At 39.1% G+C, this 60948-nt stretch overlaps 5 protein-coding genes and 1 long non-coding RNA gene across 7 annotated transcripts in view; 3 read left to right on the forward strand and 3 right to left on the reverse strand.

Annotated features, from left to right (window-relative positions):
- Window positions 1-6753, reverse strand: part of si:dkey-17m8.1 (C-Jun-amino-terminal kinase-interacting protein 4) — a 22836-nt gene extending 16083 nt beyond the window's left edge. Inside the window, exons 1-6 of the mRNA XM_017700462.2 lie at window positions 6638-6753; window positions 4736-5235; window positions 3925-4119; window positions 3152-3272; window positions 1702-1772; window positions 1553-1620 (exon numbers count right to left, since the gene is read on the reverse strand). Of these exons, the coding sequence (XP_017555951.1) occupies window positions 1553-1620; window positions 1702-1772; window positions 3152-3272; window positions 3925-4119; window positions 4736-4834 (554 nt within the window). The 5' untranslated portion in view covers window positions 4835-5235; window positions 6638-6753. The remainder of the gene's footprint in view (window positions 1-1552; window positions 1621-1701; window positions 1773-3151; window positions 3273-3924; window positions 4120-4735; window positions 5236-6637) is intronic.
- Window positions 6754-6976: 223 nt separating this feature from the next.
- Window positions 6977-13138, forward strand: LOC108428937. Its single transcript, XR_001857967.1, has 3 exons — window positions 6977-7205; window positions 10415-10561; window positions 13055-13138. It is a non-coding gene; the product is annotated as an uncharacterized LOC108428937 (long non-coding RNA).
- LOC108428935 (prostate-associated microseminoprotein-like) lies at window positions 10215-12342 on the reverse strand. Its single transcript, XM_017700322.2, has 4 exons — window positions 12234-12342; window positions 11909-12026; window positions 11081-11189; window positions 10215-10517 (listed from the first exon to the last, which is right to left on the reverse strand). Exons 2-4 carry the CDS (start codon window positions 12024-12026, stop codon window positions 10349-10351), a joined length of 396 nt encoding a protein of 131 aa, XP_017555811.1. The 5' UTR covers window positions 12234-12342; the 3' UTR covers window positions 10215-10348.
- Window positions 13139-24792: 11654 nt separating the features above from the next.
- On the reverse strand, window positions 24793-30355 carry zgc:174935 (uncharacterized protein LOC796019 homolog). The gene is made up of 4 exons (XM_037537263.1): window positions 30021-30355; window positions 29408-29462; window positions 28527-28641; window positions 24793-27872 (listed from the first exon to the last, which is right to left on the reverse strand). Exons 1-4 carry the CDS (start codon window positions 30315-30317, stop codon window positions 27743-27745), a joined length of 597 nt encoding a protein of 198 aa, XP_037393160.1. The 5' UTR covers window positions 30318-30355; the 3' UTR covers window positions 24793-27742.
- Window positions 30356-30397: 42 nt separating this feature from the next.
- Window positions 30398-45377, forward strand: si:dkey-87o1.2 (uncharacterized protein LOC796684 homolog). Of its 2 annotated transcripts, XM_037537265.1 has the most exons (6): window positions 30398-30441; window positions 30544-30637; window positions 31444-31968; window positions 42883-42937; window positions 44486-44603; window positions 44966-45377. In XM_037537265.1, the coding sequence occupies exons 3-6, from the start codon at window positions 31672-31674 to the stop codon at window positions 44997-44999; spliced, it is 504 nt and encodes a 167-aa protein (XP_037393162.1). In that variant the 5' UTR covers window positions 30398-30441; window positions 30544-30637; window positions 31444-31671; the 3' UTR covers window positions 45000-45377. The 2 variants fall into 2 exon arrangements, with proteins under 2 accessions (XP_037393162.1, XP_037393161.1); XM_037537264.1 differs by lacking the exons at window positions 30398-30441; window positions 30544-30637 and adding an exon at window positions 30854-31088.
- A 9068-nt stretch (window positions 45378-54445) lies between these two features.
- Window positions 54446-59626, forward strand: them4 (thioesterase superfamily member 4). Its single transcript, XM_017700321.2, has 6 exons — window positions 54446-54927; window positions 55187-55376; window positions 56903-57065; window positions 57273-57383; window positions 57719-57843; window positions 58933-59626. The coding sequence occupies exons 1-6, from the start codon at window positions 54796-54798 to the stop codon at window positions 58974-58976; spliced, it is 765 nt and encodes a 254-aa protein (XP_017555810.1). The 5' UTR covers window positions 54446-54795; the 3' UTR covers window positions 58977-59626.
- Window positions 59627-60948: the final 1322 nt, after the last annotated feature.

Raw genomic sequence — 60948 nt, forward strand, 5'->3', positions numbered from 1 at the left:
TCCTCCACTCATTACCTGTATTAATGGCACCTGTTTGACCTCGTTATCTGTATAAAAAAGACACCTGTCCACAACCTCAAACAGTCACACTCCAAACTCCACTATGGTGAAGACCAAAGAGCTGTCGATGGACACCAGAAACAAGATTGTAGACCTGCACCAGGCTGGGAAGACTGAATCTGCAATAGGCAAGCAGCTTGGTGTGAAGAAATCTATTGTGGTAGCAATAATCAGAAAATGGAAGACCTACAAGACCACTGCTAATCTCCCTCGATCAGGGGCTCCATGCAAGATCTGAGCCCGTGGGGTCAAAATGATCACAAGAACAGTGAGCAGAAATCCCAGAACCACATGGGGGGACCTAGTGAATAACCTGCAGAAAGCTGGGACCAACGTTACAAAGGCTACTGTCAGTGACACACACTTGCAGTGCCAGGCGTGTCCCCCTGCTTAAGCCAGTACATATCCGGGCGCGTCTGAAATTTGCTAGAGAGCATTTGGATGTTCCGGAAGAGTATTGGGAGAATGTCATATGTTCAGATGAAACCAAAATAGAACTGTTTGGTACAAACACAACTCGTCATGTTTGGAGGAGAGTGAATGCTGAGTTGCATCCAAAGAACACCATACCAACTGTAAAGCATGGGGGTGGCAACATCATGCTTTGGGGCTGTTTCTCTGCAAAGGGACCAGGACGACTGGTCCGTGTACGTGAAAGAATGAATGAGGCCATGTATTGTGAGATTTTGAGTGCAAACCTCCTTCCATCAGCAAGGGCACTGAAGATGAAACGTGGCTGGGTCTTTCATAATGACAATGATCCCAAGCACACTGCCAGGGCAACAAAGGAGTGACTTCGTAAGAAGCATTTCAAGGTCCTGGAGTGGCCTAGCCAGTCTCCAGATCTCAACCCCATAGAAAACCTTTGGAGGGAGTTGAAAGTCCGTGTTGCCCGCCGACAGCCCCAAAACATCACTGCTCTAGAGGAGATCTGCATGGAGGAGTGGGCCAAAATACCAGCAACGGTGTGTGCCAAACTTGTAAAGACTTACAGAAAATGTTTGACCTCTGTCATTGCCAACAAAGGACATATAACAAAGTATTGAGATGAACTTTTGTTATTGACCAAATACTTATTTTCCACTATTATTTGCAAATAAATTCTTTAAAAATCAGACAATGTGATTTTCTGAAATTTTTTTCCTCATTTTGTCTCTCATAGTTGAGGTCTACCTATGATGTCAATTACAGGCCTCTCATCTTAAGTGGGAGAACTTGCACAATTGGTGACTGACTAAATACTTTTTTTCCCCCACTGTATCAAATGCACAGACTGTAAGAACTAGCATGTATTTTAACCAGTAAATCAAACATACAAACTGAATACATCTATATGACTCAGTCAGGGATCTTTACACAAAAAGCTAAAAAGAGGCTTGTGAAGAATCTAAAATAAAGAAGAGGAAATTAAGTGTGTAGACTCATCTCAAGTAGGAGGAAACAAATAGTGGTTAGCATCATATATAGTCAAAGGAAGACAAAATAGCTTAACCTTAGAGGGGACCCTTCCCTCTCTAGCTCCTTTTTCTTCTCTAGCAGATCACGATACGTCAGTACTAGCTGCATAAAAAGACAGAGAGACTGAGAACCGAAATATGCAACTGGAAATGTGTATGAAAATGAGAACAGCAAGAAACTGACCTTGTTATGTGTATGTTTCAATGTGCTTAATTCTCTGGCCAAACCTGCTTTCTGCTCTTCCAAAGCCACCACTGAAGAAAAGAACAAGAGAAGCAGATCAGTGAGACATCAAGTCACTATATACCACAATGACAAGAGCTTAAATGAGCAAAAATAACTCATGGAAACTCTTTAAATGCTTTTTTCTACATATTGATTACTAAATTAGGCTTTTTGAATGACAAGAACTTCAGAAATCATTTGCAAACATCTAAAACATCTTTTCTTTTTTTTAAAATCCATGTGGTTCTGTGTATGTCCCCAAACATTACAACGGCATAGACCAAACAGAAGTGTGATCAAACAAGGTTAAAATGTTTTACGTCAAGAAGTGTAGCCTGTATTAAAAGCCTTTACAGCTCACACCTCACCAAAGTATTTGGTTTGCTGGTCATTTCAATCAAATATCTAAAATCCTACAATGGAGTGATGAAATCAAGATTTGGATACATTTTAGATTCAATCCTGCTAAAATGTGCTTGATTCAGTGAAAAGTCATTAGCCAATGAGTAGAATCAGGTAACACAGCAGGAAAAACCCTAAACTGTGCACAATAAATAACAGCTGAAATTCCTCCTAAGGCATGATTTTTGTCAAAACCAATATTGGTAAGTAAGTACACACAGATATGTATAATCCTGCAAAACAAGCTAACATCAGTCCATTTAGCAGAATGGCTGTGTGAAGGATGTTTCAGTTGTGTTTCAAGTGTTTTTGAGGTAGCAGACATAAGACAGCAATTTGAAAGGAATGGCTGGCCTAGCATAGACTACTTCTGTTTTGCCTTACACAGCCTGGGCATTGCCTTATTGCAACGTTGCAAGCTAAAGATCTGCTGGTACTAAAACCATGACTATCCGTATGTATATTTAATGGGTTTTGTAGCAAACTGAAAACTTGCTTTGTTCAAAATGGTTACTAATGGATATACAGCATTTTGGAATGAAACCCTTCATTTACTTTCAGCAGAATTTTGAATATGAATTAACACTTAGTAATATATTTGCAGAGTCCATAGAAGGTGTTACATGCTAATGTATGTGCCATAGGCTTATTTAAATATTGATCAGTTCTGTTTTTACTATTTTGCACAAAAAAACAGACTTCAGATTGGGCAGTTGTGAAATGAGATTCTTTTTAAAAGAGAAGGGACATCCCAATATACTAATTCACACTTAACCTACAAAAATAAAATATATACATAAAATATATACTGAAAAAATATATACAAAAAACAGACTACAGCATGATATATTACAAAAACACTAGAAATTTAAATTATAGATAGAAATTTTTGCCCATGCTGCCCACACCTACTGTGCACCTAAACCCCTTTTTTCTGATATTTCCAACTTGGTGGAGAAACTGATTTAAAAAAGGGAAAGAAACTGGCTCAGAGGCCAAGTCTCACATTGGTCAGCTTGCTCTCTGGCTTTCTTCTCCAGCTCTCTCTCTCTCCTTTCCCTCTCTTTCTCTCTTCCACGAATTGCCCGCCTCTCCTGTTCAAACTGGTCATCTAGCTCCAGATAGCGCTGCAGAGGAAAGAGATTAATAATGATTAATAAAATAAAAGACAACAGTGAACAACACACATGCGAACAGGCTGTATCCATTTTAGAAGAAATATTTAAAAATACTTAAATAAATACTAACTCATCTCATTTAATACGCCTGATTCTACATTTAGAACTCAGGCTGGCACTGTAGTGTTTGCATGAGATTAATGATAGATTTTAATAACAACTGATCAACATTTTTACATGCAGACAGTGGACAATGCTTTAAAAGTGATTTGACATGTAGGGAAAGAAACTGACAGACAACTTTCGAACTAATTTAATTTTAAACAGCTTTTTATATATTTTTTAATCTTTAAAATATAATACTTTGTTTCCCAAATGTGTCTTCACTGTAAAAAGAAGTATTTTAAAAAATACACATGTATTAAATCAGGTAACGTTAAAAAGCCTGTAAGCTAAAGACTGTAGTGAATGTAGCTGCAGAGGACAGTGTTTGTGTTTTACCATTGATCTGCTGCTCTGCTTGTTTGAACATGTCTGCACTGACCAGTGCAGGACAGTGAAAGACTAAGTTTTTGGAGGCCAAAACTTTGTGCATCCCTAAAGGTCATTTTTATAAACCTGCACCTTGATGTTTTAAATTCAGCACCATTTCTGGACTCACCTCTTGGCTCTCTCTCCTCAATGTCTTCTCCTTCTCATACCTCTCCAATAACTCTTCTCTCTCTCCTTTCTCCTTCTCTGCCACCTCTTCCTTCTCTCTTAGCTGTGCTCTGCAGCTGGCCAGTCCTTCCAGAACCCACACCAGGATGGGCAGCAACGACTCCACCACATCAGCGCCATGAGTCTCCACAACTGCCTACACACAGAGAGAGAGAGCGAGAGAGCGCGAGAGAGAGAGAGCGCGAGAGAGAGAGAGCGCGAGCGAGAGAGAGAGAAAGAAACAAAACGAGAGATTGTATAATTACTGTCAAAACCTAATATTTCTAAAATGGTAATGTTGTAACAACTGATGTTTCCAAAAAGAAATTGACAAAAATATGAGGTAAGAGGTGTTGATTTGACAGTAACAATATTCTCTGACCCCCCTAACATACTTTTATAAAATAGACAGAATGACAGACAAAAAGCAGTGTGTGTGGTGAGAAAAAAAAAAACAATGTGCTTACCTACTGCACACAATCCTATACATATAATTTTTTTTTTTCATTTGAGTCTCTTATCTCCACAGACAGCTGCTATGCCAGGAAGAGTGTTTCACTACTAATGGCACAAAGCCACAGTTCCCTTCCTTCACAAAAAGTCAGCAAAACAGCACTCTCATCATAACAGAGGATTTGCTTGTAAGTAACATGTGTAGTCAAGCATTCACAATTACAAACAGGCTTGTGGTTGCTTGACATCACTAGACTAGGATGTGTTATACAGGTGTTAAATTGGATAGAAGACTAAAGTTGTACATTTCAATGGGTTACCTGGAGTTCTGAGTACAGTTTTCCTGCCTCCTCGCTCACAATGTCTGGATCCGGTTCCAGTTCCCCGGTTCCACTCTGAAAACTTTCACCAAATTCCATTCCTGTTTCTTCTTTTCAGTTTCCTTTTCAACCACTTCTTCAAAGCCTGTCTGGACTTCACCTTTCTTGCCTCCCCACAAATCCGCTTCTCAAGATGCCCCAGTTTACTTTCTCACTGTAGCTCGCATGTCTTGGTCTCTTCTTTGTGACGCTCACCTTCAGACGTTTTCAGTTTCAACAACAGTCTGTACTAATACATACCTTCCTGACTTTGAATCTACAAATAGCTACTCAACTAAGAAAACTTGTTCATAAAGCTGCAGCACACTTCCTTCTGCTTCTCCCTCAGCCATTCCACACTTCTTCTTGCACACACTCGGGACTTCATGCAAAAAATCCAACATGCTGCTTCTAGTCTGAGACAAGCCTAGCTAATGTCCGGGGGGGTTTTGGTGTCCATTCTGCAAAAGAGGAATAAAATAATTCCATTTACATTACATACCAAGACACTTCTTTATTTTGATTTTTATTTTCTGATTCTCAGTATACTTTTGTTGGACACAGCACAGAGACTGCATCTGAAAGTAATCTGTTAATAAGGAGTTTGTTACTGCAGCAAAGTGGGGACAGACTCTACTCTTCTGGGAAGACTTCACACTAGATGTTGGAACATTGCTATGAGGATTTGACTGCATTCCAATTTATCTCAAAGGTACTGGATGGAGCTCCATCCCTCTAGGAAATGAAGCCTAATGCTGGGTCCTTACACCCCTCTAGCTCACGCTTGGTACTGGGTATGGTAACCTTATGCTTGGGCATTTTTGTCCTTTATTGGTTAATGCTTTTCTATAGAGGTTATACAAGTTATTTTTGTACAAATGAATGTTTATGTCATCAGTGGGTCCACCTTAAAGCAGATGAATCTACTAATTAGAATGAATGTATGAATACTTTTGAACATAAAGTGTATCTTAGGCCTAGACTTGTAGGCACAGGTATTTCCACTGAAGGATCACTGCACGACTGGTTTAGGGCTGTCCTAGAACACCTGTATGAGAAACTACTATCACCTTGTGGCCCTCATATTATAATTTCATTGTTCATCTGTATTATGTAGCTTCCAGGTCTAGTGAACAATCTTGGGCTCAGACTAAAAGCAGCCTTGTTAAGTAATGATGGCTGGTATTGATAAAACACAGCATTATGATATCTTCCCAACAGAGCACGATATCCGGTGATATTTAAGACTGTAGTAATAAAAATAAGGAACCCATGCTTCCTGAGTACTGATAATCCTTGTCAAGGCTGCAGTCCAGTCCTGGTGTTCTACCACCCTAAAGCAAACATACTTCCAACACACAGAAAAATAAATAATTCTTTTATTATTTATATTTGTCCAACTAGTTTTCATGTATTTCAAACTGAAATTTGCCCACTGTTATTTACCAATACCGCTAAATGTGAAAATCCATATCGTTGTGCGACACGAATACCGGGATACCGATATGGACGATATATCGCCCAGTACTATAAGTGCTGCAACCCAAATGTACTACACTCTGATCCTAAACAGACTTAGCAACCGCTGGCTTAGTTTACTGAGCATACGATTTTATGAAGGTTACGTCCGGTGAAAACTAAAGAGTAAAGAGCGAAGATATTACACAAACTGACACTGAGAGCCAGGGCAGGTATAATGTAAGGTACCTCTATGAAGACACGGCCTAAACATGCTAACCCAAACAGAAGCGCACGACTGAAGACGAAGACACCTTGAACTCTCGCCGTCTGTCTCACTCAGGCGTTTCGACACAGACAACAGTTGGGAAACATACAGATATAATAAGACGAATGTCACCTCACCTGTACGCTGGTTCACAGCTCTTTCTACTCTCTGCGGTAAGTTTCCAGTCCTTTGCTCGGTAAGAGATATCAATTACTCTAAACCAGGTTAGGGAAGAGAAGGGGCGGAGACACGGCAGTAAGAAGCGTGACCGAAATCACGTTTGGACCTATCAGAGCAGAGGACCGACCGAGATAACCAATCATAGCGAACAGAGGACTGGAGTGGGCGGGTTTTGGTTGCGGCGAAAAGAGGAAAAAAACTTTGCTGAAACTTGAACAGCGACACGTGATGAGAACGGGGGTAAAACATGTCATGTGACTAAGGAAACAAAATACTCAATACTGCGTTAAGTTGTTCGCATTCCACGCTGTCTAGCAGTGTTTAATACACGGTCAAAGGTCAGATGTGTGTCCTCCTCGGCTATGTTGTTGGCTGCTGAAGTGACTTTATTTCACTGCTGAAGTGAGATTATGCAATTTCAGCACAGTCGCCAAGTCATCGTGGTTTACCTGAGGCAGACGAGCTCCACCGGTGAAGTGACGAGAAACGGCTGTCGTATGATGCCAGACCCTCTTCACAGAAGAGGTGAAGTTAAACTCAGTCTCAAAAGTTTATTATAAATAAGTAACACAGCACAATTCTCCCCTACACAACGAACAAACCGTCCAAAGTTACTAACTACAGGTAAATCCAACTGTGTAGGTCAGCAAAGAATGTAAGTGTAAGAGAAGCTGTATTTGTTTATTACCTGTTCTATGTGGCTGTTGTCAATAAACAAGCCACCCACCCTCAGATGAACACGGTAGAAACCAGTGGTGTAGCTAGGCTATTTGAAAGCCAGCCACAGGTCAAGTTCCAGGGAAGAAAATATACAGTGCACACGTTATGATTAGGGCGTCTGCACTGTAGACCCCCAACATTAAAGATTAAAAAAAATAAATAACTGATGCTGCATCTTGCCCCCTAAAGTCGTGCCACAAGAGTCTCTATCATGAGATTTTCCAGTTTCAAGACAAGGGAAATGCCCTTCTGATGATGTATCTTGAAGGTGAAACTGCAAAGGCTATGGGGTGGGCTTTTTTTCTTTTCTTTTGCTAAATGGTGAATGCAGAAGGATGCCAGATAGCTAACTTTTCTGCTAGGAAGCCAACTATCACACAGCATTTACTAACTTCTACATCAGTGGCTGTCAGTCAGGATTTCTTAATTGCAGAGTGGAGATTCTCAGTGGTTGTATAATGTATTTGCATAATATATGATATGTATTGTAGAGTTAGAACAGTGATGGACAAACAACACAAAAAAATACTAATTTATGAATCTGTCATCTGTCAAAGCAACGCATCTGAAAGATATAATGCTTTTATGGAATATTGCATAACATGAAAAATAACATGCTCGTTTTAGGCTGTGATAAACCCTTCCAGCCTCGTCAGGTGAAACTATAAAACAGATCTGTATTTCACATCATATACCACACACACAAAACACACACACACACACACATTTTATATATAACCCCAATTCCAATGAAGTTGGGACGTTGTGTAAAACATAAATAAAAACAGAATATGATGATTTGCAAATCCTTTTCAACATATTTTCAATTGAATACACTACAAAGACAAGATATTTACTGTTGAAATGGATAAACTTTATTGTTTTTTGCAAATATTCACTGATTTTGATGGTGCCTGCAACACGTTCCAAAGAAGTTGGGATAGGGGCAACAAAAGACTGGGAAAGTTGAAGAATGCTCAAAAAACACCTGTTTGGAACTTTCCACAGATGAACAGGTTAATTTGAAACAGGTGAGTGTCATGATTGGGTATAAAGGGAGCGTCCCTGAACGGCTCAGTCGTTCACAAGCAAGGATAGGGTGACGTTCGCCACTTTGTGAATGGATAGACTTATTTATCTTATTGTTTTTTGCAAATATTCACTCATTTGGAGTTTGATGCCTGCAACATGTTCCAAAGAAGCTGGGACAGGGGCACGTTTTCCGCTGTGTTACATCACCTTTCCTTTTAACAACACTCAATAAGCGTTTGGGAACTGAGGACACTAATTGTTGAAGCTCTGTAGGTGAAATTCTTTCCCATTCTTGCTTGATGTACAACTTCAGTTGCTCAACAGTCCGAGGTCTCCGTTGTCGTATTTTGCACTTCATAATGTGCCACACATTTTCAGTGGGAGACGGTCTGGACTGCAGGCAAGCCAGTCTAGTACCCGCACTCTTTTACTATGAAGCCACGCTGTTGTAACACGTGCAGAATGCAACTTGGCATTGTCTTGCTGAAATAAGCAGGAATGTCCCTGAAAAAGACGTTGCTTGGATGGCAGCATATGTTGCTCCAAAGCCTGTATGTACCTTTCAGCATTAATGGTACCTTCACAGATGTGTAAGTTACCCATGCTGTGGGCACTAACACACCCCCATACCATCAGAGATGCTGGCTTTTGCACTTTGGACTGATAACAATCCGGACAGTCCTTCTCCTCTTTGGCCCGGAGGACACGACGTCCATGATTTCCAAAAACAAGCTTTTCCACTTTGCGTCAGTCCATCTCAGCCAAACTTGGGCCCAGAGAAGCTGGCGGTGTTTCTGGGTGTTGTTGATTTATGGCTTTCACTTTGCATGGCAGAGTTTTAACTTGCACTTGTAGATGGAGCGACGAACTGTGTTCACTGACAGTGGTTTTCTGAAGTGTTCCTGAGCCCATGTGGTAATATCCGTTACAGAATGATGTCGGTTTTTAATGCAGTGCCACCCGAGGGATCGAAGGTCAGGGGCATTCAATGTTGGTTTTCTGCCTTGCCGCTTACTTGCAGAGATTTCTCCAGATTCTCTGAATCTTTTGATGATATTATGGACTGTAGATGATGAAATCCCTAAATTCCTTGCAATTGCATGTTGAGAAACGTTCTTAAACTGTTGGACTATTTGCTCACACAGTTGTCTACAAAGTGGTGAACCTCGCCCCGTCCTTGCTTGTGAACAACTGAGCCTTTCAGGGATGCTCACTCACCTGTTTCCAATGAACCTGTTCACCTGTGGAATGTTCCAAACAGGTGTTTTTTGAGCATTCCTCAACTTTCCCAGTCTTTTGTTGCCCCTGTCCCAACTTCATTGGAACATGTTGCAGGCATCAAATTCAAAATGAGTGAATATTTGTAAAAAATTAAGTTTATCCATTTGAACATTAAATATCTTGTCTTTGTAGTGTATTCAATTGAACATAGGTTGAAAAGGATTTGCAAATCAAATTTATTTGTTTTACACAACGTCCCAACTTCATTGGAATTGGGGTTGTATATAGCATGAATATATCAATAAAACCACATGATTCATGACACCTTATTGCTAAACAGTGCATTTGCTCTTCTTTCCTTATGTGTGTAAATTAAAGTATCAAAAGAACGAATGACGCATGTAAGTATGGATGACATTTATTAACTGATATGCAATTATGCAATTAAGAAACACTTAAATAAATAAATAGGCAAATTATTTTCCTCTTTATTTGAGTGAAGAACTAAACACCAAATAAATATTACATTTTCTGTTTGTTAGGACTGTTATTAACATTTATTTTAAGTGTATTATAAGTGAAAGGTGATTTGCAGTATTATATTTGAATAAACATGTTATGCTTTTTTTTCTCAAAAAAAAATTGGAATTTCATTGCAATGAATTAGCTGTAACAGTGGAAAAGTGATCGATTAGTTAGAATATTGGGTCATTGTCAGATTTCCAAGTGTCTGGCCGCAGCCTCCCCCATTTTCCATACAGGCAGGGAATCTTGTGATTGGCCCTCATCACCGCCACACTGATGCAGGAATCTGGCTTCCGTATGATCTCGCACCATTCTGGATAATCTACTGGTTGTGGATTGCTGTTGGGATTGCAGTTAATATATGATCAGACAACAGAAATCAGGTAACATATTACAGTTTTAATTGCTAATGTATATTTTTGTCACTGAATCTGTTTTTCAGAGCAAACCACATTGTGCAGAATGGTGCACATTTTATTGCTTAACCACAACATTGATTTGTCAACTCCATCTTATACAAATCGGAATGTGCAGTTGTGTCCCAAAGAACCTTTCACCCACTTGCTTGTGAAAATTCTCCAGTAAGCAGAACACATCTTTAGAACAAAACTGAGAGAACTAGTAGCACTTCTAAAATATGCACATGTTACATAAATTGGGAATGGGTACAAATACAAAAAATGATAATTTGATTGATATTGTAAAGTAATGCAGTAATTTCTTTGAAATTTGGGATAAATATAATCATCTCGGTTCATAATATGCCCATTATATATGCTATTATTTTTCTACCTTATTTTACCCTCAGTCAATGGTTTATTGATACCGCACTTTGGCTTTGTGTTTTAAACATATCAGAGCATTTTGGAAGAATGCACAAAAAGAAGCATGGAATCACTTACTGATCACAGCAGCCTACTCCAAAGGGTTCCATACACACACAGTGGTAGCAGTCTTTAGTGACCCAGCTGTCACCAATTCCATACACCTGACCCTGATACTCACAAATACCTGTGTAGCAAATCATGCAGTTATTACCAGATGTTACATACATTCACTAAGAACTAAATATTCAAATCCGTACAGTCCTCACATATATGAGACTGAATACGCATTCCAGCTTGACTTTGAAGCTCCAAACCACTGCAGTTATGAAAATGCAAACCAATGCAGTTAGAGTTACAGTTAGAGCTCATGCAGTCATCAGTATTTGTTAATGTTTAACTCCTTGGGAAAACATTTTTACCTGTATTGTGTAAAGGTACATATTATAGATTATAGATTTTGAGACAGTAACTAATCAGAAGGCTGCTAACGTATCTGCCCATGTGTAGCGTATGATTGATTACTACAGACAACAATATTGTACTTTGTAAAAGAATAGAAAGCATGTGGGCTCAAAACACACTTATAATGGAAGATGAAGGGATGTTTTTTCTCTTCTAAGTAAAGGGAAATGTGGAAATTATTTTCTGTGTTAGAAATAGAGCTATATATAGATCAGGTTGAAAATCACAGCAGTATTTCTTTAACATACTAGACGTTGGAATCATGCTAACTGATATTACCGTGTTTCCTATTATTCAACACAGTAGTTTACCCCAGTTTAGACAGACTCAGAAGCACAGGCACATTAAGCACATTCACAAACACACACATGCGGTCAGTTACGGCAAAACGTGACCTGTTTCATTTACCCCATCTTTTTCCTCATTTACACACAGACATACCTTTAGTATTGAAGGTACATTCTCCACTGCTGTAGACTGCTAAAGAGGGAGCGACTGCACTCAGCAGAAAGACCACCAGCAGCAGTGCATTCTGGGCCATAAAGTGGGCAGCACCCATCTGAAAAACAGTCCTGCCCTTTTCATTTGATTGTTTCAACCATTGACTCACTCATTAAATTTAATTCTTCTTACTTCTGTTACTTGCTTATGTTTGTTACGTATCAGATTCAAAACAGATCTTGTTAAAATTTCTGAGAAATGATAGAGCCAGCTGACATTTGGAGTGAGAGATTCAACTGGTGAAGTTCTTAAAGTGAAAACTAACCTTAAATTATTTTGCTTCTCTTTCCGAGTGTCCTCCTCTACAGTGTTCTTTCCAGGGTTTCTTCTCTGTTCTCCTTCTCCGTCTCAGTTCTTTCTCTGCGCTCCAGGAGCATCTGGCTGAGTTGTGGCTCAGTGATTTCCAGTATTTATACATTTGTCAGTGACCCTCCTTCTTTACGCACAGACACACAAAAGGCTCGTTCCTCAGGCACACACACAAAAGATTTCTCCTTACCATCTCATTGTATTCTTCAATCACACCATCACACAGTGTTTACACACATCAGTTTTGTTCCATCTGTCTTGTTTATGATTGTGTGTGTGTGTGTGTGCGTGTGTGTGTGTGTGTGTGTGTGTGTGTGTGTGTGTGTGTGTGTGTGTGTGTGTGTGTGTGCGCGCATGCATGCTTGTTCTATAGAAAGCATTAGACTGCTGGGTACAGCTTTAAAGGGTAAGTGTGTGGTGAACATACAGCTGTTTAATCTGTGTGAGAGGAATGATAATAGAATCAGTATTAGCAGAGTACTAAACAGTTTTCTGGCCATTTAGAAGGAATATTTGCATGCACAAATGTCAAATATAATAGACTGAAATAACATTTTTACATGTTTTAGAGCACAATTTCTGTTTATTTTCTGAATTGAACATATTGAGGAAAAAAATGAAATAAAACCTGAAATATAAAATGTAATAATGTTTGCAAGGCCACACTTATGTTTGTTTTTTCCCCAATATGTCATATTCAGAAAACAAACAATTGTGGATTAAATGTGCAGAAATGTGTTCTCTGTAGAGGATTTAATTTTTTATTTGTTTGATTAGCAGAATGATGTGTCTCTGTGTCCCGCGACCCTGAGGGAGAAGTGGCTTAGAAAATGTCTCTCAGTGTTTCTCCTGAAATCAAGCCCTGTGTGTATGTGTGTCTGTGTGACCCGAAAGACCACCAAAAAAAGATAAGCAGCTTTCATCTTTGAGAGAGAGGATAAAATCAAGCTCAACTCTTACTTCAGATCTGAAAAAAATCCACAGGTGTTTCTGTCCGTCCTTCTATTGTGAGAAGACACAGAATTGAATCTGTAATAAAGGCAAATGGAGGACACATTAAATATTATATTTCCCGTTGAATATGTGTTATCTGCTTTTCTTCTGACACTGAATAATGAAAAACTAATAAATGGTGTTCTCAAATGTTTGCACAGTACTATATATTAAATTTTATATACTGTACATACACACTGTTATTGTTAGTCTTTACCAACTTGGTTTTTAATCAACTGTTTATCTTATAAAAATAACACCATTAAGTATCAGTTGGATGGGTAGTTTCTGATTGTGGGATATTTTTTATTATTATTTTATTTTTTTAAGACATTAAAATTATCTAGGAATATTCATGTTTATTCAAGGCAAAATTACCCTCCTTTATTGTGTTATTTCCATATAATCATGTGTGTGGTGTACACAACATAAACAGTATGTTATTGGGTAACTGGTGAGAATGTGAAGTTCTTAAAATTTGCATGATTACATTTAGCCATGTTATTTTAATGTATAGTCCTCCCATTAAGTAGGAACCAATTAAGCAGCATCAGAAAGAGAGAGAGAGAACAAATGTGCGTACATGTGAATAATGAATGCTTACAATGTATTTACTGCCCTTATCTGACTGTCTACAGATTGTTTACAAGTCCATTTTCTCTGCTAGCCCCCCTCCCATGCATGTGTGTATTTGTGTTGTGCACTGTGCTCCAAAGTAGTTTATTTCCTTTGTTGAGCAGACGTGCATGAAATTCAAAGCCAATAAAAAACAATAGCTACAAGAGAAAGAAAAAAAACAGTAACAGCTACAGCTCACAGCTTTAGTTTAGAAGAGAAAAGCAAATCAAATGTAAAGGTTGCTTAGTTTTCAGTCACTCTGATCTTTAAACCAGACCAGACATGGACTTGCCCTGAACCATAAAATTTAGCCTGTGACAGTCATTTTGTGCCCATTTGATAACATAATCTTTCCAACACATTGCGTTAATTGCCTCTATTGAGATTTCTCACTATATGATGTAAAAATGGCGGGAAGAACATAAAATATTGTGAGAAGAAAACATGATATTGCATTAATGCACTCATGCCTTCATCTTTGCCTAAATTCACTTATGAAAGCATGAATGCATTAATGCCAATGATCTGTATTAGAGTGACAGTAAAAATAGCCTGCTGTCATGAGCAAATATGTTATTGTAAGTGCATGGGTAATATAGCTTTGGGTCATAAGCTGTGGTTGGAGTTTTCTAACTGCCTGAGTCATCGACTAAAGACCTAGCCTTCCACACACACTCAGAAATTTAAAAAAGAAAGGAACATCAGATAAATAGAGTGAGCTGTTAAAAATAGCCTGCTTATGAGATGAGCCACACATGTTTTTTTTAAAGCATTCTGCTGTTACATCGAGATGCATATACCCACTCATTGTAATATATACTGAAAAAGACTGTTTTAAAGGAAAACCACAGATTTTTAATGTAAACAAGAACAACAAATCAAATGTTGAAACTGAGAAATTTAGTTTTATTAAAAATATATGCCCATTTTGAATTTGATGGCAGCAACACGTTCAAAAAAGTTGGGACAGGGGCATGTTTACCACTGTGACACATCACCTCAACTCTGTCAGTATTTAGGAACTGAGGAAACCAATTGCTGTAGTTTTGAATATTAAAAAATATTTTCCCATTCCTGCTAGGATATAGGACTTCAGGTCTTTAACAGTCCATGCTCTACTTTGTCGTAATTTTTTGGGTCATAATGCGGCATATTTTTTCAATTGTGACAGGTCTGGACTGCAGGCAGGCCAGTTAGTTTAACACCTGAATTATTACATTTTTTGGTCACACAGAGTGATGAGCCCCTCCCCATCATTACTTCTAAAAGAATCAGCCCAAACCCTTCTGAGGTTTTAGATGCAATTATTACTATTAAAGTGACCTATAATGTCTCTGTACTGCTAAGCATTGGACATAGTCTAACATATAACATGTCAAAAGATATAAGGGCTTATGTACTGCAGTGTGCATGTAGTTGAAAAGTTGTGATTTTGTGTTATGCTTAACCACAGTCTTGCTTCTGTTGCGCAAAGCATTTTAAAAAATGTTAGTCATCTGAGTATGCCAACAATTGTAGCAGCACAACTAAAGAAGGCAGAATTTTCAAACTTACTAAGGTTTTCATTTTTCATGAACTGGTATACAGGGATGGGGGAGTGACGAAGTAGCACGCTACTTTTTGTAGCTAGCTACAAATATTAGTAGCTGTAGCTGCTACAGTTGTATGAAATGTAGCTGTAGCGGCTACAAATTTTTGTGTAGCTAAAGTGAACATTTTCACTACAATTTTGCTACAGGCTTCAGTCAGTCAGAGCAAAAACTGAACGACCTGGACCTCAAAGGCTGGTGGCATTTGTGCGATCCTGACTGAGCTGTGGACAGCTCGAGCAGAGGGCATGCGCACACCCCACGCACTGATCACCCCTCACTAGTAGGCTTAACTCCAGGGTCGTAACCACAATGTTAAGAAGAGCTGTTTTGTCCTTTCAGCAATAATCAAACCACCTTGGAAGCCACATTTTATGTCACATTTTATTATGCAAATATGTAGAGCAGCTGTTCATAAAGTGCATCAAGTAATGGATGTAAACAGTAAACAATATTGTTCTGTGCAAGTAACAGATGTAAACAGTGTTGTTCTAACAGCAGCAGTACAGTGTATGTAAGGTGCAGTTATTGAGTGCAAGGTTAAACCTATTCAGAATGGGAGTGGGGAAGAGGTAGTAAGTGAGGTATTCACTAGCCTGATGGCCTATTAATAGAAAATTTGGTCAGTCTTGTAGTCCTGGACTTCACACTCCTGTAATGTCTAACTGAAGTTAGGAGTGTGAAGAGTCTGCTGGGGGTATGTACTGTCCCTGATGATGTTGTGGGCCCTCCTGATGACCCTGGCGTGATAAATGTCCTGTAGTGAGGGGAAGGCTGCTCCTGAGATGGACTGTGCAGTTTTGATCACATGCTGCAGAGCCTTCCTGTCTTGAGCAGTGCAGTTTCCATACCAGACCGTGATGGAGCTGGTAAGAACACTCTCGAGCGTACTCCTGTAGAAGGTGCTAAGAATTTTGGCTGGCATGCCAAATTTCCTCAGTCTTCTCAGAAAGTACAGTCGCTGCTGGGACTTCCTGATGACAAGGTGTGTGTTGTGAGACCAGGTGAGGTCCTCACTGATGTGGATGCCAAGGAATTTGAAGGTTTTCACCCTCTCCACCTCAGTCTCACCAATGTACAGGGGTGTATGCAGCTCCTGCTTCCTCCTTGGATCAACAATCATTTCCTTGGTCTTGTCTGTCTTTAAGGAAAGATTGTTGTTATGACACTAGGCCATCAGCTCAGCCACCTCCTTCCTGTACGCTGTCTCGTCCCCACCAGTGATCAGTCCAAAGACTGTAGTATCATCAGCAAACTTGATGATGCTGGCGTTGTTCTGGGAGGCTACACAGTCATAAGTGAAGAGAGTGTACAGAAGGGGGCTCAGCACACAGCCCTGGGGAACCCCTGTGCTCACTGTTCTTGTGCTGGATGTGCAGCTGCAGACTCTGATTGACTGGGGTCATCTGTTAGAAAGTTCAGCACCCAGTTACAGAGGGCGGGTGTCAGTCCGAGGGTGAGGAGCTTTTCTGAGAGTTTATATGGGATGACCGTGTTAAATGCTGAGTTGCAGTCAATGAAGACCATTCTAACATACATGTCCTTGCCCTCCAGGTGTGTGAGAGCTGCGTCGTCTGTGGACCTATTCTGATGGTATGCAAACTGAAGAGGGTCTATAGTGTTTGGAATGGTCTCCTGGATGTGAGACATGACTATTCTCTCGAAGCACTTCATCATGATTGGGGTGAGTGCAACAGAGCGTTAGTCATTTAGGCAGTAGGTGCTGATATACAGGCTAAGAACATAAACACAAACTCAAACTTACTTTGCTCTGCTTTAACCTTTAACTCAGCTGTGTGATCAACAGCTGTACGTCAGTCTTCACCGTTAAAGGTTGTTGAATTAGCGGTTATGCGTTCCAACATTATTTAGGCTTGATTCTCACCCCAAACAGAGCCACAGTCACTGATGAGGATTTTGAGGCTAAAGTGTTACTGAAGTGTAATAAAGACTATGAATGTGCATGTCTGTACATACATTGATCAGATGTAACATTATGAGCACCTCCTTGTTTCTATGCTCATTTTAAAACACTGTGTCCACTCTATTACATGCACCTGCATTGTTGGTTCACCCTGATGTAAAAAGAGAGATGACATCTCTTGCTGTACAGTATGAACTAATCAGTGCAGTGATCACAGGACACTGTCGGCTGGGTATTTTTGGTTGGTGGACTAATCTCAGTCCAGCAGTGACACTGAGGTGTTTAAAAACTCCAGCAGCACTGCTGTGTCTGATCCACTCAGACCAGTGCAACACCCACTAACACACTGCCACCACATCAGTGTTATTTCGGTGCTGAGAATGATCTACTAATAGAACCTGCTCTGAGGGTCCCTGGGGGTCCTGACCACTGAAGAACAGGGTAAAAGGTGGCTAACAAAGTATGCAGAGAAACAGATGGACTACAGTCTGTAATTGTAGAACTACAAAGTGCACCTGTATATTAAGTGGGGCTAATAAAATGGACAATGAGTGTAGAAACAAGGAGGTGGTCAGAATGTTATGCCTGCTCAGTGTATCTTGCTGAAATGTTTATTTCAACAGTAGACACCAATTTGCACAAAATTCTCTGGTTTGTTTTCCTTCACATTTAGTCTTAATTTTTGTTGGATATCACACATTTGGGTGTGTAAGTTTGATTGTTGGCTACACTTTTTTGGTGATCTTTTTGTATATTTGCATCTTTTCAATTGTACATTTCAATTGTGTGTTTCTTTCTGGCGCATGATTAAATGCAGTATCTTGTTCACACTATCAGTTGGGCCTGTTTGGTGTGTCATGTGGAGATTCATTCTGACAATTGTGCTTTGAAAGTAGCTAAAAATTAGCCAGTACTCTGTCTGGAAAAGTAGCTAAATTGCAGCTAGCTACAAATTTTGAGAAAGTAGCTACAAAGTAGCTAACTACTAATTTTTCAGTAGCTATCCCAACCCTGCTAGTATAAAAGGCTTACTCACCCCCAAAAAATGTTTGTTTTGTTCTCATACTGTTTTATGTAATGTGCCCATATCATGCAAACCTGCTTGCTCTTTTTTTAAATAAAAGACAATGCATTATATAAACATTGCTCAAGTTTCCATTCAGTTTCTATATGGAAACTAAGCTGCAAAAAATGTCCATTCTGAATTTACTGTACTCATTTACATATATCTGTCTATAGAAATTTAGTCCTGTCCATCCATGCTCTTAGTCTTTCAGCCTGGACTGCTTTTTGAATTAGGCACAGTAAATACATAGCAGCCAATAAGAATAGGGGTCATTTAAATATATCAGTCTTAAAGGCTCAGTAACAAAAACAGCCTGTTTAATTCTAAGAGAGGTTGGAAATGGTCTTATAAAAATGAATTGTGATTGTTTTTTGTCACATGAAACCAAAAGATATTTTGCATGGGTCCTTTAATCATTTTTGTTTGTTCAGGACATAAGAACTTGTTCAACAAAGTTCTTTTTACAAAGATCATTCACCACATCAAACAATATTTCTAAAAAATTGTGTATTATTAATGACGTTCTGGATAATTAAAGAATTACTAGATAATTAATGATCTAGTTCTTAATTATCATGGAAAACTTTCAGTACTATTTACTACTTTTAACACTCTTCCCAAAGTAGTCACAGAATGAACACAAGGAGCAAGATGGGCACTTCCTTTTTGAATCTGTGTGTGTGTGTGTGTGTGTGTGTGTGTGTGTGTGTGTGTGTGTGTGTGTGTGTGTGTGAGAGAGAGAGAGAGAGAGAGAGAGAGAGAGAGAGAGAGAGAGAGAGAGACAGAGAGAGAGAGATTGTGGGTGGGGACTTAATCATTCTGTATACAGCACAAGGTCAGTGCAAACACGAAAAGGAACATAACCTGCTTTGTGAGCACTACTTAAACACTTTCTGTCTAACTTGAAAAGAATGTATTCTACATGGTGTGTAAATGTATATTCAATATCACTACATTGGAATCACTACATTAATAGTAATAATTGTGTGTTATTCTATATGCAGCAGTAACTTACACAGTGTAGATTTAAATCTTAGACACCCTTAAACCTTAAACCTAGACATTATTCAATTTTGAGTTATATACTGTACAATATGTACTGTAATTGTCTGTTTACAATAATATTTTGTTTTAACTTGCCATAAATTAATGATGTACAACTTCCTTAGCTATTTCTGAATCAGCTCTGTTCAGCATTTTATGATATAATCACAATATTTTTAAATAAAAAAGCACTACATGTATAAGATAATGGATGTACATAAACATACATGTAGTCTTAATGGACATCATGCTTTTGGCTTTCCATAGTTGTTTTATTCTTTTTTCAGGCTGGTTGGTAGACCCTTGTTATTCTAGCTAGCACATTGAATATGGAAGGATATATCATTACTGAGAGCTGTGAAGGTGCTCAGACCAGTAACACACTAAAATAGTAGGAAAAAACAGGAGGTCATAAAGTGGCAGTGTAGTAGGATCTTGAGAAACTATAGTTGATCTGCTTAACGAAAAGATTTGAAACTAACTTGTTTGAGTAAAATGTAGTGACGAGTGTCTGTCCTTAACAATATTGTGTTCTATTCTGGACACTAAAATTTCTCTCTTTCTTTTTTGTTTAAAGTGACCTAACCTCTTAATCATTTGAAAGAAATTACACAGGACTAGTATACTGATTTCACTTTATACATTTATCTGAAAGCAAATTGGGTTTACATAATGAAAAAAATAATTGCAAACTTATAAGTAGTAAGAATAGAGATAAAACCCATTGACTGATTGACAAGAGTACATACATGTACAATTGACACAAAAAGCAAAGGACATTTATTAAACAGCACTATTCTTATATAATTCTGCTCAATATCCTTTTTCTCCACTAATAACAGTCATGGTGGTCTGGTACCTTTCCATTCCACCTACTTAAACCCTTAAAAAAGTAAATAAAAAGAAAAATATGTGGGGTGGAATCTCTTAAATGTGAAGATGAGTAGAAATGTGCCAGGCTCTATAGGAATATGTCTGATATTTAGTTGATGTGATATGAGGAAAACAACCGAATATCAAACATATCATACAGTGCCTGGCCTGCTGATGGCAAGTGTAGTACCTGTAAGAAAAGACTGGACATTAAATGACTGTCATGGGGCAAGGAAGGCATAAGGTCAAAAAAGCAACAGGAGGAGGTGGAATAGCAGGTAATAGAACTGTACCAAGAAAGAGAATAACAGTGGAGCAGCTGCAGACCGGCCTTTTCAAATAGAGCCAACAAAATATTCTGAAAAACAATAGACCGCTGAGCAAACATCCCACACGCATACAATGTAGAATGTGAAACAATGATAAAGCACAATGGAGAAAACAAGCCAAACCACAGACTTACCATGTGGACATGAAGCCTTGTGTAGCACAGAAGCAACCACATGTCTCAATGTGCATTAGAGATGGTAAAAATTAATAGAAAAGTACTCAAAGTCCATTAAATGTATAATGTGATATAAATGCATGCATCCGAATATCATGGTCAGTGTGTGCGATACATTCTCCTGTGTGAATGTGTGAAAAGGATCAGTGGAAGGGGCATATATATACACCCTGGCAGACGTTTTGTACCCCATGCACTGAGGGGTTGATTAGAAGCATATTGATCATTGTGCCTGCGGCTCTTCCTCCCGCATTAGTCTGATCAATAGCTGTGATTTCACACTCAAACACACATAGCGGGCGACAACAGGGTCACCATGCCGGGTCCAGAATCTTTTTATCAATATCATAATCATCAGATCCATTCCACACATCTGCCCTAATACAGGGCTCAGTCCATTACTACGCGCAGAACTGCTGATGACAGATTCTTGTAAATGATCACTATTAATGCGTAAGGCTTAAGGTTCATACCTGCACCATACATGCATTGTTATTGTAATGTCTGTGGTGCGCATTTATTAACTCATTTTATTACAGGGATATCACTAGAGATTTATGGATAGGGGGCTAAGCCTTTACTAAGGGAGTCTGGCAGCATGCTCCCCCAGGAGCATGTTTTTAATGGCCTCAAAATGTCAGTTCATCATGAACATTTAGATTAGCAGTAAGTAGAAAATTGATCAAAAATGCTTATTTCATCAAGGCACACAGAACATCTGCAGTATGCACTATGAACTTAAATACTAAATCTTTCAACCTACAAGTACACTCATAGATCAAACAAAGGTATTAAAGTCAAGCATTGTTATTTATGTTTTCTTTGATAAGCTGCAGGTCCTAAGTATGTTAATCATATACACAGATTACGGATTGGTACAGTATCAGTCTGTGCAACCAAATATGCACTTATATGCTGAATAGGTTTGGTGATATGGTCATAGTGATTTATAACAGCACAAAAATGATAGTTACTCAATTATTTTTTATTCAGTCTCACAAGTGAAGATATACAACCCCAATTCCAATGAAGTTGGGACGTTGTGTAAAACATAAATAAAGTCAGAATACGATGATTTGCAAATCAACCTATATTCAATTGAATACACTACAAAGACAAGACATTTAATGTTCAAATGGATAAACTTTATTGTTTTTTGCAAATATTCACTCATTTTGAATTTGATGCCTGCAACACCTTCCAAAAGAATTTGGGTTAGGGGCACGTTTACCACTGTGTTACATCACATTTCCTTTTAACAACACTCAATAAGCGTTTGGGAACTGAGGACACTAATTGTTGAAGCTCTGTAGGTGGAATTCTTTCCATGTTTACACAACGTCCCAACTTCATTGGAATTGGGGTTGTATTAAGGGAATGATTTTTCTACAAATGGACCACTACAGAGCAGGTACTATTTGGGTGGTGGATCATTCTTCGCAGTGACACTGACGTGGTGGTATGTTAGTGTGTGTTTCACTGGTCTGAGTGGATCAGACACAGCACTGCTGCTGGAGTTTTTTAAACACCTCAGTATCACTGCAGGACTGAGAATAGTTCACCCACCAAAAATATCCAGCCAACAGCATCCTGTGGGCAGCATCCTGTGACCTAGAAGGACTAGAGGATGACCAACACAATTGTGCAGCAACGAATTAGGTATCGTCTCTCACTTTACATTTACAATGTTGACCAACAATGTGTATCTAGTGAGGGTAGGCAGTGTTTAAAAACTCCAGCAGCACTGCCACCTGTACCAGCGCCACACACACTACCAAACCACTACCACATCAGTGTCACTGCAGTGCTGAGAATAATCCATGTGGGGGTCCTGACCACTGAAGAACAGACTAAAAGGGTTAAGTATGCAGAGAAACAGATGAACTATAGTCTGTAATTGTAGATCTACAAAGTACATCTATTTGGAAAATGAATAAAAATTGTCAGTGTAGAAAAAGGAAGTTGGTTTTAATGTTATGGCTTATTGGTAGCTAACACCAGTGTGATTGTTTCACACCAGTGTTAAAAAGTTTTGAATAAGGCCTAATCTTTATTTCAGTGAGCTTTTAGCTAAAATCCTGTCATTGCAAATTGACATTGCAGAATGAGCAGCACCAGATACCCTCTTCCAGGTCTGATATTATTGGCTCACAACTTACAAGGTCTGATATGATTGGTGTTACACTTTTGCCCAAGTCTAAACAGCAGTGGATTGTCTTTTGTTTTATGTTGGAAAATCCTTACCCCAGTTTATGCCTGTCTGTCACAGTACATTGTAACCACACACACACACACACACACACACACACACATTTTCTAAGCCGCTTATTCTTCTGGGTCATGGGTGATTTTAATTAGGGAAGTTCAAATCATCAAATCATATGGAAGAAATATCAATTACAAATTCTTTTGGTTTCTTCTTTTATAAAATCATGATAACTGTCTGTCATACTCACACAAATTAGGATTTTTATCTATGTAGGGGAATTAAAACGGATTGTATGACATGAAAACGACTGTATATATGCTGTTGTGTTGCACAAAACAGCGCTAACCTCAGGAAACAAAAGGAAATCTTTTACAAATAGAAGCTGTATTTTTGTCAAAAAAGATCACGTTTCATACTGTATCTTCTATTTTGGTTACTATTCTGTTTAAACACTCTCAAAGTCACATAAATCAAATGATAAAGCAAACCAATTTATTGAAGACTGTATCTGGTCATCAATGACTTTCAGTGAAAGATACAGGTGTTAGGTAGAAGTCTGCATCTACCCTCCCTCCATCCATGCTTCTGTCCATCTGTTTTGTCCACTATGTAGAGCCCTGCCGGACACAGTGACCTTCTGAGTGAGCTGGGGCGGAAGACAGAGAGCCACTAATTGTATCCCCTAATTGTGCGCCTGGGGGCAGCAGTGTCATTGGTAGAGTGGGACAGGGGACAGAGGAGGGAGAGGGAGGGGAATAGCAAACACATGGACACACCATGCTGATTTCACATGCAAGCAACAGAAGGATTTAGTAACTTTAATTTGAACTTGAAGTGAATAACTATTCAGTAGAGATAAAGGAATGCATTTAGGTCTTCACAGTTTAGATAGTATTCAGTAAAAATATACTTGGTTCTGCCCTTACTCCAGATCCACATCTTTGATGTCCAAATCTTGCTTTTTTAGTTTACTGCTGGAGCTACAAGACTAACATTGCCTATAAACACCAGACGTAAGCATTTGCCCATTTTTCCCGCCAAGACATCTCTCCTCCTTTTCAAACCATATTCAGGTCTTTATTAAGGTTGCACTAAGATACATTTTCACTTGTTGCAAGCTATAAACAAAACGTCAAAAACATTTATTCTGTCATATTTGACAGTAAGTCATTTAGTGCCCCAAACCACATTGACAGGTCTAAACAACTGTAATGAAGATGCAGTTTGGATGGATTCAGAGATGGTTTTATATTTATATAAAAACATGTTTAATATATTTATTTATTTAAAAAATACATTATATAGGGGGGGGGTTAAGAACTTCATTCACAGCTGAGAAATACAGTAATACTAGAAAACTGCTTGTTACAATCCATTGTTTGAGAACTATAAGAACTTGATTGAAATGTTTTATCTGTGATATTATATCTGGAAGTTAATACAGTTATTCCTCAAAATATCCCAACAATAAAATTAAATTGGAAAATTAAACAGAAACCTATTTTAACGTGTAATATGTAATATAAAGAACACCACAGATTATTGTACCCAAAGATTTCATTTTAGCCTCAGCAAATTTTCAACCACTGTTTACTCCCCATTTTATCATATTAATGTTGTGAAATTACACTTTTCACATATATACAATATAGATATAAAACATGCAGCGCCATGTACACAAAAACCTTCAAGCATTTAATACAGTGGCATAATTTATTAACATTTCAAATTGCAGATCATCAAAGACACATAGAAGAGTTTACACCGTTAACAACAAACTGTTGGTCTTTTATAACTCTGTTTTTCACTAAGGCCTCTGACTGGCTTGTAGCAGTACGGTCACGACTGCACTACTGCACTGAGTTAATGAGTTGAGGATGATGAGGGGTGACAGTGAGAGGGTCAGAGTGCTTCGAATGGTCGATACAAACTATCATATAAGCATGAGCATGTACCACAGAGCAACGGAGCCTGAGGGAGGGTCACCACACACACACACACACACACACACACACACACACACACACACACACACACACACACACAGTTAAGGTAACTATGGGAGAACATGAGTAAGACACAAAGACAATCCCCCACACAAATTAAACACATAACTAAATGTGCACTCATGCATGTACACACTGTTACACAATACATAACCACTACAGGAGTGGTCATTTAACTGCCATTCACATTAACACTCACTGATCATAACCAGTAAAAATATGACTAATTAGAGAGCGAGAGCGAGAGAGAGAGAGAAACAAAAGAATGTGGAATGTTTGTTCCCTCTCTCTGCTCTCATTTATTCTTTTTGTCTCTCCTAAATGAAGCAAGAATGCATTAGCAGGTCAAACAAACAATAAAAAAGAGAAAGAGATGAGACAATTTGGCCATGCAAGCTATTTAAATTATTTTTCTTTTTAGATTGCTGCTTGACTTTTTAATTAAAACAAAACTGTACCTGTAAAAAATGTTTGGGGTTTTTTTTGCACATCAATTGCAATACATTTTGCATACATCATCCTGGACAAGCTAAAATAAAAATAAGATGCTCCTTTATTAGTCCCACGCAGGGGAATTCACAGTGCTGGAATGTTTGCATACACAAAATATACCCGTATTTCAGAAAATGATCGATTGCAGGGCATAGCTGGTGAGGCATGTTTTCCAGATGGTGCTAGTTCGGAAAGCAAAAAGGTTCCATGAGCCTCAAACTGTCACGCCAGTGCAGCCTAGGTTACAACTCCCACCAGGAAGGGTTTGGGCCAAAGTTCTTTGTATTCTGCAAATCTTATTAAAGCCAAAGCAGAATCACCCAACAATTGATGTGCCATGTCTGTGTGAGACTCTAGATTCCTCGTCCCAGAGTACATTTTTCCCTCTATTCTAGAATCTTCTCCCCAATCACACTGTCATTTGGTTTATAATGTTTCACCAGATATTCTGAAACAACCAACTGCCAACATTACAATGTTTGTGGTTGGTGGGTTAATGTACTGAGGCCTGCTAAAACATTTGCTAAAATGTATGCCTTATGCCATTGCTAAAATGTAAGCGTTTTTCCAGTGAGCAGTGTGGTATAGCTCAGTATGGTCACTAATCCAAATATTGAACTACTGTTACTGTAGCCAAGTACCTGTTTCTGCTTTATATTTCTCAACAGAATTGTGAAGGTAGATAGGGTAATGCTACAGTTAACAATGAACACAAATATTAGCAGCAACATCAACCTTCTGCATTTAGTTTTTTGCATGGAGACAGAGCAATTCTATACACACACTACTGTGCAACAGTTTTTGGCACTTAAAAATAATTTTATTTAAAAAGCTGTTTATCTGGCCAGTAGAAAAACACTAATATTACGATAAATACAAACAACATTAATACAACAAGTAGTGTGTTTATGTATGTTAATGTTTTTGTTTAACCATTACCAAACCTCTCATCATGGCAGCCCAGTATTATTATTATTACTTCATCAAACACCTGGGTTGGCGAATCAATACTTCATTAGCTTAAATTAAGTGATCTGGTGGAATATCACAAATCCAAGCGATGGCTGGAGGTGATGAGGATAAATCTGAAACCAAACTGTGTTCTTCAAACTAGCTCCCAAGATATCAAATCTTTTTAGAAAAACAAATGTACATAATTTTACAAAAACACACTTAATGTCCAGATTAAATAGTTTGAAATAATGTGCTTAAGTGCCTAAAACATTTGCACAGTACATTCAGTTAATTTATTGATTAATTTATATTTGTCTGACTTGAGTGATGAGACTCCATTTGACCAAACAATGGTCTGCACTACTTCTAGCTCCACCCATATGTTCTGACTGTGTGTAATTGTGCTTAATCCCTCAGCAAAGGCACTCAGCTCTGGAACAGTTCACTTGGCAGTTGAAATGATGACAATAGGCATGATCACAGGTTTGTTATCATTACCACATCATACCACCCTGCTTCTTGGAAAAAACACTTTAGTTTGTCGAATGACAAATGACATTAAATAATAAACCAACTTCCGAAATTCAAAACAGATTCAGTTAGACCATCCACAGCGTATTCCTCAGATTTGTAAAATCAGCCAATCTATGACATCTAGTAACAGACAGGAAAACACTAGCCAATTAGATTGTAGCATGCATGATGAAAGGCATACAGAACGTCACAGATAACTGAACAATCTGTAATACACAGATTACCTGTTGGCAGCGATATTTCACACAAACTATTGTGTACACTGTTCAACAGTGCAGCATGGTCAATAACTACAACAATTAATCTAACAGTTAAGTTAGATGCTACCTAACTGCCAATGAAAAACAACAGTTTTAGCTTGCATATCAGAAAACAGTATCCTCTGTTTTAGTATCAACAGAAAGAAAAGATAAAAGACCCATGATTCATCACAAACTTGTCAAAACATTGTTTTGAGGCTTAAAGTAAAAGACCAGGAAAAAGAAACACACCTACAGGAGAGTATATAAATGTGTATGTGTGTGCATGTGTTGCAATGTAAACTGTAAATCCTTTTTTTTACCGTTGAACTGATTAGTGTATTAACTCGTCTGCTTTTATAGCTTTAGCTTCATTAATGTGCCTTAGGAGCTCCAGCCTTCCACTTTCTGTTTAAGGGTTATTTAGGTGGCTCTTCTTTTTTGTCTTCCTTAGGCGGCTCTTCTTTTTTGTCGTCCTTAGGCGGCTCTTCTTTCTTGTCTTCCTTAGCAACAGGCTCTTTTGGAAGAGCCTCCAAGCCACACAGTTTCCTGTCAGTGAAGAAGAATGTTCACAAGCTTAAAGACTGTTTCAACCGATTCTAATTTTCCTTGTTATTTCAATTAAACAGCACATCCTCATGCATATTCAAAAACGCACCAGGTGAATTTCACTTAGTTTTAAAAAAAGAGGCAAAATAACAAAAGAGGACACGCCACTCTCAAAAAGCCTCAAAACCAGCTAACAGAAAATGCTAATAATGCCACCTTGTAGAGTATTTTCACCCTGCTTAACATGAATGAGTTACAAGCCAGGACCACAGAGTGCTTCATATCTAAGAAGTGCACATCACTAGTCTGAAACTAACTGCCCTCAGCAACCTCTTTTATTTGGGTCAGGCAACAGGTTTTACATCCAGCATGCAGTAAAGTTAGAAATAATTGTGTCAGATTCACCCTGGCATCTATAATAGCCCACTAACTATCCTGGGGAATAATAGCTCAGTTGGAGATCTGAATCATGTCATTTAAATCTAAGATGTTAACCTTCAAAAAATTTTTTAAATAAGTATTTTTTATGACCAGCAGCACTGAAGCATCTCCGTAACCAAACAATCTTCAAACTGAACCAACAAATTCTTAAACATAAGCCACGCGCTCATATAGAGGTCAATACTAAAACGCCTCCTCCAGCACTTGACTCACCTCCCCTCGTCAGAGTCCTTTTTGATGTAGTCACACACTTTGCTGTGTTGCTCCACTTCCTTTTTAAGGTTGCCTATCTGCTCCTGCAAGTTGGCCTTCTTCTTCTTAAACTCCTCTGTTCATGGATACCAAAGAGGGGCCAAAGAAATGTTAAGAAAAATCCATCAGTCACAGAGATTTCTAAAAATCTTGTTTGTTAGTCAGGTGTACATAATGAAATAAATGTGCTGTAGCTCTGGTTTCTCCAGATATGAACATTTCATCACTAAAATGCATCTCCATTTATCTCATTAAATTAAAAGTAAATAAAGTTTGTCTTCTCTTGCCATGTTACTATTTTGGAGAGGTTTTTTTGGACAGTGAAGTTTTACTGGTATTGCATCTCAACAGCACAAAAATGTTATTATTTTAACAAAATGAATTAAGAAAAACATAACATTAAAATAGCCATTATAATTTTGTATTGTCAGACGTGAAACATTAGACTGTTTTAACCCAGCACAGCCACAAGGAGTCAGTATTAACCTATTTGTACTGCCTTTGATAGGTATGCGTTAAAGACCCAGTGGTCCATTCTCAATATTAACGGTCATTTGTTCACTCAATTTGCAAATATGTACAAAATGTAAGTAAGTAAGTAAAAGAAATATAACTACATAAGTTCGGAGAAGTGACCTCTGCATTCTAAAGGCAAGCACTTTACCATGTCTTGTGCAAGTGCACGTGTATTCATGTTTCCAAACTTGTTTTCTCAAGAGTATTTATGGCCCAAGAGATTTGAGTGTGCATTCTGATCTTGGAGCCGATGTTTCATGGTTCCTTGCCATTAAAGGGAACAACACTCATACAGTGATGCTGAATGTGGGCTTTGACTGACTTACCATCAGCGTTGTTCTTCTCAGTGTCTATGCCCGCAATTTCATCGGTTATATGTTTCTGACAGGAAAATAACAGCACAGAGTTAGATAGAGTAGAATTGGCTGGAAAAAGGCCAGATGCTCAAGTCTAAACAAATGTATCCATGCACAGTTGATACAGACCACACCTCACTGTCTACAACTTTATAAGCCTACAACTGGTACACTGCTCCCTCACACAGATCTAATAAAATGTGTCTTAGTTTCTCTTCTAATGGTTATACAGCTTAAGTGTACATCAGTGTTTTACACTCCTTGCTCTGGAGTACCACTGCCCAGCATAGTTTTCCCTATTTACACTACTATACATCTAGTTCTATTCAGGAAAGGGTTGTTAACTAAAATGTTAAAGACAGTGGCACTCCAGGAGAAGAGTTTCACAAAAAGATTTCTCAATTAGCCCAGAGAAATTCAGCATTCATGTTGATTCTGAGATCATTTAAAGCCAAAGACAAAGTCTGTCTAACTGAAGAAGAGTCCTCACTTTTGGCCTTATTGAGAAACCCTGCTTTTGTGAAACACTTTTCAGGATCCAGTTTGAAAAAAAATGATCACACAAAATCAGCTCCTCTCTTACCAGGTCACCGGTGCAAGTCTCCACTAGACCTCGCTTCGCATCTGAGGCCTCTTGCGCTTCTTTCACTTCAGCAGTGAGGTCGACAATCTGTTTATTGGTCTTGTCCAGCAGGGAGTTCGACTCCACCACATGGGACATGTACTCCCGCAGCACGTCGCTGGTTACCCGGTGCTTGACGTTTTGGAAAGAGGCGTGTTTGACTAATTTGACCTCTTCCTTTCTCTTGTGGTGAACGTAGCCTGCGAGGCCCAGGCTACACACCACCAACACAGTCAACAGGAAAGCCTGGCTCCTCATGTTAACTTCAGTCAGTCAGTCTAAGCAAGGCGCGAGTCTCTATGTAAAGTACTTTCCGTCTGTTGTAGTTACAGCCTCAGTGTCGCGCAGTGCTGCATCCTGTCACTTAACGAGTTTTCACGAAGTAACTATTCAGCATTTTTATCACAGTTCATCCTCAAACTTTCTTTCTCAAAGTGTGTTAATTATTAACGACCGTTAATAACAGCCTCTTCTTCCGCGTTAGGTGTCCTTCCTCCTCTGGTCGCTAACTCCAGCGCCTGAGAGCTCTCTGTGTCGGAGGCGACAAGACCCCACAACCAGGAGGAAAGCGAAAGAGAGTAAGGCGGAGGTGACCGTTACGGTTAAAACTATCCGTACCTGTCGTTGTCTCCACCCTCCACGGGTTTTTCTTTTCCCACCTTTATTCTGGAAAGCCCCACCCCCCTCACACAAACATTGGATTATGCTCTCCTGCAGGCAAGCTAGGATTGGCTGCTGCGTGTGAACTACTAGCCAATCCTAACGCAGGAGGGCGGGCTTGGCGGAATATTGGTGGGAAAAGAAAAACCGAGTTTCACACTCTGTCTTATCCCCAGGAAGGTGACCAGTTATAGGAAATTGCATTATTTGCCATTTTCTCACGCTTTAGACGTGTAATCACGATAAATTAACATGTTTTTGTGCATACGCTGAAAAAAACTAACTTTTGCGGTAGTGTTGACAGGAAAGCAAAGCGGACAAAATTTGCTTCCTTTCCTTTCCATAAGCTCATAAAGCGCCACGCAGCAGGTGAGTGACTTGCATTTCAGGCCAAGAGCCAAACCTTATGTAGGTTTCAACACTGTAGGCGGTGTGAAATGCCTGTAGCACCGCTGTATCAACAGTTGGCTTGATCCTGGTTTTTCCTGCCAAGCTGTTCAACGATTCACATTTTCTTATTCTTATCCGAGCTCATAACCTGCTTTTCATGTTTACTCGTAATGGTGCATGGTGGCTAAAAACTGAAATGAGGGTAGAAGTAGAGAATATGCTGTGACAGGGCGTGTCAGGGAATGAGGCTGGTTTAAGAAACAGTTAAATGCGTTTGGCATTGTTCTCATTTTTACACTTACACGCTCCTCTCGATGTTTGCGTTACACCTTAGGGTCGAGTTTGACAGGTAAGACCGGATTCTCTGTGGAGGGAGGGAGGAGGAGAGGGAGAGGTGTGCAGTTGCTGACACCGAGCTGCTACAGTGAGAGCTCAGTAAATGACGGACAGATCTTGAGACACGGAAGAAAAGGACTCCGCTCAGTTACTTTCCCCTCCCCTCCGGTCATCTCTTCTGTGGACCTCTTGTTCGTCTTCCCCATCTCTCTCTCTCTCGTGCAAGATGAAGGCGATGATGGTGCTGGGATTCTTGTGCGTGTGTGTGCTGATTGCTGTGGGTTACCAGGCCTTTCAGCAAGAGTTCACCATCCGCCGTCTGAGGTCCCAAATAACGTCAACCACTGAACAAGTGAAGGCGAAGGAGGACGAAATAGTGAAAGCCAAGTTGAAGATACAGCAGCTGAATGACGAGCTGACACCACTGAACAAAAAGAGGGATCAGCTGGTGAAGAAGAAGGGGGAACTGCAGAAGGCCAGTGGTGAATCTGAGAAGAGCCTGAGCACCTGTCAGAAAGAAAAGGTACTAAATGGCACATTGTCGATTATACAGTTCTAGCTGATCCCAGTCACAGGCCTCCAGTGTGGGACAGTGGCCTATTATTGGTGTCACTCATGTCTCAGCTTGAGCTTGTGTGGATTTTTGTATTTCTTAGCTTTTAAAGCTAAATGGTCTGAATTATGGGTGGTCAGTATTGAATTATTATTGCAAAGTGAGTATAATTAGACCTGTTTGAATTTAGTGCAGTGACTTTTGTAAAACATTGAATAAAAATAACTAGTTATTATAATTATAACTATATTATTGTATTACTGTATTACTATAGAATTATAGTGTTTATGTTTTGCAGGACAGATTCTGTTTCTTCTATGTTAATTTATTCAATCTCAGAAAAACTGAATATCATGATGTATGTCATGTATCATGAAAATGTCTTGAAGTATCATGATACAATATTTTCTTTCTCAATGGCTCACTCCTTTGCTTAATTCTAAAGCTCAAGAGACAAGGTAAGAAGTAAATGTTAGTTAAGTAGAAGAGAACTACAGAGAGAATTTACTTCTAGAGTTAAAAATAATCTTAAAACTATTTGGTGTAAATGGTTTAGACGTAAACAAAGTCATTCAAAGTTTTTATTGTGAAATGCTGTGATCCAGAAAATGTTATTTGCTTAGTAACCGTGCTTACAATACAATGAGGAACCAGATGTCTGAAGTGTTTAATGACTCTAGAAGCTCTTTTACAGTATAATTAAAATGTATAACATGAAACAATTACAAATAACAATTTACAACAGTTTTCAGATAAGATTTCATCCTTAAACATTCTTTTAAAACCCATTCACGATGATGAGGTTACATGCAGGACATTGTAAGGGAATGGTCCCCAGAGAATTTTTTTTCCAAATTTACCTGTTTTACCACTATAAACATGACGTATAAAAACTCAGACAGGTGTAAGTTTACTGGTAGTGAATAAAACTAGAAAAGTACCTTTCCTGAAGGAAACGCGGAATAGTTGCCCAGTGGATATTATGGAAGTCTATACAAGGAACAAGGGATAAAAAGACTACACATGTGTGGCAGTGGATTAGATCTTGGGGATCTGTCCTGAATGAGTACATGTATTTTGGTGGCTGTCGGAAAGAAGACAGATTGAGGCTTTGTTTGGTTAGAAAATTAATGGGACTCTATGAGGGAAATGAGGGATGAAAAAACAGCATGTAGAGGAGTGTGGGTCAGTGTGGCTGTGGATTAGAGCTTGGGTACCTCCCCTGAATGACTACATGCAATTTGGTTGCTGTCAGGCAAAAAATAATAGAGATTGAGAGGTGGCGAAAATAAATGTGACTATATGGGAAGGACCAGGGGTGAAAAACAACATATAGAGGAGTGCACGTCAGCAGGGCTGTGGATTAGAGCTTTGGGACCTGCCCTCAATGAGTATATACATTTTGATGACTGTCGGGCAAAGAAGTAATAGATTTTGTGGGGTGGCGAAAATGAATGGGACTCAGTGGGAGAAAAGAAGGATGATAAAATGACAGAAAGAGGAGTGCAGGTCAGAATGACTTTGGATTGGAGTTTGGGGACCTGCCCTGAGTGAGTACATGTAGTTTGTTTGCCGTTGGGTAAAGAAGCAATAGAGTTTGTGTGGTGGCAAAAATGAATGGGACTCAGTGGGAGGAAGAAGGGATGAAAAAATGAGAAACAGATGAGTGTGAGACAGAACAACAGTGAATTCGTGCTTGGCGGCCTGCACTGAGATAGTGTATGCGAAACGGTGTCGTTCAGGCAAGCAGAAGTACCGTAGATTATCATGCAATTTTTCATCCCATTCATTCTCAGTGTAAACTCAGTGCTACCTTAAAAGAAGTTCCACCTTAAAATTCAGTGCTACCTAAGTTCAATTCCACCTTAAAAGCAGTTCCACTTTAAAAAAAATCATTATGTTTTCTGATATTGCTGGGCATTAGGCTGTGAGCATGTGAGACATTGTGCTCCATGTGTGAGTTTGTATGTGTTGTGTGAGAGAGGGGCTTCCATGGCCGAGCAGCCGCATCCAAGCATTACATCACCAAGCGCAATGCAAAGCGCAATGCATGGCCCTTTCCTGTTCCATCATGACTGCTCACCAGTGCACAAAGCAAGGTCCATAAAGACATGGATGACCAAGTTTGTTGTTAGTAGTTGGAAGAACTTGACTGGCCTGCACAGAGTCCTGATCTGAGTCCAATAAACCTATAAGATGGAGTCAATTCTGTGTGTCTGTGTCAGCTGAAGCACATCTAGCAGCTTCACTTTTGATCCGAGAGAGAGAACATGCTAACATGGACCCTTTTCACAAAGAGGGTTAATTTAGCAAAGTAGTAATGCATTTTATGCAGTTCTGTGTTGGATATATTCTTTTTTTAATGCTTAACTATTTATAAACTCAAATGCTCTGTCTTTAACCCCTTCATTTTGAACTCACTTAAGAGCACCCTCTAGCAATTGAGAAACCAGGAAGATATTAAGAGTGTGGGAATTCTCTCTACAAGTTGTCTGAGGGGTACCATAATACTCAAGCACTGGGCTACAACAGCCATAATTTAGTTTTCCTGCAGCATCGTGACAAACAGCGGGAATAAGAAGTGGATGGAAGCACTGATGTAACTTCAAAAAGAGCTAAAATGCTGTATGTGTGGGATAGCTCTGTTTTAACTGCAGTCTGCTGCAGCTGCCCGACATCAAGCAGTCTGTGTTTGTCTGTATTTTGTAATATTTGTGTTTTAAGAAGAAAGAAGAACTTCAATGTAGTATGGATTTGATAGACTATGTTTATATACAGCTAGCTAGAAGCCATTGCTAACAGCAGCTATTGTCCCAGACAGGATTACTTGGCTAACATAAAGCAGCTAACATAAAGCAGTGTCACCAGCAAATGTACTCATCTTTAAAAAGCTAGTGCTACAGGCAATAAACTGTCAACGAAATAATTATTTTATGATCAGCTTCTTATGAACAGCCAACGTTAACTGGCACATTATGAGAGGCACTACATGGCTCTTCCCACATCACAAAACTAGTTAGCTAGCTAAATCAAAAAATGGAAATGAAAATGTCACAGCATATCCACGATGTTAAGATACTAGTTGCAGAAATTGTAATGAAACTAAAAGAACAACGCAGTTTGGAAGATGGCTAACATAGCTGGTTAGCCAGTTAGCTTCAAAGTTTGCTAATCTTTTGAAGCTGATGTTCCTTAAGCTGTTAATGGTAGGTTAGCTAATTAGTGCCTGTGGCCTGCTAGTCTACTATAAGCTAAAAAGAGCTTAAATGAGGTCTGTCTAATAGACTTTACATATAAAAGATTTGGTTTGCTTTACAGTGTTAGAGAAATCTCTGGCACACTGTAAGTGTTAGCCAACTGGTGCCAGCAGCTAATGAATGCTAGCTCCTGTTATTTGGGAATACAGATACAGTTAGCAATGGCTATAAAAGTTATTCTATTTTTGAAAACACAAATATTACAAAAATCGCTGACATGTTGTACAGTGACACAGAAACTGCTTGATGTGAGGCATCTACAGCAGCAGTACACAGGGCTACCACACATACATGTTAACATTAAAGTTCAATCAGTGCTTCCATCCACTTCTTATTCTCACTATTTGTCATGACAGTGCACAAAAACTAAAATAGGGCTGTGATAGTCTATCCATCCATCCATTTTCTAAGCCGCTTCTCCATCAGGGTCGTGGGGGGGTGCTGGAGCCTATCCCAGCAGTCTTCAGGCGGAAGGCAGGATACACCCTGGACAGGTCGCCAGTCCATCGCAGGGCAGACAGACAGACACACACAGACAGTCACTCACACACTCACACCTAGGGGCATGTCCAATTGGCCTGACTGCATGTCTTTGGACCGTGGGAGGAAACCGGAGAACCCGGAGGAAACGCACGCAGATACGGGGAGAACATGCAAACTCCACACAGAGAGGACCCTGGTCGCCCGGCTGGGGAATCGAACCCAGGCCCTCCTTGCTGTGAGGCGACAGCGCTACCCACCACGGCACCGTGCCGCCCCTTGTGGTAGTGTAGTGTTTGTGTATTATGGAAAAATAATATAACATTTTGACAAGGCTTCTGCAGTAAATATATGGAGTAGAAGTAAGTTTTACCCTGCTGAGGCTTAAACCGGAGGTACTCGCCGCTCTTTGTGAAAAAGAAGGAAATCGTACACAGGACAAAACATATTGGGTTCTAAACTTTTTTATTTGACATGGGATGCAATACATGCGACTTTTGTAAACCCCATCCATTCTGGCCATGACTATAGTTCTCTGAGGCGCAGCAGAGTGGCTGCCTCTTTCCTGCGAGTGGGCGAGATTTCTGCCCCCAGAATCTCTGAGCAAAGAATACTGCTTATTTGTTTTTAACAGTTTTGAAACCTATTATGTACTTGCCAGGTTTGTAGTCATTGAAATTTGGCTGAGTGGTTAATAACACATTTTTCTGTGGTGTGACAAATTGTCCCGACTAGCAATGTAATACACAACCTAAACTCAATACAAAATGATTCTGTGTCACACGTCTATCAAGCATGTAACGTCAGTACTACATATTCAGCTGATGCACACATCAGAGGCTGTACACAATAAAGTATAAATAGCTAATTTGAGTAAAATTAGACAAACTTTTTTTGCACATATTGAAGTTCTTGCTGCTGTAAGTATCTAACGAATAAAAACCAAAATATCAAGCATATTACACTGTAATATGCAAGGCAGTGCAGCACACTTAGTGGATGTGCGCTGCAGTGCTGTGATACGAACACTGTCGTTATGGTGTTGATTTGTTGTGTGAACTGAGATATTGTAACATTGGATTCTCAGAAGAAGCTTAGAAAGCTTTGAATTCAAACCTTTAATGCAGCTTTAGTAGGAATTTGAATGAACAGAATTCCAGATGAAAAGCAGTGCACTCCCACAGCTCTTTCACTGTAGCTCCCTCTCATTGCCCCCTTCACACATGCAGCCCCACCTTTCAGAATAAATCCAGAACCTATATCTAACATGTACAAACCTTTTCTAAACATCCTACCTTCCTTTTTTTTAACTAAGCGGAATCCAGGAGTGCTCTGACATCATGATGTGATCAAAAAAAAAAAAAAAGAAAGAAAACTGGCAGCCCTAGTATGGTGCTGTTGTGAGACAATAAGGCAAATTAGCAAATTATGCTTTTAATTTTTGTTTTATTTTAGGGTTCTCAAAAAACACCTAAAACTCATTTTAATGATACCATGGACAGTTTGGGAATGTATGATGGTGCTCTTGCAGTGTGCCTGAATCCAGAATTGCAGTATTGAAGTGCCCATATTATGTTAAACCAAATTTCCTTTAGTTTTTGGAATAACAGTCATTAAAACTAGGAAAGTGCATTTCCTGAAGGAAACACGGAATGGTTGTGCAGTGGTTACTATGGAAGTCTGTAGGAGGAAAAAAGCTTAAAAAAAATGACACATAGAGGAGTGAGGGTCAGTAAGTTAGAGCTTGGGGATCTGCCCTGAATGAGTACTTGAATGTTGGATGTTGTTGGGTAAAGTAAGTAATAGGGCTGAGTTTGGGCGAAAAGGAATGGGACTCTATGGGAGGAACGAGGGACAAAAAACGACATATAGAGGAGTGCAGGTCAGTATGGCTGTGGATTAGAGCTTGGGGACCTACCCTGAATGACTACATGCAAATTGGTTAATGTCAGGCAAAAAAGTAATAGAGGTTGAGTGGTGGCGAAAATAAATATGACTATATGGGAGGAACGAGGGATGAAAAAATGTCAAATAGAGGAGTCCGGGTCAGTTTGGCGGTGAATTAGTTCTTGTGGACCTGCCCTGAATGAGTACATGTACTTTGGTGGCTGTTGGGAAAAAGACAGATTGAGGCTTTGCTGGGTTAGAAAATGAATGTGACTCTATGGGAGTAATGAGGGATGATAAATCAACAAATAGAGGAGTATGGTTCAGGATGGCTATGGATTAGAGCTTGGGGACCCGCCCTAAATGAATACATGCATTTTGGTGACTTGGGCAAAGAAGTAATAGAGTTTGAGTGGTGGCAAAAATGAATGGGACTTTATAGGAGAAACGAGTAATGGAATAAAATGACAAACGAATGAGTACAGGTCAGAACAACAGTGAATTCATGTTAGGGGGCCTGCCTTGAGATAATGTATGCGAAACGGTGTCATTCAGGCAAGCAGAAGTGCCGTAGATTTGCATGTAAATTGTCACTCTATTCATTCTCTATGGGACAAAAAAATCCATTGCTGCAGATCAAAAAGTTGTATACAAGTATGCATCACACAATCGGCCCGGACAATCTGGAATTGGAACGGTGTTGATATCTCTAAAACTGCGGGATGAGTTACGCGGAAAAGAAACAGCAGATAAATAAGAATAAAAGAGAAGAAGAAGAATATAAATCAGATAATAATATAGTTATAACTATAATAATATGTAAACCAAATGTATCATTCACTACCTAGTCGATACAGTCCATATATGGAAAAGATTCTGCAAAACCAGCCTGTTTTTAATGACATTGTTTCTGTGATGTCACAAGAACCAACTCATTTACATCTGTCCACCTATCAGCCTACAGCAGTTTAGCCCCACTCATTCATATTGACGTTATAAGTAATGTTTTCACTCAGAGTGCTTTAGTATGTATAGCAGTCTTAAAGACAGAGTAACAAAACAGACTGTTTAATTCTAAGGGTTGAAGTGAGGTTGGAAAATAAATTACGTAAATTATGGTACACAAAGCTACATAAAAGTTGAAATATGGGAAAAATGTAGGATATGGGCATTTTAAGGCATGCAAACTTTAATTTTCATATTCAAGCCCTTCACTTTCTTCTGTATTGACTACTTTGTTATATTAAATGTGTAGTAAACACTTAATCTAAAGTTTGTAATTTGGCACATGCTTTATTTGCAAGGGACTGGAAGTCAGTGTTTATGCTTAGAATTGTCAGGATTGATTTATTTTTTTGGATTCAGATTAGGTACTGGTAACGTTGAGCATATTAAGATTATTTGCTTTCATCCTGAGTTGTAAGGTGCAGTGAACAGTAGACTCTAGTCAGTTATTAACAGCTCAATGCCTGCTATAAAACTGCTGTGAAGTGTGACCTGACAACATTAACAAACAAGCACAAGCACACACATTTACTCTTCTCTCTTGGTGTTGCATAAAATTTGCATATAGGTAGCACCTCATTTGCGTGCATGCTGAAGTAACACTGACTGCAATAAGAGCATAATGAGCATAATTGTTCCTCTTCAGAGTTTGCTTTAGCATTTATAATAGCACTTTCAGAGTTTGCGTCACGGTGTATGTACAGAAGATCTTAGTCATTTAAACCTGCCCTGAGTCGTTATTCAGAGTCAAGATGAACACTAGCCTCAAGCCTTGTGAAAGACAACATTGTATCAATGTGAAATAAATACTGTGGCAGAAACAAGACTCCACAGCTTTCACCCTCTGCTGCACAGAGTGCCTGTGTTGTTTTTGTCTGTACTTTGGGATGTAGGGAGGGTTCATGTATGTGGAGTTAGGAATAGAGGTGAGAAATATAATAATTTACTAATAATAAACCATGCCACAGTACATTTTCTAATTGTACTGTGGTTATTGTCAGTGCTTTTATAACATTGAACAACTGCATGTGTCATAAAAAAGGTCACTACAGAGGGCCTATAAACAACATCCGGTATAGTCCCGGGACTAGACACTTTAAAAGCAAACAGTGTTTTGTTATGAAACGTGTTTTCTGCTTCATCCTAAATAACATAATACATTAATTATTGTTTTTGTTTAGTAGGAAAGGTATAATAGTTTTCACTATACTTGGCGCATGAGATGAGTTTTTGAAAAATTAACATATTTATTATGACCAACACAACAAGATATAAAGCAAGCATTTAACATTGTCTGTGTTTTCTGCATGTACTGTTGTGTGAAAAAGCTCCTGGAACTACGTAGATGCATGAACAGTTTTTAAAATAGTAAATAATTATCCTAATAATTTTTGTAAACTAGTAATAAACAAAGAGCTTTTAACATACAACATACACACTAATTTATATTACAAAATCTAAAATAAACAAATGGTTGACATGATCAAGGTCACTGATGAAAAAAGAAATATATTGCCATATTATATATTACATAGATATGTTTGAAATATTATACATATTACAAACATTTTATATGCTAGGCCATTGTCATAGACAGAAATCATGTTTCTGAAACCCAGGAAATGTTTAGTTTTTTGTTTGGGTCTGATGATAATAAATGTTAATTTTTCAAAATCTTGCAGACTTATGCCTCATTCCATTGTCCAGCACACTGGTCAGTGAAATCCATTGAGATCACAAAAAAAGTCCTAATTAAACACAATAGTGTATTTCTAAAGAATAAACTAAGATCTGATTGCATTTTGTAATGCAAGACTTTATTAAATTTATCATAGGCATAAGCATAGATAGATAGATAGATAGATAGATAGATAGATAGATAGATAGATAGATAGATAGATAGATAGATAGATATTTTATTGATCCCGAAGGAAATTTAGCAGTCAGTGGCAGACACCCAACACTATACAGTAACCGTAAACAGGTGTAGACATATAACAAGAATAAATAAACCAGATCCTATCTACAGGCACATATACAAATAGAAATAAATAAATAATACAACAGTCTGTGATATATATAACCTGAGATGAGAAATGCAGTGCAATAATGACTGTACAAAAATGTACAGGTGACGGCATATAATGACCACAGAATGAATAAATAAATATAAATAAATATGTGCATATATTGTACCAAATAAAGTGTCTAGTGTCCAGATGTGCAAGATGCGCAATGAGGTATGCAGAAAGTGCTCTATGTGTAGCACACTGTCTATATGTGCAGATGAATAGATAAAACACAAGATAAGCATGAGATTCAGATTAAACCCCCCCCCCCCCCCTTCTCTGCTGGTCCCCCTGGGAAGAGTTGAAGAGCCTGATGGGACAAAGGACCTCCTGAATCTGTTGGTTGAGCAGCTCTGTGACAGCAACCTGCCACTAAACACACTCCTCCTGTCCGTGATGATGGTGTGCAGTGGATGGCCATCATCCTCCATAATGGAGAGCAGTTTGTGTAGTGTCCTTGTCTCAGCCACTTTGACCACAGAGTCAAGTTCCACACTGACCACTGACCCCGCTCACCTGACCAGCTTGACCAGTCGCATCTCGTCTCTCCTTTTTATGCTTCCTCCCCAGCACACCACAGCATAAAAAAGACAGCAAGCAACCATGGTCTGATAGAACATCTGCAGAGGTTTCCTGCAGATGTTAAAGGACCTCAGCCTCCTCAGGAAGTAGAGCCTGCTTTGACCCTTCCTGTACAGGATGTCTGTGTTGGCTGACCAGTCCAACCTATCATCCAGTTGCAGCCCAAGATTCCTGTAGGTCATTACCCTCTCCACTTCAACCCCCTCAATAGAGATTGGCTGTGTGGGTGGCCTAACCCTGCGGAAGTCCACTACCATCTCCTTGGTCTTGGCAGTGTTCAGAAGCAGGCTACTACCACAGCACCACTCCACAAAGTCCTTCACCAGGGTCTTGTACTCCCCCTCCTGCCCTCCCCTTACACAAGCCACGATGGCAGTGTCACCAGAAAACGTCTGCATGTGGCACATCTCAGAGTTGTGTTGAAAGTCTGAGGTGTACAGTGTGAACAGAAAGGGGGGAAAGTACAGTCCCTTGTGGTGCTCCTGTGCTGCTGACCACAGTCTCTGATGTACAGTCCTTCAGCCTGACATACTGAGGTCTGCCAGTGAGGTAGTCAGTAATCCAGCAGACCAGGTGTGGATCCACTTGCATGTTAACCAGCTTGTCTCTCAGTTGGAGGGGTTGAATGGCGTTAAAGGCACTGGAAAAATCAGAGAACATAATGATCACTGGATATTAAACTTCAAATTTTGTGCATTTAGAAACAAATGTCTACTAATTCATTTTTTATCCTTTGCAAGAAGGACCTTCTAGAGAATATACAGAAGCATTTAGGAAATAAAAACAGTATCACTCAGAAACATTGTTTGATTTGGTTTTGGAGGTGGCGAATATCTCGCCAGCTGGCATATTTGTTTATGTCAAGATAAACAGAGAGAACGTTCAATTAAATAATTATTCAGTACAAAGACTGAGTTCTGTAGAAACACAGTTGAGTGTGGGGACATACCCGCTTCTATAGAGCTACAGTACCTGGGAACAAAATGTCAATATACTGGACGTTTGGAATGAGGAGATATGAGTAATAGTAACTATAGTTGATATCTACCCATTATGCCCATTATGTTTTTGTAGTCTTTTTCAAATGTGAGAAATGACAACATAATGTGTGATCACAGATCTGTACCATACCACACTCCCCTGTGGAGAAATGCCATTAACCTACACTTGTATGAATATAGGTGCCAGTAATGGTTACTTGAGAGATGCCATGGAAGAACCACTTCTGGTCCCCTTAATTACCATGTCTAAATAAGAGTTTAAATAACCTTTATATAATGTAAAGACTCCATTTCTATTGTATTATAATTTTTTTATAATATTCTCCACTCTAACACTTCATCCTTTTACCACTATCACCCTTTGATTTGGTTTCTTAGAGGTCAGTCTGCTTTATTGAAGCTGTAACGCCGCTTCACACATATGTTGTAAAAGGACTGATAGAACTGAACTGACTACTGTGAATGTTTATTTCATCACAGAGTGTTGGAGGTGCTACATCATTTTCTGAGAAATATTCAAATGATCTGGTATAGACTGCACCGTAGCAGAACATATTGATGGTGCATTAATTTAATCTCCTCATCTCTCTTTGTTCTCTGCAGACTGACTCTGAGAAGAAAAAAACGAAAGCTACTGAAGCACGTGAGAAGCAAAAAAGTAAGATATTGGTTTATGCCTCATTGTTTTTGAACATAATCTCTGTATCCCACTCTCTGTACTTGGGACAATAAAACAGAAAGCCTGTTGAACCCCCAACCTAATCATGTTTTTTTAGTAAAACAGACTACAAAACAACAAGCTGTCAGAGAGATGTACTGGAAACCTCTCCTCAGTATGGCCTACGCATGCGTGTTCTATGTGTCATGCAGTCAAATATAAGCTAGAAGATTAAAAATCATCCATATTTTCAATTACTTCTTTTCTGAGACCTTACAAGATTTAAGGACTCATGCTACTGTTCTTTGTGATGTTTGGAGAGTGATTGTTCTTTTTGAAGGACACTGTGACATGAGATAAGGACTTGTTTATGCCTGTCTCCAATCTGTCCTACTATGCATAGGGCTACTATGGTACTGGGTGTTTCCATCATTGTATAAGCAGCAGAAACACCACAAGCTGTTGGGTAGTTTACCACAGCATAACTAAGATAAAAATGTATGAAAAAGACCCAGTCAGTTGTAATGTAGTAAACACTTTTGGTGTTTCCTCCTAGTTATACTAGTGGAAATACTCAATACCAAAGACCTCAGCTATGTCTACTGGGATGGACAAAAACAAGTCCTTATCTCATGTCACAGCGTCCTTCTCAAGGAACAATCACTCTACAAGCGTCACAAAAAAAAAAAAAAAAAAAACATCAGTACAAGTCCTTAAATCTTTCAAAAACTTAAATGAAAGTCACCAGTATGCCACTCAGATAGCTTTCTGTCTTGTTGTCATTCATATTAACACATGACTAGGTGTGCTTGGATTGCTTATTAGAATTATGATTATTAGGATGACTAACGTATGTGAATTTGCATAAAAGATTCAGGGTATGTGAGTGAGGGGTGTCACCAGTACATTGCCAGTCTTCACAGAGGCTAATAGAAGCAATAGAAGCTAATAATTGAAATGTCGCAAAAACTAATAATATGAACAGTGCTGGGTTTCCACCAGCTCTGTGCAATAAACTTTCTAAAGGTACTTTTAATTTTTTAGTACCTGCTTTTTGCCATATTTTATAGTTTTGATGGTTCAAAATAGTTGACCAGTCATAGGGCGCTTCTGTTCTAATTTTCGTTATTTATGCAGCAATTGTGATTCCACTGTAATTTTTTTTACATTCCATTTTATTGGCAGAAATTGTATCATTAATTTTATCCAAAATAAGCATACCAAACTTAAATGAATTTTAATGATTTGGTTTAGTATTTATGTTTCTTATTTTATTCAATGTCAAAATATGCATAAAAAGAAGTATATGGAAGTCTAGTTTGTGTTTTGTTAACAGATTTTCTGTTCCTTTGTTAATCTGATGTGTCAAATTAGGTTGAAAAGTTAGATGAGTTTGGAATAATCCTTTAAAGGATGGTTCCCCAGACATGACTTAAGGCAAATTTGTGACTAAATTGGAGTGTCATTGGTGATTCACCTCACTTCTCTTTAGTGTGCATATGCTTAACCTGGGTCTGGATATTTGTCTTAAACTGTCTAAATATCTAGTTGACCAAAAGGCTGAGGTGGAGAACACACAGGTGGAGGTTCAGAATCTGCAAAAGCAAATTCTGGACAGAGATGCCAAGATCTGTGAGTTTGTGGATGCAGACAAAGAGGAGGGAAGGTGAGGACTGTACTCTCATTGGTGAACTCATGTTCAGTGCTGCAGTAGTTCAGGAGACACAGTTTACTGGATTTATGTGTTGCATTAAAATGAATGGGCATACAGCAGACAACTGTATTTCTGTAAACGACCTGAACTATTTGAGGAACAGTGTTCAGATTTTAGTGAGTTTAATGATCCTGGAGAAAGCATTTAATCATTTTCTTGCAGTCTGTGCTGTTAATGAATATGTTGCTGTCTTTAATCAAAAGCAGGCCATGTTTATGTACAGTAGCAAGCTTCTGTCATTCAGCATGAATTACAATAGTTATGATTTATAGTTTCAGCTTAAGTACCATTAATCTTGTGTTGTGTTTGCACAGGAAATTGTGTGAGGGCAAAAAGGCTGCTCGGTAAAGTATGATGAAGACAAAACGTAAACTCAGGAAAAACTCTTCCTCTCAACAGTGTATTAATGTACAGCTTTTCTTCTCCATGTGTTGTTCTGAAGAAAACCAAAGTAATGGAATTCATTTTGTAATGCAGAAAAGAAACTGTAGTTTAAATAATAAAACTTGCTTTGTGGTCTATTGATGCTGTTATTTTATGACTGTGATCTCCAGTAACACTCATGAATATAGAATTGTTTTTGATATCCATCTGAAAGAAGTGATTGCATAAAAGCAATAATATCCTACACTCTTGAACAGGATGTGTTAGTTTACAAAACACTTTTGTGCCAGGCTACAAGAATATGGCATATTATTGCTGTCAGAATAAAACATTGTGTCTGCATTTTGTTTGCTTTTTTCTTTTTTTAAGCATAATTTGAAAAATACCACCTGCCCTTAAAATGGAAGACAAACAGAAATGGCCATAAATGACACAGGACAAAATCTTGTAACATTTAACTTACGTTGAAAGTTAAGAATGTTTTTACTTCCACTGTCCAGTTCATTTTTTTAGGTTTTGCTCTGACAGTGACGATATGTCATGATACAGAATGTATAATTAGAGTACGTGGTTATGTTACATATCTGAACACATTGCCTGCCTTAAAAACATACTGTCTGTGTTAAAAGAACACAAAATGTGTTCTTAACTGGACATAAAGACTGGGTTAAAAACTTTACATTTATCTTTAATAGACAAAATCCTCCATAAAAATATGACTTTTTCAGCTACTGAAGCATCTTCTGGTTTTTCATTACATCACTGTGCACCAATAAAAAAATGCACCAAACACTTAGTCAATAAACATACACTCAGGATCCTCCTTGATGCTGTGTTTCACTTAGAAACATGTGAAAAAAAGTACATGATAATTTCAGAATTACTTCGACATTAAAACAACAGCTTTGAGAGTGTGTGGCTGATGGGTGATGGAGTTGAATCAACAAGGCAGGTATACAATTTCCTATGTTATGTTAATGTGCAACCCTGATCTTATACTCTATTTAATGAAACAACAATTATTCTTAGTGGTGATGGTTGGAAGCAGATGTCTGAAGAGTTTAATGCCTCTAAAAGCTGTAACAAAATTATTACACAAACTGGTTATTAATATTTCATCTGACCCCTAAGGCATTGTGTAACAATAGTTTTGAGAAGGCTTTGGCCTAAAACATATATCTTAAAGTCCACTTGGTGTGAAAAATTGAGAAAATTCTTGTTTAAAACTAAACTTTTTTTCCCTTTTATGTAACATAAGCAAGCATCAGGTTCCTTTTAACTAGAGAGCTGCACACAGCAGCAATGCTTTAGCAAATGCTCTATCCTGGTGTTTATATGATCTGCAAACAAATCTCTCCCCACATCTCGAATGCTGTTAAGAGTTACAGGAGACTATAGACAAAGAGAAAAGGTGTGGGTTTATATCACTGACAAAGTGTTTGTGACTGAAGCAGTTTTTCACACTTATGCTTTATACCACTTGCCACTTCATTTCTGGAAAGATTTTAAAGTTGAATGCAATATGATTTTACCCTGTGGCAAGTTTCTATGACAGCCGCCACCTGATTTGCTTATGTGGCTCATCAGGCTCTCATTCTTCCAGCTTTGTGCTTGAATAGCACAGAAGCTTTTCCAGAAAAACAGCTGACAATTCTCTCTAGGCAATTTTGTATTGTATTGTACCACATACTTACATAATTATACCAGATTGTGTGCTTGTGCATGTTGTGTGTACAGCTGTCAGTTTCCAGACCTAGTGGCCATCTGCCCTTATACAAACATATGTTGTAGTTAGTCACAGCACTGCTTGATCTTTGTAAACCTGTGCTGCTTTTAAAAAAGTAAACGATGTGCGTTGATATATCTGAAATGAAATAATTGAGCCTTTTTTGTTTATTGCTAGTGTTCTGGGTGTGCCTAGTTGACTTCTCAATCATACGTAAAGCATTTACAGTGTAATTTAAATGCTTTCAAAAGAGAACCAGCATGAAATGGCAGGAATGTCTGAGGATGAAGGCAATGAACCATAAAACACTGATGGTAAACATAACCTTTGATATGATGATGTTATAAGGAAACCAGTGCTTCATATTATACCAGGGCATCATATTTAACCTCGATAAAACATGTTTGAAATATGTATCTGATAACGACAGTATAAAGCATGCTGTCGATAATTCATAATGAGCTCTCATAAAACTTTTATGATACCATTTTTTCACTGCAGTCTGTGGATTTCCAAAGTCTAATTTGATAGTTTCTGCTTTTCTGTGACTGCTGCAGATTATAGTTAGTGTTCTACATTGAAATATGTAATGCTTATAATGTGTGCCTTACACAATCTACACATAGAAAATATGCCCTCATCTGTTTTTTATTGGTTCATTTCCTTTAAAAGAAAGTGTAACAGGGAGATTAACACTGCTATGCCATTATAATTTTTGTATATTACTTGTGCTATTAAGGCAGTGATGATATTGTCCAGGGGAAACTGAAGCTTGGATATTGAGGCTGTTGACAAGGACGATGAAGAGAAAGTAATAGGTATAATTTATAGTCTCTGCAGGCCCTCTAACCACTGCACAGTCTCCCCTTCTCTAGTCTACACCAACTTCATAATAGACAAATAGCACACCAACATATGAATATTATCACTGCCCAAAAGCAAACAAACATACCCACATTTTTCTTATTTTTAATCTTTCTACATAATTGGAACACATAAACTGTCCTTTAAATTGTGTGGAAATTTCATACAGAATGGACCAATAGAAATTATTCAAAATGATTTGGGGTAAAAAACGTCCACATATGCGGCGGCACGGTGGCGTGGTGGGTAGCGCTGTCACCTCACAGCGAGGAGGGCCTGGGTTCGATTTTCCGGCCGGGCGGCCAGGGTCCTCTCTGTGTGGAGTTTGCATGTTCTCCCCGTGTCTGCGTGGGGTAGTAAGACATGCAGTCAGGCCAATTGGACATGCTAAATTGCCCCTAGGTGTGAGTGTGTGACTGTCTGTGTCTGTCTGTCTGCCCTGCGATGGACTGGCGACCTGTCCAGGGTGTATCCTGCCTTTCGCCCGAAGACTGCTGGGATAGGCTCCAGCATCCCCCGCGACCCTGACGGAGAAGCGGCTTAGAAAATGGATGGATGGATGGAACGTCCACATATTTCTAAAATTCTATGTAACTATCTAGTTAACATATGAAGCTCATTCAGAGTTTTGTTTGATGTGAAATGCTCCGTGCTTTAGAGTGAGAATTGTGTGGTGTGATAAGACGTATAAAGAGTTTAATGCCTCTAAAAGACCCTTCACACAAAGCTTTTACATGAGATGGTTATGAATATTCAATCTGATACCTGAGACAGTTTTGAGAGGGTTTTGGCCCAAAACCTATGTTTTAAAAGTCATTCATGGTGGTGAGGTTATATTATAAACATTTGCATTTGGACTTGCTGAAGACAGTTAACACAATGTCAGCATTACTGTGGCTCAGTTTTTTCATTCAAAATTTCAGATTTTTGCAGTGCTGATTAGGGACCTTGTCTCGATTCAATTCAATATCTGTTACAAAAGAGCTAAAAACTAAAGCATTTACTCATAACACATAAACGTACGGAATGTTTTCCTTTTTTTCTTTTGCCCACAGTGATTAAACTTCATTCATTCATTGTTTGACCAAAGTTTTGAGTTCTATTTGAACAGTTCTCTATTGTTTGATGTAGACTAGCTCTTTTCTCTTTAAACAGAGAAACGCACTAAGCAGGATATTGACACCCTTTGTCCTGCAGATGAAAAAGCATTCAGAGGACACTGCTCTGGATCTTCCGGTTCTTCAGGGTCAAATTATTTTTCACACCTTTCATCTTCTTTTTCATCTTATAGCAAAAAAATCTTAAAACATAAGTTTTCTATGGGGACTATTTTATCATACAACACTTTGTTTGCAAAAGTATGCTTTAGGGCAAAATCTGATCTCACAATTGTAATAACACATCATGCAGCACATTTGTAACCATTTCATGTAATAACTTTCTTTGAGGGAGCTTTTAAAAGCATCAAACTCTTTAGACGTCTGGTTCCTAACACCACCACTGTGAACAGTTCTGATTTGGTAAGTTCCTCTAGAACCAAACCACCAAAAAAGAGAGGAAAGTCTCTTTTAACGGCTGCTGTCTGTTACATAAGATACTGAACTCCAATTTTCTCAGACATTGGCATAATTACTACTGATCGACCTTTAAACCCTTATCATACGTTATTTAGACCTGAGTATTAGTACAGATGGAGATCTCGTCATCCCTTTAAATCATAATCTTGGTGTTCTTCCTGACATGTTCTTACTCACCTTTGAAACCCCATTTCCCAAATTCTTGTTTTCCTTTAATATTCCACCAAGATGTGATGACTTTTAACATTATTTATTATTATTTATTTATTATTACTTTGCGCATTATTTATTAAGATTATTATTTTGTTCTATTTTATTTACTTTTTGACTGACTTGAAATGCATTTCTATTTCTATTTCACACTCACATAGTAGTTTTACCATAAAACTGAACAGTGTTTACAGAGTCTGCTTGTACATTTACAGATTACAGATAAAACTATAAAAATACATTTAAATCAATCTCATCTATACACAAATGATTGCAAATCTTAAATAATACTGAACGCTCTATAAATACATTTAAAATTCTTGTTAGAAATGGGCAGTTTAACTTTTGATATCTATCAGTTCTTTTTGGGAGCTGCTGTTCTGGTTTTACCAGCTGGATGTGTAGGACCTAAAAGGTGGCAGACATTCTCTGAAAGGAGAGTTTATAAACATTATAAAAAAAATAAAGGGACATAAAGCGAGAGTCTGAGGGCTGTTTGTTGACACTCTCACTCTGGTTCAACAGGGCTTGCGTCAGATGTAACAGGTGTGCATTGAAGTCCTGTCAGAAGTGGCCACATCAGCTCTTTTCAAAAAATGTAATTTGGTAAAATTCTTGACAACAGCATCTGTATGATGGGCCCACTGTAAATCAGATTGCATCAATATTCCAAGCACCTTAATAGTGTTACAGAATGGTAGCTGTTAAGACATAGAGGCATAGAAGGAGGTGGAGTTCTCATGAAAGTCGCAGTCATAGTCTTGTATTTGGATTTAAAGCCATTTGACTGTTCAGCCACCATCTTTCTAGGTTATCTAGGACCAGCTGAGGAGATGTTGCTTTGGCACACATGGATCTGCATCGTTTATGAGGGCAGGGAAGATGAGAGGCCCAAGTGAGCTTCTGAAAATCAGAGCAGCAAATCTGATGTCAAACTCTCTGCCTACAACCCAATACAAAGTTACATAGCTGTAGGGCAGCTCTGACACCTAGCTGCAGAAAAGACTTCATAGCTACAGAGCTTCATGGCAACATGGCCAAAAATTGTATTTAACTATCAAATGCTTTTGCGATGTCAGTGGTGATAAAAGTGCTGATGGTAGATGGAGTATCAGAAGCTTTATTTAAAGTATGAAGAGTACTCATTAGATCATGAGTGGCTGATCATCCTGGTACCAAACTGCAGGGCAAAGATGTCATTTTGTCAATTTTTACCTAATTTGCTACAAACTCCTCTTTTGTATTATTAAATGAACATGTTCTTTTATTTTTATGAACATGTACTTTATGAACACTGTCGATATTACTATCATACCATAATTTCTGAAACTAAAAAGAGTAACTGTCTAAGAAGGCTAAAAGAAAAAATATCAGTATATCCCCATTTTTGTTAGGCAAGGGAAAATACCATGGAATAGGTTTGTAAATGTAGCATTCATGGTACATAACCATAAAGAAACAAAGGACAATTTGTCAAAAAAACAGTGTGACATGACAGAATGTGAACTGGACGTCTGATAACCCCATATGGACACAGACCCTACTTCATGGGGGTGTGCAGGACAATGACAGTGGTGTAGTAAGGGCAGAGGAACAAGAAAGCTCAAAGTTACATGGACTGCAATATGTGTTATTTATATTCTCTGCATATATATGGTCAAGCCCCTCTGGCTCAACTCACTGCTATACATCTGTCTCTCCAGCTCCAGTACTCTGCGCAGTGCTTCTCTACGCACCTGTTGAAACATGAGAAACACGCTGAGGTCAGGTTAACTCATTACCTATTCTTTAATGGGAGATGGAGAGGATCAGATCTGTTTCAGCTTCAGTAACATTTGCATTAATGCATACTTTTACATATCACAGTACATACAGCCTACATTTGCATTGTCCCCACTCACTCTGTATGTATGTATATTATATTGATACTTGTCAAATCTTGCATAATACTGTATTTTGCACTTCTGATTAGATGCTGCATTTCATTGACTCTGTACCTTTACTCCACACAATGACAAAGTTGAATCTAATCTAATCTAATTAATCAAACATTACAACAAAACTCATAAATATAACTCTTCTATAAGAGTTATGGTACCCACCAGAATGAGTGCAGTGCGAGCCAGCTGAGTCTCTCTCTGTCGGAGGTGCTCCTGGTACGTCAGGGTCCTGGCTTGAACAGAGCCATCTTGGACGGCTCCTTCAAATTCTGCCTTCTGCACAGCATTATTGGCGCTGAAAACAGATTAACTGCAGGTTAAGTAAATGGGTTAGTTGACTTAGCCACTACAGACTTTTAAGGAATTCAGCACTTCAAGTTTTGTCTAATCATACAGAAGAAGAGGTTTGGAGAGTGCTTACTTTTGTATTATGAACATGAAACTCCCCTAATGTTTCCTAATTCCTAACTTCTATTACATTAAAGCGTTGTATAGTGTACAGTTTTTCTGCCTCCTGCTCATCAGGTCTAAAATAAAACAGTACATCCAATAAAGAACTCCTCACAAGCCACTTACAAGCTTTTTCCCCAATGAAGTCTTGCACATCTAACCATGCTGTAAATGCAGTGGTAAAACAAATTATTTTATCATTTATTTCACAAAAATGTGTCATATATATCACATTTTTAACTTTCCATAATATCACATCACTAAGAGAAACATTCCTGAAAACCACGCTATAGCATAAATTTCCTGCAATATCAACAACCCTAATAAAGATGTTACCACATATTACAAACAACAAATCTTCAAAAATGACACTGAGGAACCCACATATAATGTAACCAGTTTTTCTCTGTGGCCAGGAAGCCAACGCCACAGCAGAGCAGTCTCTCTAAAAATGTTGACACAAAACAAGCAGAACACACCTTTCCAGCTCAGCGAGTCTGCCAGCTATTTCTTCCTCTTTCTGCGACACAGAAAGGTAACAGGGTGGCATGTTTAGAAAGATTTCTATGTGCCAAAGATAAACGAGTACGTTTGACTAAATAAAACCCTCAAACAGACATGACAAGCTCGTTTAGCTCTATTACCTTTATTTTGTCCCGCTCTCTCTGCACAAGAGTGCTCTTAAAACGCCGAGCAGTCTGACCAAACATTTCCTTTAAGTACAAAACGAGGTTTTTCAGAAGACAGCCAACATATCAAGATCCTTTGAACTACATATAAAAATGAATAAATGAACAAAAACAAGTCTACTTTCTCTTATAACGCCATGTAAATTCACTGTTGGCTATAAGTGGTAACGTTAGCTAGGGAAGCCATCCGGTTGTTATGGCAACAGGCTGCTCAGGTCATGTGACCTAGACAACCAGTTCGCACCTTCGCTCTAACGTCGGCATGCTCAGTGTACTTTTATACCCGGCATCACAAAATACAAAAACATGGCTTCGACACGTCCAACGGGTGGGCTAAACCTAATGACCGACAGCGCCCCACTTCCCTACTCCAATCACAGTGCATGTCATTCAGACGTGGGTTGATGCTAGTTTTCGAGAACATCAGCCGTTAAACAAAAAGACTCATTTGGCTGCTCTAATCAGTTTAATATTAAAAGCGAGAGACTCGCATGGTTCCCTAGTGAGGTTAGCAAGGTGAAGTATGTAGGGTTTAGTGTGTTGAATGAGAGTAGAGCCTTCATGCTGCAGGAAATAGTAGCAGAGGAGCCTGAACACTTCCTATTCCTACCTTTAAATAAAAAAATATGACTACGAAACGCCAGAGGGCGCCCTCGAGCGAGTCCTCGATGAATGGGGCTAAACGGCTAAAAATGAAAAGTTTAAATAGTTTCTCGTCACTTGTCCAGGGCATTGATTTAACTCTGTAAAGTAGAAGGATGTATTTTACTAAAAAGTAAAGAAAGTGCACCAGTATGTTTCCCTTTTCTACAGCAAATGTGTTTTAAGCAGTGGGCCTCTATCACTTTGCTCAAATGCTCCATGGTAACTCTTTTATTTTGAAACCCGGAAAACATTACTGAGTGGCAGCTCTCCTCTCTACAGTCTCTGGTAACTAGTTAACCTACAGAGTTAACCAGAGGCACTGTTGCCAACTTAGCGACTTTGTCGTTAGATTTAGAGCCTCTGGCGACTTCATTTTTTAAAAAGCGACTAGCGACAAATCTAGCGACTCTTTGTGGTGTTATTGGAGACTTTTGGAGACTCTGAGATGAACCCTCATGCTCTTCAGTGACTGTCCCCGTCCCACAGCACTCACAGTGCAGTCTCACAGTCAGAGCAGACCCACCCCGCTCCACGTCCACACTGCGCATGCGCCGCCGCTGACTGACCCCGCCCCGTATTTACAGAGCGGGATGTACGTAGAAATCGGATGTCCTTGGAGACCCTTAACTCAATCCCGTATATCCGAGATGGTCTCAGGTTGTCTGGTGAGGCTTGCTATGAGCACAAGCTGCCTGATGATGTTTTGCAGCTTTTTGGCACATCAGCTGCTTATTCATATAAGTCGGCTCCCTCAGCTGAACCTGCCATAGAAGACCAAATTGAAGATGACCTACTCTTTCAGTGAGCCAGAACAGTTTGTGAATAATAAGTTTGAAACTTAAGAAAACTAAAAATAATAATAAAAATAAATAAATAAACTAAAATTGAATTTAAAAAACTAAAAAAAAAGGAAAAAAAAACTAAGTAACTCTGCCAAAGTGTCTCTTTTAAGGTCACTTTGCCGTCCCAAGCCCGGATAAAGGAGGAGGGTTGAACGTAGAACAGCAGTTCTGCTAACTGCTACTCTTATGCTAACATTTAACAACACAGTAAAAAACTGATTTATGTAATTTACGTAAAAATGATTTATACACAGCATTAAACTCATGAGCGTGTTTTGAGAAGTGACTGCCTATTTCAAAGGCAACAGAAGTTGTTCATTTGTTCTGAGTTCATTTGTAGTTCTAACATATCTCGGCTGTTTTTTTCCTTTACAGTTTCAAAACCATACATTATGCAAATTAGGCGATGGCGTCATTTAGCGACTTTCCGGACAGCCAATAGCGACTTTCCTTACTGAAGAGTTGGCAACAGTGACCAGAGGCACCTCGATGTCATTTCGTCCGGCGCTGGAAGTCATATGGTCTTAGTTGTGTTTCTGTAGTATAGCCAGTGTCTGATTTGTAAAGAAAAGTAACATTTCTTACACCACAGTGTCCCATCGAACTAAAGCTACAGTGAGAACTTTATAGTCATTCACAGAGGAAAGCTAGGCTATCACGTGTGTTAGCAGCCGAGGACCCTTTACAGTTAGTTAGCCAGCTAACGTGGGCTCAGAGTAAGCTGTCCGTTTCGTCATGTTTAGATGATGTTAGCAGCAGTTTCTCACACTCGGACCGCGTGACTGTGTTTTAGTAGTAAGTCTTCGTGTGGACATTCATGATGCGGCCGGTAGCCAAAGGGCTCATAAGCATCATCCGTGCGTTCTCGAATCCGAACGTGGCTGGCATTCTTCGGCTTCAGACACAGTGGAACTCGCCCTCGGCGTTCCAGAACATTCGCCCGCTTTCGGTAAGGTTTGACTTGGCTATTATAGCTGCTTCTGTGCGAGGCCAGTAAGTTAACTAGTGTCCTGCCTTCTGACTCCCATACTCTGAATCCGCTAAGCTGACTGTATGTATGCACACACTTTCTGATTTTCGTGGATGGAGGTAACATAACGTCATAGCGTTGAATACTAATGTGGTGTAATTGCCCCCTGTAAACCGACTGCCAAAATGTAGTGATTTGTTTTCCTCCAGCGTCTGACTTGCCTCTCTCTATCCACAAGATGTCGCTGTGGCCATTCAGTGCTCAGCCGCGGGACTTCAGCCTGCCCAATGCGTCATGGAGCCCAGAGATGCGGAGAGTTTACGATCATTATATTGCGCTGTGTGAGGTGGAGACTATAGGGGGCGAGAAGAAGACGGGACCTTGGCGGAAGCTGCCCAGCTATAACCGTACTCTCAAATATGCCAAAGGTGATTCAAGGTCCATTCTCTCCTTGTGGCTGATTTTCCTGACTGCGTTGAAGTTTGAAGCCAGACTCATTCATGCTCTTTCCCTGCTGCCTCGTCTAGTCGTGAAATTTCCTTGTTATTAAATATTCCACAGTGAACTGTCACTGGTATTATAACAAATTGGAAGCAATTGGGAACAACAGCAACTCAGCCATGAAGTGGTAGACCATGTAAAATGACAAAGTGGGGTCAGTGGATGCTGAAGTGCATAGTGTGCAGAGGTCACCTAACTTTTTGCAGAGTCAATCACTACAGACCTCCAAACTTCATGTGGCCTTCAGACTAGCTCGAGAACAGCGTAGAGAGCTTCATGGAATGGGTTTCCATTACTGAGCAGCTGCATCAAAGCCTTACATCACCAAGCACAATGCAAAGCGCCGCCACTGGACTCTAGGGCAGTGGAGACGTGTTTTCTGGAGTGACGAATCATGCTTCTCCGTCTGTCAATCCGATAGACGAGTCTGGGTTTGGCAGTTGCCAGGAGACCGGGACGTGTGTGACTGGATTGTGCCAAGTGTAAAGTTTGGTGGAGGGGGGATTATGGTGTGGGGTGGTTTTTCAGGAGTTGGGCTCGGCCCCTTAGTTCCAGTGAAAGGAACTCTTAATGCCTCAGCAGGCCAAGAAATTTTGGACAATTTCATGCTCTCAACTTTGTGGGAACAGCTTGGGGATGATCCCTTCCTGATCCAACATGACTGATCCAACAAGTGTGCCAGTGCACATAGTAAGGTCCATAAAGACATGGATGAGCGAGTTTGTTGTGGAAGAACTTGACTGGCCTGCGCAGAGTCCTGACTTCAACCCAATAGAACAGCAGAGACTGTAAGCCAGGCCTTCTTGTCCAACATCAGTGTCTTGACCTACATCCATCTTGACCTACGACCTAAGCAATGTAGGGGCTCTGATCAAGGCACTAGGCCGAAACCTCATAAGTGTACAATGTCCCAACTCTAAAAACACCCTTACATTAAAGCTGGCCTGAATTGTAAATCCTTCCTTCCGTATCGTGACATAACTCTGAGTGAAACATATTATTACTGAAGGTGGGATTGGTGGAGGAGCCAGGTGACAGGTTATTGGTTAATGTTATTGTCCGATGCCAGCTGGTGCATCGTGACAGCCAAAAACCAAAAGAAGTATTAGAGTTGTCATTACATGGTTAATAATGGGTCAATTTTGATTTCAGGTTGGCTTTAATGCTCTAACTGCAAATTTAACAGCACAGCCACTTCAGACTTGCTCTGAGTTTATCATCAAAGAGCACAATATAGAGGAATATAGATGTATAATTTACTGACAGTATTGTTGAATTATTCAGTGCTACATATTATGTCTACATAGACAGATGCCTCCATTGTGTTGCCAGTACCATCCAACCTGACAGAAACAAGATCACTCTTGCTCTGGCATTGCCATTAGACAAATATGAGGATATGTACATAGTTTATGGTAAAAGTACTGAAAATGCCCCTTTTTCCATCTGTCAGGAGGAACATATCTTAGTAAGATGATCCAGTCCAAAGCTCGACTCTTCACAAGGAGCATAAAGGAGCACGGAGCAGCATTTGAGTATGTCATTTTTGTGAACAAGCAGGAGAAGAGATGTGTATGCGTGTTTCAGGCTGGACGTCTACTGGAGGGACCACCTGGGTGAGCAAACGTCATCTCACAGAAACACAATACTCAAATAACTGCATGTCACAATACATTGTGGTTTGGCAGAAACAGTTACCGGTCTTGATTATAAGCATTGCGTACTGCTGATTGACGATATATGTGGTCCTTTTTGTGAGAAAAAGGGGAATCCCCTTGCATGTAACATGGGAAGTGATGTAAGCCTGCTTTCCTGTGCCACAGGCATGTGCACGGAGGAGCAATAGCTACCATGATTGATACTGTGATGGGTGGTCTTGCTGCTTGCCTGTCTGGGCCCATAATGACTGCCAATCTCAACATCAGTTATCGCAGGTACAGCATTCTTAACTCAGAAATTCAGAGGTGACACAGTGTTCCAGGATGGTTTGTCATGTAGTTTTCCCAGTATTCATCTCAGAATAAAATATATATATTTTTCCACTTGTTAGAAAATAAAAACTAACAGCTTATTTAAAACATTTACAGGATTGCAAAGGAATGTAGTTTACCATATAATGTGTATTACCTTGTAACACAAAAGTCCATTTAAAGTGTTCAGTTTTACACTTTGACCTCAAAGCCACACCGTTTACCTTGTGTGTAAGCAGTTTAATACTAAACAGTCTTTCTCACAGATGTTCTCTTTCTTGTCCTTTGTTCTCATATAGCCCGATAACGCTGGGTAGTGTAGTCCTTATTCACAGTGCTCTGGATCATGTGGAGGGCAGAAAAACCTTCTTAACCTGTAGGGTGACCAGCACTGATGAGACTAAACTACACACAGAGGCAACAGGTGGAGTAATAAAGACGCACAAACACACATGCACAGTGGGGACCACAAAGGACATATTCATAGTATATAGCAGTTCATATGTGCATTAATATGTTAATCACATGGATTATGTTCCATTAAAAATGACAGTTTCCAAGTTAATGAGAATATATTAGTATTTTGTATTAAAAGTAACTGTTCCTGTCATTTAAGTCAGTATGAAAGTTTACCCGTGTTAGAGGGACAAACTAAATACCATAAATGTCTAAATGGTTAGTAAGGGCATCCCTGCAGCACAGGCCTGAAAAAGCCGAGACGTACTGCAGTGTGAAAAAGAAAGAATCTCGCTTTTGAACTTTTCCACATTACTGTAAAATACTGGAATGTAAAAAAAAAAGTGCAGAAAAGATTAATGTTAAATAGCTATAGGTGTAAATTTAAAAAAGAACATTTTAAAATTACCCATCATCTAAAGGCCAGGAATAATAAATGCTGCATAGAATCAGAATCAAGCTTTATTGGCCAGGTATGCTTACACATACAAGGAATTTGATTTTGGTTACAGGAGCTCACAGTGCACAGTATTAGACAGACATTTACATGTAGTGAATAAAATAAAATAAAAATTAAATACAATACAAATACACACACACACACACACACACAGTCATACCTGTAACGTTTACATTGTGCAAAGTATGGGTCTAAAGTTAAAGTGCTGAGTGCAGCAGCAGTTAAAGGGTGTAACAGTGGCAAAGAAAGGGATCAATGAGGTGACAGTCAGATAAGTTGGCTATATGGCAGGTAAGTCAGATGATGGAATAAACACTGGTCTGAGATGGTAGTTCCAGAGAATGGAGTTGAGTTTGATACTATATATCAGTATTTTAGAAGCGCAGTTTAGAAGCTGGAATATTTTAATGTGTAGAAGTCTTTAACTGTAGAATTATGAAGGTTGTAAATTACAGAAATTCATTTATAAACACACATGCCACTTATGCTTGAAATACATAAATACATATGGTTAACATTTTTTTTCTCTCTCTCCCCCCCCCCCCCCCCCCCCCCCCCCTTTCCTTCCTTCCTCCCTCCCTCCCTATTTCCCCACAGCGTTATTTGTGTCAATTAATGTGGGCCATTTATTTGGGACATAAGGTTTAAAGCAGGCCAGAAGCCACCATATTTGTGTGTGTGTGGATTGGGTTGGTGTGAGTGCGTGTATGAAACGACCAGCTAGTGGTAGCAATGTTTAACCTCCGCCAGCTGTCACAGCCACATGAGACTTCCTCTGATGTGCCTGATATTTAATTACATTAACATGCCAGAGAGCAAATATTTATTTATTTTGTATATTTTTTTTAAACTCTGTATTTATTGACATTTTACCACTGGCACTACTTACTCATGAACTGTTATATTTAAACCTTTACTTGGGATAGACTTTGAGATGGTGCTTGACATACCATACATTATTTTAATAACTTTTAAGTTGGTAGTTAATGCTTCTCAAGTAATATCCTTTTGATGATTCTATGTAGTTATTCATGTATACTGGAATTATGTTTATATAAATATGCAGTCTATGTCTGTGTAAATTTGTTTTGTAAATACCTCAAAGTTTTTTCGGTAAAGCCGTTATTTTTGAAAAGTGTATTTCTCTTAGTAAGTCGGCAGTAAGTCGGATTGGTTTCCAGTCAGGGTTGGACCCCACCAGGGCTGTCTGTTGTCACCGATTCTGTTCATATCTTTAATGGACAGAATTTCTCGGAACAGCCAAGCGGCAGAGGGTGTCCAGTATGGTGGCCTCAGGATTTCATGTCTGCTTTTTGCGGATGATGTGGTCCTGTTGGCGTCATCAGGCTGGGACCTCCAGCTCTCTCTGGACCAGTTTGCAGCTGGTCGGGAGTGAATTCTTGCCCCAAGTGGAGGAGTTTAAATATCTTGGGATTTTGTTCATGAGTGAAGGAAGGATGGAGCGAGAGGTTGACAGGTGGATTGGTGCGGCATCCGCAGTAATGCGGACCCTATACCGGTCTGTCATGGTGAAGAGAGAGCTGAGCCAGAAGGCGAAGCTGTCAATTTACCGGTCAATCTATGTTCCGACTCTCACCTATGGTTACGAGCTTTGGGTAGTGACCAAAATAACGAGATCGCGGATACAAGCGGCCGAAATGAGCTTTCTCCGCAGGGTCGCCGGGCTCTCTCTTAGAGCTAGAGGGAGAAGATCAGCGATTCAGGAGAGGCTCGGAGCAGAGCCACTGCTCCTCCACATTGAGAGAAGCCAGTTGAGGTTTTTTGGGCATCTGGCAAGGATGGCCTCTGGATGCCTCCCTAGGGACGTGTTCCAGACATGTCCGACGGGGAGGAGACCCCAGGGAAAACCCAGGACACGTTGGAGAGATTATATCTCTCAACTGTCTTAGGAACGCCAACACCAGGTAACGGCCAGATACAGAGAGGTTGTTAATAATAGTCAGTATTATCGCACTGTAATATCACTAAATAGTAACACTTGGTTGACTGAATGTTATCCCATTTTTCCACCATCATATTTTTTTAGGTTTCCTTTGTTAAGTTAAAACGTAAATGTTTGTACATGGTGAAGAGAAAATGACTGGTTTCTGTTGTCACATGTCTTGCTGTTACATCTGAGTCTGGAACACTGGTCACCTATCCATCACAATTAACCACCAAACACAGCCAACTGAAGAAACCTGACCATTCTGTCTGCTTTGCGAAGTGTTGCCTCTGCAGTTCAGGGTGTGTGCTTGTCTTTTGTCAGTAGTTGCTGGTTTCTGGTGTATTTCTTGTTGGGTCTTTTGTGTTATTGTTATGTGTTCTCATGTTTTTTGGACTTTTTGTTTGTCACCTTTTTTCAATAAACTCCTCATGAGGTCACATCTAACCTTATATCAGTGATTTGTTTTATTTTTTATTTAATTTTATTTTTTATAAAATTGTGAGGCTATTGCTTTACAGGTGCACTGTTTCTATTGCATAACCAGTTCACTCAGGATAGATGAATATGGTAATATGTACTGTTTTGTGAAAATGTGACCTGTTAATATCGTATTGTGACATACTGCTTACCCCTTTGAGGAAATCACTAGTGAGAGTGAAGATTAC

The sequence above is a fragment of the Pygocentrus nattereri genome, chromosome 3 (assembly GCF_015220715.1).
Source record: "Pygocentrus nattereri isolate fPygNat1 chromosome 3, fPygNat1.pri, whole genome shotgun sequence".
NCBI lineage: Eukaryota > Metazoa > Chordata > Actinopteri > Characiformes > Serrasalmidae > Pygocentrus > Pygocentrus nattereri.

Bases quoted from the DNA above. Each gene is read 5' to 3' on its own strand.
- LOC108428935 (XM_017700322.2), bottom strand. From the start codon at position 12,026: ATGGGTGCTGCCCACTTTATGGCCCAGAATGCACTGCTGCTGGTGGTC. The intron at 11,190-11,908 runs GTATGTCTGTGT...TTTGCTACACAG, and splicing joins ATGTACCTTCAATACTAAAG to GTATTTGTGAGTATCAGGGT. The intron at 10,518-11,080 runs GTAAGTGATTCC...CAATCCCAACAG, and splicing joins GGAGTAGGCTGCTGTGATCA to CAATCCACAACCAGTAGATT.
- zgc:174935 (XM_037537263.1), bottom strand. From the start codon at position 30,317: ATGAGGAGCCAGGCTTTCCTGTTGACTGTGTTGGTGGTGTGTAGCCTG. The intron at 29,463-30,020 runs GTAAGAGAGGAG...TTTTCCTGTCAG, and splicing joins AGACTTGCACCGGTGACCTG to AAACATATAACCGATGAAAT. The intron at 28,642-29,407 runs GTAAGTCAGTCA...ATCCATGAACAG, and splicing joins TGAGAAGAACAACGCTGATG to AGGAGTTTAAGAAGAAGAAG.
- them4 (XM_017700321.2), top strand. From the start codon at position 54,796: ATGATGCGGCCGGTAGCCAAAGGGCTCATAAGCATCATCCGTGCGTTC. The intron at 54,928-55,186 runs GTAAGGTTTGAC...TCTATCCACAAG, and splicing joins AGAACATTCGCCCGCTTTCG to ATGTCGCTGTGGCCATTCAG. The intron at 57,844-58,932 runs GTGGAGTAATAA...ATTTCCCCACAG, and splicing joins ACTACACACAGAGGCAACAG to CGTTATTTGTGTCAATTAAT.
- si:dkey-87o1.2 (XM_037537265.1), top strand. From the start codon at position 31,672: ATGAAGGCGATGATGGTGCTGGGATTCTTGTGCGTGTGTGTGCTGATT. The intron at 42,938-44,485 runs GTAAGATATTGG...CTAAATATCTAG, and splicing joins AGCACGTGAGAAGCAAAAAA to TTGACCAAAAGGCTGAGGTG. The intron at 44,604-44,965 runs GTGAGGACTGTA...GTGTTTGCACAG, and splicing joins GCAGACAAAGAGGAGGGAAG to GAAATTGTGTGAGGGCAAAA.